Genomic DNA, 50,538 nt, shown 5'->3' with positions numbered 1-50,538 from the left:
TGGGGGAGGTACAACCCAGACGTCGAATCACTGTGCTGTACGCCTGACGCCCATTGTGTGTCTACTGTACTTCAATAAAAATAAGTAAAAAACACTAATATATAAATGAAATTATTAATTTAGAAAAGGAACAAGACAATGGTTGTGGAGACCTCAAGACAGAAGCAAGGGCATCCCCACTTCCAATACGGCCAGGCGATCGATGGGACGGCCGTTCTTAAATGTATTAACTACAGATTCTGGGAAAAATAAAAAATAATAACCCTTTTTTGAAACCTACCCAAAGGCACCGCAGGGAAAGCAACAATAGTACCACCCACATCCAGGCGAAGCCCGACATCAGGTAGCGCCCGGGAGAAGGGAACCAGGGGGATTTCCATTCTCAAAGCGTTCAGGACGGGCAGGCCACCTAAAGCCGGGAGGAATTCCAGTCTCTCTGGCCCAGGGGACCAGAGAACAACCACTCCGGCTGGAAAGTGACGGGGGAATCTGTGCGAGGAGAGTGTGAGAGAGAAGGAGCCTTAAGTTCTGCAAATAAACTCTGCCCCAAATCCCCAGATGACCCTGAACTGCAGACAGGAGGCGCATTTAAACAGCCACACATGAAAATCTGCACTGGGATTTGAGATTCGAAGTCTGCATTTGCATCCAATCAGTTAATTGCCTGATAAAAACAACAACAAAGTGGTGCTTTTCAGACAGTATCACAGAATCCAGAATCTCTAAACACAATAGTCACAGTGTCCAAGATTCGATCCCAAGTTGCTCCTCAACAAAGAAGCCGGCAGGTGGGACCCACTCTCAGAAGAAAGCATATCCGTAGAATCCAACCCCAAGGAGACCCAAAGGTAATCAGTAGAGGTTTTGAAAACAGCTGTTGTGGGGCGCCTGGGTGGCTCAGTCGTTAAGCGTCTGCCTTCGGCTCAGGTCATGATCCCAGGGTCCTGGGATCGAGCCCCACGTCGGGTTCCCTGCTTGGCAGGAAGCCTGCTTCTCCCTCTTCCCACGTCCCCCTGCTTGTGTTTCCTCTCTCGCTGTGTCTCTCTCTGTCAAATAAATAAAATCTTTAAAAAAAAAAGAAAACAGCTATTGTAACTATGCTTAATGGCTACGTAAAGGAAAACTGTCTGTAAAGGATAAGCAGATAGGAAATCTCAGCAGATAAATAAAAACTTTTAAAAAAATAAGTGAAAATTCTAAAAATTGAGAAATACAATATCTGAAATTAAAAATTAACAGCAGACAGGAGGTGCAGAGGGAAGTCATCGAACTCGAAGCTAGAGGAATAGAAATCATCCCATCTGAAAGCCATAGAGGAAGAGGGCAGAGCAGAACCCCCGGGAGTTGGCGGGGGCGGGGGGCGCGGTAGCTAACGAACATTTAATCAGAGAACTAAAAGAAGAAAGAATGGGGCAGAAAAAATTTGTCAAAAATGACTGAAACTTTCCAGAATTGGCAAAAGACATAAATGTAAAGATACGAGAAGCTGGGCAAACCCCCAACAGGATAAATATGAAGAAAACGATACCTCGGCATAATTATCAAATTGCTGCGAATCAAAGATAAGGAGAAACTGCGGATAGAGCCAGAGGAAAATGAAAGACTGCATACGGGGAGCAACAATTCAAACGATCTCGTACTTCTTACCAGATTCTGCGCAGGGAAGACCACATTTTCAATGTACTGAAAGAAAAAACACCTGTCAACCCAGAATTCAACATGCAATGGATCGAGACGGAGCCTGGGCAGCTCAGTCGGTTCAGCATCTGACTCTTGATTTCGGCTCAGGTCATGATCTCAGGGTTGTGGGATCGAGCCCCGCGTCGGGCTCTGCGCTCATCAGGGTCTCTGCTGGAGATTCTCTCTCTCCCTCCCCACTCGCTCTCTTCCTCTCTCTCTCTCTCTCAAGTAAATAAATAAATCTTTAAAAGAAGAATTGAGTCAAAGTGAAGGCACTTTCAGATAAAAGAAAACTGAAGGAATTCATCGCCACAAGACCTGCACTGCAAAATAAATAAAATGCTTTAGGTTGAATGGAATGGCCAACGACTCTTCTTTTTCCTCTTGATGTCTTTAGGATTCATATGGCCATCAAAAGCAAAATGTAACGATGTTGTCGGGTGGAGCTATGGATTGGACTGTTTCCCCCCAAATTCATCGGTTGAAGCCCTAACCCCCGCTGAGACAGTATTCGGAGAAGGGGCTCTTAGGAGATGATGAGGTCATACGGGTAGGGTCTTAATGCAATAGATTTGTGGCCTTATAAGGAGAGGAAGAGAGAGCTCTCTCCCCACACGCACACACCAAGCAAAGGCCACCTGAGCCCCCAGCAAGGAGGCGGGAGGAGCGGCCTCACCAGGACGCCGTCGAGCCGGCACGTCCACCCTCCACAACTCTGAGAAACAAATTTCCATTCGGCCCGTTTGGGTCGTTTGTCACGGTGGCGCACGTACCCCGAGACAGGTAGGGTTTGCGGTGTCTGTGTGATGCTCTGACAAGTCGGGGACGCGGGAGGGGAGGGCAGGGACGCAAACAGTCCTACAGGGCTGCTCGGCCCTGCCTTTTACGTGAAGTGATACAATGTCAGCCCTAATTAGTCCAAGGAAAATCAAAAATGTGTATTATAACTGTATTCGTTCCCTGTGGGTGCTGTAACAAGTCACCGGAGAATTCGTCGTTGAAAACAACATAACATTTGTTCTCTTCGGTTCTGGAGGTCAGCAGTGTGAGCGGGGCTGCACCCCCGGGGGCTCTGGGGGCCCATGTCCCCGCCTCGTCCTGTCCCCGGGGCTGCTCCCAGCTCCAGCAGCGGCGTCTCCGAATCTCTCTCCTTGGTCACCACGTGTGACCAAGGACACACCTGTCTCATCAAATCTCTCAGGAACACCTGCGATTATCTGTAGCCGCCCCCCAGGACCCAGGAGCATCTCCCATCCCCACGCCCTTAACTTAACCACATCTGCGAAGTTCTCACAACTGTGTGAGCCTCCCTCTCTCTCCCCCGACACAGACTACCTGCCACGGGGTGGTGTTTTCCAGCCCGGTGTGGACCTGCCCGAGTGCCCTGCCCTATTCCCCTCCCATCCCCCCCACCTCCCCCAGCGTGCCTGCGTGCACGCACATGCACACGCGCACACACACACACACACACACACACACGCACAGACCTGACCAGGTCAGCCCGACCTGACCGCCCCCGCTGACTCGGGTCACACCCCTCTCACCTCCGTGGTGAGATTACATCTCCGTATTTACAAAGTTCAAGCGCATTCCTTTCCTTCAGGCTTCGCTTCTGTAGCCTGTGAGCTCTCTGAGAGCAGAGACTTGATTTTATTGGAGAGTATCACCCCTGAACCAGGTGCTTATAGGCCATTTGGCTATAATAAATTAATAAATAAAATAAAGTGGAAAATACAGTGGCCTATCCTCTGTCTACTGTATCTTGAAAAGCAAACTGGGATCGGGGAATAATTCACCCCCGACTGGGCCCTCTGCTCTGTAACATCGTATCCTGCCAACTCGGCCTGGTGCCCACCTTATCTTTTTCCCGACATTTGGCTCATGCACAGTAAGTGCACCCTATTTCGGATAATTAAGAGATGCTCAGGGCATGATTTTTTTCTCTTTCACCCCCAGACAAGTGACAAGTGACAAAGATTTGATGTGCGTGGTCATTTGTCCTGTGTCCCCTGACCCAGCCTTTGGCAGCTGCTAGGGTGGCCATTCTGTGATTGAGATCAAGGGCCCCCGAACACTGACCCTGAGACGGCCCCTCTGGGGCTCCGGGAAAATGTCCGTGTGGGGACAAAGAGGGGAGCTGTGGTTGCTGATCGGGCCGGGGGAGGCTGGCGAGCAGGTGCTTTAATGAGTGTGTGAAAATGGACCTCAGACAGAAGGACGGGAGGGGGAGGCTCGGGGGCCACGGTGCAGACGGGACGCCTGGAGCTGCTGCCTCTCACCCGGGGGCTTAATGATATGCTTCCCTCCTTCACACGCCAGCCAAGCAGGAGCCAGCAGGTCATCCCCTGACTTTGCCACCCAGGCGGGCGCGGAGTCTGCCCCAAACACAAACACAGATATTCCGGGCCTTGAAGTCCCTCCAGAGACTACTCATTTGATGCAATTGCATGTGGTCTGATGGACAAACTCCCACCCAAACACACGGCCCTTGGGGAGACAGCAATCTTGATGATCATGTCTCCCGGGACTCAGGTCCACTCTGACCACAGGATCCTTCCCAAGGCACCACCGAGAAGTATGCAGAACAGCACCGTGTAATTTCTGTTTGGGAAGTGAAATACCTCTGCCATGACTTCATCGTCCTGAGCAAAGCGATCCCTTGAGGGAACGACACCCAGCTAAGATGGTTCTCGAAGTCGACTGCTGAAACCTTCTCCCTGGGGTGTCCCTTCCCGTCTCCCGTGACCTTGGACACCTTTCACACGCAGTCTCTCATTTCAAAACCATGCATCCAGGTATGTGTTGTCCTTCCTGTTTGCAGACCAGCCCAGAGTTGGCGCTCGCCCCTTTCCCTCCTCCTGGTGAAAGGTAAGGCTCCGAGGACTGGCTCCCGTGACAGCCCAGACCCCCTCCGGTCCCATGTTGGCGGGACAGCGGCCATGGGTAGCTACAGTGGCCTGGAGAGGAGTTCTGAGCTCACACGGGGCATTTCTCGGGGGTTTTATGGGATGGGGCTGGGGAGGGTTGGGGACCAGCCAAGGGCGGCTGGCTGAACGATGCAATCATGCACGCCCACAGCCCTGCCTCCTGTCGTGGTGGGAATGGGGACAGGCTGTGGAGGGAACGCGCCCCTTCCACACTGTAAAAACAGCACTGGCTCGGGAGCCGGCGCGGTGGCCAAAAAGAAACCTGGCTTCATCCATAATATTCCAACTTTTTTAAAAATGAAAGCGTTTGTGCTTTAGGGATAGAATTACCAGTTTTGTTTAAAATCAAAGGGCAATGGCCATGCTGCTGGGTTCTGGGAGGGGCTCCTAACTTCTGCTCTAATTACCTCGGACGCAGACCCTGCAGGTTGGGTCAGGACGGCCAACGCCTGACCAGCCGCTGCCACCAGGCCACGCTGGCTCCAGGGCCTCCCGGGCACCACGCGCGGGTCCCTCTGGCGGAAGGGACTGGTCGGCAGCCCGACGGAAGACGCGGTGAGTCTCCGGTCACTCACGCGGACAGACAAGCGGCTAACCACACGCAGGGACAAGGGACGTTGGTCCTCTACCATCCGTAACATAGGAGTCGTTCTGGAAGGGACGGGATGGGGCTGGGGTGGGACAGTCCACAGAGGGAACATCCTGGAAGAAAATGAGGATACAGACGAGAAATGACCTGGTCATTTCCAGGTCAGCCCTCCCCCACTGACCCTTGCCCTCCGGAGGCCTCCCCATGTCCCCCTCTTTTCCTTCCTGGCCACCCCTCCGTCCTGGGGTCCTGGCAGGAGACCCGAGACCATGGGAAAGCTCAGCTTCTTCATTATTGTCGGTCTTCACAGTGGCAGGAGTGAGCAGCACCGACTAAGTGGAAAGAACCAGGAGGCCAACCCGGGTCTCTCCTGGCCCGGAGCCCCTGCCCGCGTCCAATAAGGTGGGTCGTGTCTTGCTGAGGCACCCAGGTCCCGGAGTCCCATCAACCTCTTTTGAACAGCAGCTCTGACAGTCACGGTGCGACCTCGGGCAAATTGCACAACCTCTCTGTGCCTCGGTTTCTGTAGCTGGGAAATGGGGCTTTAATCCGTACAGCCGAGCAGCTGGGAAAGGCGCTGTGCACCCGGGGCCGTGGGAGACGTGTCCGTGCTCGTGGCTGGTTCGGTGCCCGAACTGAAGAGTCCGGCAGGAGGCTGGAGTCCCATCCCGTCCTCCTCCTCAGAGCGGCCGCTCTCGGCCCAGAACCCTCCAGCTCGCTGGTGCCGCTGCTTGTTGCTCGGGGCTGGGGACAGATCTGAGACCCCAGGGGTCCGCACGAGGAGGGGTCTCCCAAGTGAGCGTGGGGGAGGGGGGCAGCCTCACGTCCTGTCCCGCCTGCCTCCCCGAGGACCCCGTCCTGCGGGCTGCCTCCCCTTCTCTCCACGTGAAGCTAGCACACACCTAGGCTTGGGGGGCTTTCCTGCACGCTCGCCCACGGGGGACGGGAGAGCTGGGTGCTCGCCGCAGCCCAGACCCCCTGCCCCAGCCTCAGTCCCGGGGCCGGCTCCCCTCCGTCCCGCAGGTTCATCCTGGGGGACAGGGTAGTGAGGGGGACCTGTGCCCTCTGACCTGGCCGTCCCCACTGTGGCAACCCAGCCCATCTTTCTTCCACGAGGACCAAGTGTCTGTCCCGTCGCTGCACATCTACATCTCCAGACTCTTCAGGGAGCTCATCTGCCCCATCTTCCTCTTCCTCAGATGGGAAGGACAGAGCACCGGCCCCAGGACTGAGAGTCAGCCTTCCCTCCGATGCCCGCGGGGCCCCACTTCCCCCTTAGGACCCCAGGGACCTTTCAGAGACTCCACAGTCTGGGCCACGTGCCCGACCAGGGAAATCACACTCACTGGGGTTGGGCAGCAACAGTGGATTTCCCTGGCTCCCCACGTGATTCCAGCGTGTGGATGAGTTTGGGAGCATCTGTCCCCCCATCTCAGCACCAAGAGCCCATGTGTGGCCACGCGCTTTAAGTCGTTAGTACCCACCCTTGCCCCAGAGACCCCTGTTTGATTCCTGACATTCCGGACATCAGGACAAGCTGCATGTTCTAGCAAAAAGCTGTTATTGTGGAGTTACGCATACAGTGCGCTCACTAACCTTGAAATAAATTAAAATGTCTAGACAGATATGCAACCACATTCAAACTCTCCAACTATGCAGTAGTATCTTCATTGTGTTTATAAACCATAAAGGTAAATATAGTGAAGCTAATTACCGATGGGCTTGATTTTTTATGAACAAAATTCTGGGAAAGAGAAATGCATATAAAATGCCCTAAAGAAATCAACATGAAGTATATAATATCCAAATGTTTCTAATGGAGTTGCAATTATTTGCATCATTTCCACTTGTCTAACCAATTGTATCCTGCTTCTCCCTGTGGGAAGATCACAAGTGGACACACAAGTGTTTGCTATTCTCTTGATTCAATGAGGCAGGTGTAATTTTGGACGTGATGCCTTAACAGAACTTGATTTCTCAAATCTTTTGGGTCACTCAGTCGTGTCATTAGTAACTGGGTGTGCACTCCACCAAAAATGTTCACTCTTCCTCGAGAAAAGGCACACACTCACAAGAAAGCAACTTTGCACACAATTTCTGGGGGCGCCTGGACTAACGTCCCCCACGTCCCCAGTTGAGTCCAAAGAAATGAGGAGACAGAAGCCAAAAAGCGAAGGTGATCACCTGGCAGCCGAGTGCACTCGCAGGATTCAAACCCAGACCTCCCTGCCCTCCAGCCGTCCGTGGAGAAACCAGCCGGGGCCACTTGGCCTGGGTTCAGAGTCTGAGTGTGCCGCCTGTGGACGGTAGGACACCCCTGCTCCCTCGCCACCTGCCTCGGTTTCTTTATCTGAAGCCGGGATGATGAAAGAGAACCTTCCTTGTTGCCTCTTGGCTGGTCAGCGCCAACGCAGCGTTTGCACCTCGGGGACATGCTTTCACTCCAGACCACCCCAAAAAAGCGAGCATCACGATAGAGTGAGTGAGGAATACTTTGGCTTCCCGTGCATGTACGAGTTACGTTTACACCACACTGTCATCTATAAAGTGTGCAATAGTGTTGTGTCTATTAAGACAATGTACACACCTTTATTTAAATATACGTTACGGGGCGCCTGGGTGGCTCAGTCGGTTGAGCGTCTGCCTTCGGCTCAGGTCGTGATCTCGGGGTCCCGGGATCCAGTCCCGCATCGGGCTCCCTGCTCGGCGGGGAGCCTGCTTCTCCCTCTCCCTCTGCACCCCACCCCTGCTTATGCTCTCTCTCACTCTCTCTCAGGTAAATAAAATCTTTAAAAAAATAAAAATAAAAAATAAAAGTATTTATTGCTGAAACATGCTCGCCATTCTCTGAGCTTTTAGTGAGTCCTGATCACTGACCACAGACCCCATCACTTCAAAAACATAAGAATGAAAAGTTTGAAATAGTGTGAGAATTACCAAAATGTGACCCAGGGGCAGGAAGCGAGCAAACGCGGTTGGATACACGGTGCGGACAGACGTGCTCCCCGTAGCCTCATGCAGACCTTCACTCTGTAAACAGCGCAGCGTCCGCGAAGCGCAGGGAAGCGAGGTGCACCTGTCGTGATTCAGAAGTGAGGAAAGAGCCACTCAGGAGACCGGCCTGCCATTGTCCTTCTTCAGCAAGCTGCTCAGGGATGTGCCTCTGAGCCCTGCATCTTGGCACACACCACCCTGTTCTCCAAGCCCATTTGGGACCAGTGCAGGGGCAGGAAGTCCCGGGGCTGAGGCCGCTGTCCCCTGCAGAGGAGGAGGGAGTTTTCTGGAAGGGGACGTGAGGCCCAGGGGCGGTGAAGTCGGACTGTCCTGGGTCAGAAACTGCCGTGACGAGGGGCTTCCTGGGGGCGCCCACACAGCAACCTTGGAGCAGCCCGGGCTGAGATTTGGGGGAACCCTCCTTCCGCCCTGGAGCAGAGGGTCTGGCTGCTGGGGCACTTTCAGTTGTTTCTCTGTCTGCAAGGAACGAAACTCAGAGGCAGAAAGGCTCCGGGGGTGGTGGCGGGAGCAAGGAGAGGCTCAGAGGTGTGCGGGTGAGAAGCTGCTCTCTCCGGGGCTGGCGGGCGGGGCGGGCGGGGCGTGAGAGCACCTGAAGCCGCGGGCAGGCGCCCCAGCTCGGGGAGGAAGCGTGAAACTCAGTGGAAGCCCAGAGGAGGGGGGTCAGCTACCTGCCCGCCGGGACAGTTTAGACTTTCGGGGACACCCCAAAGCCCATAGCCCGGCCACTTGTCCCTGTAGCCCTGCTCCTAATGTGGGGTTCTGGTCATATTGTCACAGGGGAACGCATGCGGAGCCTAAAATCCCCTGTGCCCTAAGCCTCTCTGCTAAAGCATCTGGCCGAGCTCAAAACCGGCAAACGAGAAACTGGAATGCTTGAGCCTCGCGTCCACGTCCTGCCTCCCAGCGCGGCTGGACTTGTCAGCTTCAGCACCCCCGACCCAGACATGCACAGGGGCACCAGCTTGCTGCCAGAGCTCAGAAGTCCCAGCATGAAAAGCGCAGCCAGGGGGCACAAGGCTGGCACTGTGGCCTCCTCGGAAACCAGTCCCGCTCCAGGAAACCGCCTCCTCATCACGGTCGCGTGCTGCCCTGGGCGCACGTCTGCGGCCACGTAGGGGAAATCATGGGTGATTTGGCCGAGGGTTACCTGCGTGGCCGAGGACGCCGGCAGTGTGGACGCTCATGGCGAGGCGGGCCTGGGGCCGTTCGTACTCAGGACCACCGTGGACAACGGCGGTGGACAGAGCTGCAGGGGGGCTGGCCTAGCCACAGCCACGGGCAACCATTACGGTGTCGTTTCTGTGCTTATTCAGGGAAGAGAATTCCAGCTCCTAAAAGCAGAATCTATTGTCGTTATTGCAACCAAACGATCCCAAAAAGAAGTATTTCCACCATAAGGTGAGCAGGAATTTGTCACTTTCTACGGGTACCAATCGCTAGTTTGTGCTCCAGAAATGCGGTAAGAAAAGTAGATTCTGGGCCCAGTGCGACAGAACGTGGATATTAGGGGTTCCCATACTTATTTTTGCTTTGCTCCAAGAGGATGTCAGTGGATCACTTTAGGCTGATTTGGCATACAGAGCTGGTGCCGGCTCCTCCCAGAGCCCCCCCAACCACCTGGGAACACCCCCAACCTTCACTGCCTAGACGTGGCCCTTTTGGCCCCATAGGACCTGTCTTATCATTTTCTGACAACCCCTGACAACCACAAATCTGCTTTCTGGTTCTGTGGATTTGCCCGTTCTGGACATTTTGTTCAAATGGAATCGTCGGATACGTGGTCTTACGTGGCTGGCTCCTTTTGTGGGGCGGAACGTTTTCAAGGTTCACCGACATTGTGGCAGGTGTCAGGACTTCATCCCTTTTATGGCCTTTTTATGGTCATGCCACACTTTATCCGTTCGTCTGTTGACTGGCATTAGGGTTGTTTTACCCTTCAGCGCTGGCTTTTTGGGGTACAGTCCGTGGACCAGCATCTTCGGGATCGCTTGGGAGTTCGTTGGAAATGCAGACTCTCAGGCCCTCCTCCCAGAAAAGCTCCTCGAGACTCTGCAGGTCCACGAGATCCCTAGCGCTTCAAGCTTGAGAAGCACTGCCCCAGCCACGCGGGTCCCGGGCTCAGCAGCTCGAGTCACCTGCGTATTTGTTGCCCTCACTGCTGATGCTTACTCCATCCCATATGTGGTCTAGTGTTGGAATCAGAAGATACTTGGTGAGCACGAGAACAAGAGTGTGCTGACTCCTCCCGGTCAAAATGTCCACTCTGGCAGCCAAAGACACCCACACACTTACTTGGAGGGTGGGGAGGACTCTAATCAAGCTGGAACTCTATGGTTTTAGTTTTGCTCTGCCACTTACGGGCTGTGTAGCTTCTCTGAGCCTCTCTTGAATAAAATGGGGATGATGATCTGCCTAGCACTGCGTGAGAAGTGAGCACTCACCACCAGACACACCAGGTTCCAGCATCCACCTGCACACGCTCTGCTGTCCTCCACCCCCATGAACCACAGAGGGGCTTCCTCTGCTCCCAAATCTGGCTGGTGCACTACACCCCATCTTTCTTGCCTACCCAAGGTCATTGCCCCATTGCTTCTCCCCTTTCTGTCCTACAACATGCAGAGGTAAAATGAGCTGCATGCACAGGCAACACCAGTCTCGAACTTCACTCCAGTATGTTCTAACATTTGTTGTGCTAAGTTTTCAAAGGGATGATAGTAACAAATACATTGTTGGGGTTATCTTCACCCCTCAGGGGAAGCCTTCTCTCCCTATTTTTTTAATTTGCAAATTGACGGAAATCATTTATTCCATGTGGTTTTATGGTTCTTTTTTTTTTTTTTTAAAGATTTATTTATTTATTTATTTGACAGAGAGAGACACAGTGAGAGAGGGAACACAAGCAGGGGGAGTGGGAGAGGGAGAAGCAGGCTTCCCGCAGAGCAGAGAGCCCGATGCGGGGCTCGATCCCAGGACCCTGGGACCATGACCTGAGCCGAAGGCAGACGCTTAATGACTGAGCCACCCAGGCGCCCCTGGTTTTATGGTTCTTGATCTTTTACTTTATGTTAACATTTCTCGAGAACAGAAAAACAAAAAATACTCTTGATCTCATTTCCTGCTAGCCGCCAGCTTGTTTCCCCGTCCCCCTTTATACAAATGTTTGAGCAAGTTGTCTAGTCACTCACTGTCTCCTGGAGACTGTCTTCTCCCACCCTTGCTCTCACTCCCATTTGGCTTTTGCACCTGCCAACTGCCCCTGTTAAAATCATCAATGACCTTCACGTTGCTAAATTCAACGGTCAGTTCTCAGTCTTCAGTTTATGAGGAGCATCTAACGTTGCTGCTCATCACCTCTTTTCCTCAGCTTACTTTTTGACTTCCAGAATTCCATACTCTTCCTGGTTTTCAATTTCCTTACTGATCTCTCCCTCTCTGGCTCCACAACCTCTAAATTTTGGGGAGCCTTGAAAAAATGCCTTATGTAGACAGAGACTCCCAAATTCAATCTGGACTTTTCATCCAAACTCCAGACTCGTATATCCTTTCTTACTCAGCATCGTCACCTCATGTTTTATAAACATCTTAAATGTAACAAATGGGATCCTCTCTGCCCCAGCTTTTCCCAGCTCAGTTGATGGCAACTCTGTCCTTCTGGTTGTGTAAGCCAAAACCTCAGGTTCTTCCTGACTCCTCTCTCCCTCAAACCCTACATCCAGTCCATTAGGAAACACTTTTTCCTGCCTCCACTGTCGACACCCTGTGCAACTACCATCACCTCCAGCCCCCATCTCTGTAGCCTCCTAATGGGTCCCCCACTTCTAACCTTGCCCTGATGGTCTGTTTGCACCACAGCCCTCAACATGGTCCTTTAGAAATAGAGGTCAGACTGTGCTGTGGCTTGGCTCACAAGTCTGCATTGGCTGCTGCCCCATTTCACTCAGAGTCCGGATCCTTACAATGGCCTTTGAACCAACATCATCTCTGCCGGGCACCCCCCCCCCCCACCACTCACCTCTCCGATCTCATTGGCTGCTCTAGCTCGCCGGCCTTCCGGTGGTCTCGAGCACATCGTTCCCTGGGGCCTTTTCACTGGCTGCTCCCTCTGCCTGGAGGCCACGCCCCCCCACCACCATATTCCCAAAGCTAAAGCTCATCTCCTTCAAGTCTTTGCTCAAATGAGACTTCTTGTGGAGACGACCCTTGACAACACATTTAAAATTGCAGCTTTCTTCCCCACCCCACATTCCCCACCCCTTTACCTTCCTCTACTGTTTTCTTTTCTATGGCATTCATCAACTTCTAACATATTATGTAATTTACTTGTGTATTGTGGCCCCGTTAAACAAACTACGCCCCTATGCCCTGCCCCACCCCCCACTCTCTGACCCCGGACCCTCGGCCCTCCGGGATCCTGGACCCAGATCCCCGCTCCAGCCCCCCAGACCCCTGAGCCGCAGCCTCAGCCCTGGCCCCCCCTTCCCCATCTCCTGGCTCCCTGGACCCCAGACCCCAGTCTCCTCCCCTGCCCCACCTACTCCAGGCCCCTGGCCCCCCATCATACACTCCCCCCATGCTACCCCTGGTGCTCAAACCTATCTCCTGGCTTCCCGGAACTGCACCCCTGCCCCCCCCAGCTCTGGATCCCTGGACCCTGGACCCTCGGCCCCCAGTAACACCCTCCCCAGCCCCCTCAGCGCCCCCCCATCCCGGACACTCTTGCCCCTGTGCCCAGATCCCCATGGAACCCCTGGCCCCCAGGCACCCCTGCCTACGGAACCGCAGTACCCCAGCACCCAGGTCCCCGAGCACCCCTGCCTCCCACACACCAGACCTCCGGCCCTCCTGGACCCCGGCTCCAGACCCCCAGACCCTACACCCCGCTGCCCACGCCCTGGTCTCCTGGCTCCCCAGCCCCAGAGCCCTGGACCCTGGCCTCCGTCCCCTCCCCAGCTCCCCCCGCCCCGTCAGCTGTACCCCCACTCCCTCTGGTGCCGAACCTACCCCTCCCCATCCCCAGCGACCCCCCCCCACGGACCCCTGGATCCTGGACACCCGGACCCCGACTCCAGTCACCCCCACCCCAACCCCCAGCGCCCTGCCATGCCCGAACCTCCCCTCCCATCTCGAGACACTCGCGTGCGCGCGCACGCGCGCGCGCACACACACCTGAGCCCAGATCCTTCATGGGCCCCCGGCCCCCCTGGCACCCCATCCTCCTGGGACCCCGGGACCAGGTCCCCCGACACCCCGGCTCCTGCGCCCTCCGCCCCGGCCCGCGAGGCTTCCGGGACACTCCGCGCCGGGCCGGTCCTGCCCTCTCCACGCACGGTCGCCGGCTCTGACGACCCCAGGTTTGGGCCCCGGCGCCCCGCACCCCGGGGGCGCGGGGGACGAGCGGAGGCCCGCGGAGGGCGGAGGGCGGCGCGTCACAAAGGCGGCCGCCCTTGGCGCTCATCCCCCGCGAGGGCGCGCGTCCCCGCGGGCGCGGAGTCGGCATCCGAGCGCAGGCGGCGCGGGCGGAGCAGGCAGGCGGCTCGCGGTCCCCGCAGCCCAAACGGGGCGCAGCGAGCGGGGCGCGGCGAGCGGGTAACGGGCCCCTCCGCCTCCTCCTGGAAGCAAGCGTCCCCGGGCACCTCCGGGCCGAGGGTGGTGGGACTTGCTTAGCTTTCCCTCCCGGGTTGGCAGCTCTGGGGCAGGTGGACAGCACTCGGCCTGAGAGCCCTTGGGCTGGGTTGGAATCCCACTTCCGCACTTAGTAGGGCGTTTGCTGGGAGCCTTCCTCAGCTTCCTCTGTTTCCCCATTCCTAAACCGGGTGTGCCCACCCCTCCCATACAGCGATCCTGAGAATGCCTTGGCATCAACTTACTCCAGGCCCCGAACCCTGGTACAGCATCTGCTATGCGCCAGGCGCTGTTCCGGCACCTTCCACGTATGGGGCTCGTTTAACCCTGCCAACACTGAGAGGGGCACCATTTTCATCCCTGGTTTGCGATGTGGGGTCTGAGGCACAAGGAAAATTAACTTGCCCAAAGTCATCCATAGCGACTGACAGAGCCGGGGTCCAGCCCGCTAAGCTCCCGGGCCTCTGGCTGGCCAGGAGGTTTAGGTGGGGAGGGGGGACGTTGCCAGCAAGGACCGGGACTTGTGGACCGCTTGCCACTGCTTTCCCAGACTACCAAATATGTTCTTTGGACACCCCCTGTGGCTTAGCGTGTCCGATGATTCCTCTGACCAGCTTGGGAACTGGTTTGGCTCTTCTTGAGCACCGTGCCCCGTGCTAAGCGCTGAGGGGCCCCTAGCCGCCGGCAGCTTCTATGGATGAAGCAACAACCCCACCTCTTCCTTTGTTACGTGTGAAAGGGCCGCTCAGAAGAAGAGTGTCTAAAGGGTGACACAGGCTGGGACGAAGATTACCCTGAGGACGGACGTGGGCGCGAGGGGAAGGCGAAGGTGGCAGGGCGGGCAGTGGCTCTGGGACCCCCGTGGACGCCGTGACCTGGATGGGGGCAGGCTGCCGCCACAGCCCACGGGGAAGTCTGTCTGGATCTGGAGATGAGAGAGGCCGCTGGAGGCGTGGAGGGACAGTGTGGGATGATGAGGGCAAGAAACCAGCGAAGACCCCAAAGGACCACCCCCCCACCACACAGGAGCTTGGGGGCGCTCGTGGCCGCTGTGGTGGTGTGGGAGCTGGGGCCGTCTGGGGGTCCGTCACAGGGAGAGCGGCCAGGAGAGAGGCAGGCATGGAGGGCAACATGACGATGCTCACCAGGATCAAGCGCACATTTGGCAAGCACAGGCACAGACCCACATCAGACACGTCAGAACAGGTTGGTGCGTGTGACAAGGACACCAGTGCGGACGAGGACAGCAGTGTGGACAAGGACAGCAGTGCGGACAAGGACAGCAGTGCAGACAAGGACACCAGTGCAGACAAGGACAGCTGTGTGGACAAGGACACCAGTGTGGACAAGGACAGCAGTGCGGACGAGGACAGCAGTGCGGACGAGGACAGCAGTGCGGATGAGGACAGCAGTGTGGACGAGGACAGCAGTGTGGATGAGGACACCGATGCAGACGAGGACACCAGTGTGGACGAGGACAGCAGTGCGGACGAGGACAGCAGTGCGGACGAGGACAGCAGTGCGGACGAGGACAGCTGTGCGGACAAGGACACCAGTGCAGACGAGGACAGCAGTGCGGACAAGGACACCAGTGCAGACGAGGACAGCTGTGCGGACAAGGACACCAGTGCGGACGAGGACAGCTGTTCAGACGAGGACACCAGTGCGGACGAGGACAGCAGTGTGGACGAGGACACCGATGCGGACGAGGACACCGATGCGGACGAGGACAGCTGTGTGGACGAGGACACCAGTGCGGATGAGGACAGCAGTGTGGACGAGGACAGCAGTGTGGACGAGGACACCGATGTGGATGAGGACACCGATGTGGACGAGGACACCAGTGCGGACAAGGACAGCAGTGCGGACGAGGACACCAGTGCGGACGAGGACAGCAGTGCGGACGAGGACAGCTGTGCGGACAAGGACACCAGTGCAGACAAGGACACTGATGCGGACAAGGACACCAGTGCGGACAAGGACACCAGTGCGGACAAGGACATCAAAGGAGTAAAACCAAAGAGTGCTCTTGCACAAATGTCTGTCCTGAACTGAGAACTATGCTTAACGTGTCCCTCAGCCCGAGACCTGTCACCAACCTGCTGTGTGACCATAGGCAAGCCCCTTCACCTCTCTGGGCCTCAGTTCCCGTCTGTAAAGAAATAATTCTCAGAGGTCCTCCAGCCCTGCATTTTTATGCGCTAGGGTAATCGTGGGCCCCTTGGTAACGTAGCCACTGAAAGCGTTATGGAGTGGTAGGGCTTGCACCTTGAAGACGGGGGGGCTTTGGAAGTGGTAAAGGGAAGAAGGAGAGTTTTCAGGCCGGGGAAACACTGAAAGCAGGTCACGAAGACTTCGGCAGATGGCTATAGAAAGTCCAAGGGCTCGGCACATCAGGCGGGCTGTTGGCCTGGCTGTGCCCCGGCCTCCCTAGCCTGGTAGGGGGACCACGTGCAATCCAGCGGCCAGCTCAGAGACCTTCCAGTGCTCCCCGCCTCGTTATCCAGTTTCCAAATCGTGTCCTGCGAAAAACCCACAAACCCACCCATTCCTGCAGTCTCGCTGCCCTAGCCCCAGGCTCAGAGCCTGAACTCTGCTCTGGGCCATCCTTCTTCCTCCTCCCTGGAGGGCCCTTTCTGTACCTCAAGACGGACCGCATCGCTTCCGGACAGGTTGACCTTGCCTGGCCCCATGCCTCGGTTCCTCCTCTACCACCACCAGGCCAAGCTGGTCGGCCTCGCAGCTCCTACTCACCCTGCAAAGCCCCACTCGGGTGCCACCTCCTCTGAGCAACCCCGTCTACTTCCTCCTTCCCCAGACAGAATTAGCCAGCCCCCGTTTGTGCCCCCTGCACCGCGATCATGCCCGAGCCTTCTCGCTCCTCCCGCTGTGCTGTAACAGTCCTGGGTGCGACCCCGGGAGGCCCCCAAGGACCGAGTCTTTGCAGGTGTGCCCCTGCAAGGCAGATCCACGACTGTCCCCGCCTGCGCCGGCCCAGGGCCTGCTACCCACGCGGAGTGTCGAGTTCATTCGGCTGGGTCTAATTTCTGTTTGGTAAATAATGGTTCTTCCTTTCTATTCCCCACAGAAAACGAGTGGTTGCTTTTCTTCGTTTTTGGAAGCCCTGCCTACCACACAGCTGCTCTGGACATCCGCTTCCTCGATGGACGAAGACAGCCAACCGACCCAGCCCCAAGACCAGAGCTGCTGGGCCAATCTGCCCGACGTGTGCCTGCGTCGTGTCTTCTGGTGGCTGGGAGACAGGGACCGGTCCAGAGCCGCCCTGGTCTGCAGAAAGTGGAACCAGATGATGTTCTCGGCTGACCTCTGGCGATATAGGACCATCACGTTCAGCGGGAGGCCCTCCAGGGTACACGCGTCCGAATTCGAGTCAGCTCTTTGGTACGTCAAGAAGTTTGGTCGTTATCTGGAGCACCTGGAGATCAAATTTCTGAACCCTTACAATGCCGTTCTGACCAAGAAGTTCCAGGTCACCATGCGAGGCCTCCTGTCATGTCTAGGCAAGAGCAACAACCGTCTGAAATCTCTGTCCGTCCAGCACCTGGAGCTGGACCGCCTGGTCTGGAGGAACAGCATCCGGAGCTCCTTCATCAAAAGCTTGAGCTTCTTCTTAAAGAAAGTGGGCAAGCACCTGGACCACCTCAACCTGAAGGGGGCCCGGCTGACCGTGGAGCAGGGCTGCGTGGTGCTCAACTCCCTGAGCTACTTGCGAAGCGAGAGCATGGTGTCGCAGCTCCACATCGAGGACTACTTCAGCCACCACCTGGCCGTGTACAGCAGTGCCCAGTTCAACAGGACCATGGCCACGTTCCACAGCCTGGCGTCCCTGACGCTCAACTACAACTGCATCTCGGACGAGCTGCTCGAGAACCTGTGTGAGAACAACGCTGGGACCCTCTGGACCATGAACATCAAATGCCACATCCACGACCCCCACGGGCAGGTCATCTGGGGCATGTCCTGGGCCAAGCTGGCTAGGCACGCCACCAACCTGAAGGTGAACTTCTTCTTTGAGCGGGTCATGAAGTACGAGCGCCTGGTCCGGATCCTCTTGCAGGAGATCCCGGTCCGGAGCCTCAGCCTGAGGAGCTGCTACTTCAGTGACCCCGACTGGTCGATGAGGCCCACGCTCACAGATCTCCTGCCCACGTTCCGGCACACTCTGCAGGTGGGTGGGGCCCGAGGGCCGGGAGGCTGGTGGGGAGTGGCCACCGCTCAGGTCACCGGCTTCCCCGGGGAGAGGCTCCCGGCGGGGCCGGCACGCACTGGGTCCACCTGAGGTTCTGGGAAATGCTACCAGGCTAAAAGAGCAGCGTCCCCTGGCCCCCCAGGATCACGGCGGGTGACGGCAGCTCACTTCTCCGCGTGGAACACAGGGAGTCTCTGGTTGGCTGCCAACCAAGGAAAGCCCCTATGTGCCCCCTCTGAGCAAGAAGGGGCCTCCACGGGGGACAGCAGGCCCCCCCACCTCCCAGCAGCACAGGAAACAGTGAGTCCAAACCAGACAGACGGAGTCACTGAGGAGTGCCGAGGGGTGGGCTGTTCTCTAACCGGCCAGCTTCCCCATCTATAAAATCAGGATCGTTTTGTCCCTCCCAAGGGCCGCACAGAAGGCTGGGGGATTGATATCCGTTGCTACAAATACCACCAGCAGGGGCCTCGAGGGGCGGTGGCTGGCCAGGTGCCCGGCCAGTTGGCCGTGGGGCTGGGACCAGCGCCGTGGTCTCTGAACCCCAGATGCATCTTGCCAAGTTGGATGGAGTCACCCGCATGTCCCCGTCTCTTCCCTGCGGCCCGGGGACCCCCGTCAGCCGGGCCATGGGGCTGCAGCAGAATGACCCAGCCGGTCCCAGCATCTCCGCCCACCCGTCTCCCCTCTGGTGCTTTTCCAGAAACTGACGTTCGAGTTCAACAACAACCACGAGTCCCTGGACGAGGAGCTGCACCTCCTGGTCTTGTCCTGCAGGAAGCTGTTCTACTTCAAGATCTGGGCTTTCCTGGACGTCAAGTTTGTGGAGCGGATCCTGAAGAGTCAGGAGGAAGGGCAGTGCTCCCTGCGCACTCTCAAGGTAGGCCCCCGGCTCCCGGGCCTAGCACAGGCGGCGGGTGGTGCATCTGCTCCCGCCGGGGTCAGGCGTGCGGCCGGGCGGCGCGTCCCCCTCGTGTGTGCCTGGGGGTTCACTTCACGGGAGGGAACCCGGAGCTCCCTTCCTCAGCGGCTGGGTTTGGGCTGGCTCTGCATGTCCCGGGCTGGGATGGGCGCGGTGCGGCGAGGCGCAGCCCCACTGTGTGTGCTCTCTGTGCCGGCGCAGGTGAGAATTTACACAAACAGGTACGAGACCAACGACGAGGACAGGGCGCTGCGCGAGATCCATAGGAAGTACAGAAAGCTCATCGACGCAGAGCTCAACTACTTCGTCATCGCGTACCCCATGATGTAGGAGCGCTCTGCGAGGGAGTCCCCGGCGCCCCACCCCTCCCCCGTCCTCCTGGCTCTGTTTTGCCAGTTCCACCCCAGCTGATGCCCCGAGGCTGGGACCGCTGGTGGTGGGACCTTAAAGTGCTATCTTTACCAACGACCCAGGGCTGGTCTCTCCTCTGTCCTGTGGCTTTGCTCTTTCACACCCTCCCTCAGGCACTCGGAGTCGTCCCTCACCACCTCACCCCCAGCACACAGCTGGGGGCAAATGCCCGGTGTCCCTGGGGACCTGTGGGAGCCCCCCCCCGCCCACTCCGCTCCCCGATGGAAGTGTGCCCGCAAGTCCTCCAAGAGGGGGGACGTTCCTGCTTGTCCACGCAGCCTGCTCCGAGCCAGAAGGAGCTCCTGACTCCCATGTGGTGGTCTCCCATGTGATGTCTTGTTGTTAAAATAGTTTGACCCGTGGATCCCGACCACAGGTCTGGAGGACACGGAGACTCCCCCGACCGGGGAGTGGCAGCAGGACCCAGCGCAGGCGAATCCTCTGGGAAAATGCCGCGCACACGAGGTCTGTGAACCCAGTGGTAGATGGAGACAGCCACGGACCTGTGACCTCCGTGGGCCACAGCCTCCTGTTCATGCCCATCCTTTTCCCACGTGCCGCACCCGGCTGTGGGTCTGCAAAGAGCACCAGGTTCTGGGAGGAAACACGCAGAACTTCGGCATGACCTTGACCCCGTTGATGAGCAGGACCTGCATTCTGCCGCCCTCGTGCCTCCTCCAGGCTGCTGGGGGGAGGGGAAGCAGCCCTGGGGACAGATGGGGGCCACTTCCTCTGAATTTCCAGCCGGGTAAGGAAAGGGGGACCATGGTCCCCAGAGGTGCTACACCATTACCGACAGGCAAAGTTACAACCAAAGGGCAGTTCTTGTTTTTGAAAAGACTCTCAGGGGCCTTTGACTCCGGGCTGAAGGGTCCTGAAACCACGCTGATTGCTGTGACCCCGAGTTCTGTGCCCCATTCAGGCCTTAGCTGCTAAGGTCCCTAACACACAAATAAAGCTGGGATGGGGTCCTGGACACTGAACCTAAGTGTCAACGGCCACATTTGTCCCTTGGGTGCGTATCGGCCTCCCTGGGAGCCAGCTTCTCTGTTGCACGTGGAGAAGGGACCGCACGCCCCACGGAGTCTGCCTCGGGGAATGGTGATTTAATACGTGTTCCTCCGTACATAAGCCTGCCCCTGGGTGTTCCACAGATGGTGGCTTTTGTGGTGTTTAATGAGGAAACAGCCTCAGAAAAGGGGGGCGGCTTTCCGGGGGTCACGCAGGTCCCTGGTTCAGCACCGGGACTCTCCCTCCCGCCCCAGCGCTGATGCGGCACGCTCCGTGTGTGCGGGGTGTGGGGCACAGCCTCCCTGAACCCCCACAACGGCTCTGGCAGGTGGAGACTGTCCCCCCCTTTCAGCACTAAGAAAACGGGGCTTAGCAAGGCAAACCCGCCCAAGGTCAGTCGCTCGGGAAGTGCGAGAAGCGTGTCAAAGCCACCCCGAGTCCACGGCCATTCTCTTAATGACCGCTGACCGCCTCCCACGGCAAGGAGATTTGGAGTCGGTTCTGCAACTGTGTGAAGCGCAAGAGCGCTCGGAAGAATCCTGAAAACCTCCATTTACTATGTTTAGCTTAGAAATGCTGCGGTGTGAGATGGAGTTCTCAAGAACCAAGCTTTCTGAGTAAAACAGATATGAATACAACCTTTATGACCTTGGTAGAAAGACGGATGTCACTGTCCCAGAAAAAATGTCACCCAGTGTAACCTGATAGAAACAATCTTTCATAAACACAAACACCCCTCTTGGTGGGTGCCTCCCCCTTCCTGCCTCCCGCCCAGACACGCCCCAGAGAGGGCGCTCACGGAAACTTCCGCTCACTGGCCGAGCATCGCGGTGTGAGAAATCTGCCTGGCTTCCCTGGGTGGTGCTTGGATAATTCATCTGGTTCCCATTCCTCCACATTTGGAAAAGTACAGGTTGGAAAAAACCCAGCCTGGGCCCAAACCCACCCACTCGCTGTTTGTTGAGTGACTGAAGACCTTGTCGAGGTGTGATTCCACCTTTGTTTGCGGCAACTCATTTCAAAGTCCTGTTTTGTCTTGGCCCATCTTACGAGCGATAAGACATGTCCTTTAAGCAGCAAGAACACGCCCCAATGTCACGGACACCACGCACAACTGATGCGGCCAAGCCTACCGTGTCCCCTCAGACCACAGGCTTGCTAGCCAGGCTTCATTTGTCTTCCCAGTGGGGCAGCTGAAGCTCTGGGAGGCAGACGAACCTGTCGGGGCCACACCCCAGGCAAATCCGAACCAGGGGGAGCCACCGAGCCCCCCCAGAGCTGTGTCCACAAGAAGGGTTTCCCACAGAGTCCTCACGCCCTGCTGGCCTCATCCCCAGGGACAGGCCCCATAATCCTGCAAAATCCCACAATCAGCACAAACTCGGATCTGTCTTCTAAGCTGGGGAGGGGCACTGGGAGCCCCCTAAGCTAGAGCAGAAGAGCACCCAGCGACGTCCCCAGGTCGTCGGCCTGAGAGGGCTGCATATTTGCTCAGCACCCGGAGGTGATGCTCAGCACCCGGAGGTGACACTCAGCACCCGGGAGGTGACCCTCAGCACACGGGAGGTGACGCTCAGCACCCGGAGGTGACGCTCAGCACACGGGAGGTGACGCTCAGCACCCGGAGGTGACGCTCAGCACACGGGAGGTGACGCTCAGCACCCGAGGTGACGCTCAGCACCTTGGTGGGCAGCACAGCTTGGCGTGAAGCTGATGCCCTCAGCCTCGGAGATGGCCTCTGCGCCCCAGGTTAGGGGCACCCCTTGCTGACAGCACAGACTGACTTAGGAAACCTCCTGGGAGTGGGTCCCACGTCTGAGACTGTCTGTGCCTCAAGACACCACGAGTGCAGCTGGGTGGCCAGACACAGAGACCATCAAAGACGGGAAGGGGTCTGGGCCATTCGGCCAACTGTCCCTTTACAGGTGACCCTAGGAGTGGGAGGAGCTGGGCCGACCCCAGGCGCAGGTCACCCCTAAGCAGGGGAGCCGAATGTTAGCACAGAGCATCGCGGCGGCTCCACAGGAGGGCCTGTGGAAGGTGCCCCTTGGACGTCAGGAGGAGTGAGGGCTTGGCCACAGCCTCCCTGGGACAGCGGCGGGGCGGGAGGCCGTGGGGGTGCAGAACCGCCCCCATGGTTGGGCATGGACGCGAAATGCAGCCCCAGCTGCGGCTACCGCTTCGCAGAAATGACTGTGCCCACGGCTCGCTCAGCCCCACGGAGCCCCACGGAGCCCCACGGGCTGGGCGTGACGGGAACCTCAACCCAGCTCTGTCTCCAGAGCTCCAACCACTGACCTGAATCTGCGGCAGGAATGGGAGGATGTTTTTCTCTTTGACTTTACTGTTACTTGAGAATGGAGAAAGAAAAATACTCCCAGGGATTATTAATCGACCTGGAGACCAACACCTCTCTGTTTACACTCAGGAGGGAAAACAATAGCCGAAATCCTCCCCGTGTCCTCCTGGTGCTAAAGGAGGCCCCTCCCTGTCTCCCTCCGTGGCAGCCGCCAGGACCCACCTGCCCTGAGCGGCCCCCACCCTGCAGCTGACACGGGCCCACAGGTGCCCCCGCCAACCGGTGAACCAGGAGCATCCCTGCCCCCCCGTACCCCACGACCCCAGACTACAGCCGCCTGGCCCACCAGCTCCTCGGGCCCCACCGCTCGGCTGACTTCCTGGGGGCTGGATGGCCCTCTGGCCCCGTGTGTCCTCTTCACGTCTCCCAGCAGAAAGGAGCCCAGAGACACCTGCAGGTGCCGGGCAGGCTCTCAGGGGCTCTGGGGTCAGGGCTCCCATCTGCTCTCTGTAAGACTCGAAGGGGGGTCTGAGTCAGCAGCGCCCCCGTGGTCTCCCAGGGGAGAGGAATCGGGAGAGCCAAGGGGTATCTGGTGCCTGTGACGAGGAAGATGGGCGAGTCTCCAGAGGGGCTCCAGACCCGCACTCGGAGGAATGTGAAGGAAGGGTCCTGGACTGCCCCCGCCCCCCGCAAGTCCGTCATGTGGAGGAATGGCCTGCGCGGACAGACGCGGTGATATGCGGGGACGTAGCTCAAGCCAGCACTGCCCACCAGCAGCGCAGAGCCATCCCCCCAAACCCCCAAGCCCTGCCTGCAGTCGGCCTCCCTGAAATGAGAGTTCTGTGCCCGATTGTGACACGGTTTACTCAGCGTCTGCCCCATGCATGCTGTCAGCAGATGGCGTCGGGGCGGAGGCCCCCGGCCCACTCGCCCTGGTCGCCCCCGTCCCGCAGGGGGATGGACTTCCTCATGTGCATGCACAGCACCTCGTCGATGTAGATGGTGTTCTCCTTGACCTGGATCTCCTCCTGCAGGACCAGCTGCCTGCGATTCAGGCCCTTCAGCTCCACCTGAGCCCGGGCTAAGGCTTCCTTCAGTCTGGGGAGAGGGGGCACAGGATTGCGACTCCCCTCTCTGCGTCGTGCTCTCCAGGGGAAGCCAACGGACACGTGCCCCCTCCCTCCCCTCCAGACGGAGACTTCAAATCCGTGGCCCCGGGCAGAAAATCCCAAGAACCACCAACATTTAAAACACGCTGACTTTGACCTAAACATCTGGGCTGGGGCTCTAGAAAAGTGTAAACTTCAGGACACGTTTTCGGCGTGGCTGCCTTTAGTGAAGCCCGCCCTGGGGAGAGGGGCCCGAGCGCCCAGCAGGCTCCCCCGCACGCGCTGCCCGCCTACCTGGCCACGTTGTGGGCAATCTCCCCGACCTCCCTGAGCAGCCGGTACTGGGCCACGTCGCGGCACAGCTCCACGTTAGGCCGGTGCGTTCTGGTCTCCAGGCGTGTGTGAACCACCTTGGCGGGCCCTTCTTGGTCAAGGATGGCCTTTTCCAGAACTGTGATGTTCTTCTCCTGGCAAGCAATCTCCTCCATGACCTTGCGGAAGGGTTGGAGGAGGTGAAGGCTGGTGGCGCTCACGCTCAGGTCTGTTGTGATCCCCAGCAGGACCCCACAACGCGCCTGACCTCTCCTCCCTGCAGCCGCGACTGCCGATGGGCGAGGGGCCGCACCGCCCTCGGAACCTCGCAGGTGGAATGGACCTGACTGGCCATTGTGGCATCGTCCCCTCCCGGGGGCTGGGTTCCCTGGAAGCCGCCCGCCGGCCCGAGTTCTGCCCCTAGAAGCCTGAAGAGACCATACGCGCAGTTTCTGGGGTTTCTCTGATGGTGGCTTTGTGCACAGAAAAGATCACTTAGAAATTACTTGGGCCTTTAGATTAATATTTAACTAGCTTAAAATTTAATTTCTTCTTTAAGCTTTTTTAGTTTTAACTTTGCATCATGGAAATTTCCAGACACACACAGAAGTAGAGAGGATAATGACCCTCGTGTGCCCCTCATCAATGCAATCAACGATCAATACACAGCCAGTTCTCTCCATTCCAACCCTGCCCATCGGCTCAATTATGTCAAAGCAAATCCCAGATATTATTAGTCTTGAATTGTAGAGTATGTGTTTTTAAAATAGAAGGTCTCTTTTTTCTTTTAACGTAACTACAGTATCTTTATTACACCCAAAAAATAAATCTTTACTATCATGTAATATCTTACAGTATTCAAATTTCCCTGATTGTCCCATATTTTTTTTTAAGAGTTGGTTTGTTCGAATTAGAATCCAAATGAGACCCACACGTTGCATTTGGTTTTCTAATATTTCATAAGCTTTTTTTTTTTTTTAAGATTTTGTTTATTTGAGTGAGCAAGCACCAGGGAAGGTAGGCAGAGGGAGAGAGAGAAGCAGACTCCACGCTGAGCGTAGAGCCCCGTTTGGGGCTTGATCTCACGACCCTGAGAGCACAACTGGAGCCAAAATCAAGAGTCGGCCGCCTAACCACCTGAGCCACCCAGGGGACCCTCTCCTAAGCCTTTCTTACGTTCAGTGCCCAGATGTAATACTACTTGTAAACTTAAATGTTCATGATCACTCTAAGTTAATTTTGACTAATAGTTGCTCCCACTTCAAACTTAGTTAAAATCCTTTAAACATATATTTTAAGCAGCATTTATAAATGTGATGTATAACTCTTCATAAATGCTTGCATTGTCCTGGGGTGCCTGGGTGGCTCAATCAGTTGAGCATCTGACTCTTGATTTCAGCTCAGGTCATGATCTCAGGGTCCTGGGAGGGAGCCCCGTGACATGATGGTGGGCTCCACACTCAGCTGGGAGTCTGCTTGTCCCTCTGCCCCCCCCAATAAATCAAATCTGTAAAAAAAAAATGCTTGCATTGTCTTAACAAACAAAGCCAATGGAGCCCTTAAAAAATGGTGTCAATTGGACAAACCAGTGAAAATGATGACTCTTAGCTTCTCATAAACATGTCAGCCCTGTCTTCAAACTTAACAAAATGCTAACTTGAAATCATAGGCAGAAATCAATTACTCAACTATGTATTTTAAGTGATAATTTTTTAAAAGCAGCCTACATTCCCTTAAGTTGTACAAATACTTAAAATACCCAAAATACAGAATCTTTAAAACAAAATTACTATTACTATGGGTTAGCTTGGGAATCAGCAGTCTGGCCAAATCCAATCTGCTGACTGTTTTTGTACGGACTGTGAAATTAAAAAAGAAATCTTCATTAATAGACTATTTCTCAGAGCAGCTTTAGGGTTTCGGCGAAGCTGAGCGGCGAATCCAGAGTCATGCACCCTCCCTCCCTGGATGCGGGTTCGCTCTGTTATTAACATCTGGGGTCAGTGTGGGGCTTCTGTTACAGTGGGTGAACCAACACCAACACGGTATTAACTGAAGTCCATGGCTGACGTCAGGGCTCACTGCTTGTGTGGACATCCTGTGGGTTTGGGACATGCACAGTGTCACGCGGAGTGGCCTCACGGCCCTAAAGCCCCTCCCCCGACAACCATGGATCTCACTGTCTCGTCACAGCTTTTCCAGAATGTCTCATAGGTGGGATCACGCGGTACTGGCTTCAGATTGACCTCTTTCATTTAGCGATTGCATGTAAGGCTCCTCCACGTCTTTTTAGGGAGCTTGATGCCTTGTTTCTCTTTGTTGCTGAATAACGTTCCATTGTCTGGATGGACCACAGTTTCCTCATCCGTTCATTTACCGAAGGATGTCTTGGTTGCTTCCAAGTTTTGGCGATTATGAATAGATAATTCCATAACCATTCACATGCAGGGTTTTGTGTGGACATGAGTGTTTGGCACCTTTGGGTAAATACCCGGGAGTGAGACTGCTGGGTTGTATGCATATGTTCATAAGAGACCACCAAGATGCCTTCCCTGGTGGCTACACCATTCTGTACTCCCACCGGCCCGGAACGAGAGCCCCTACTGCACCATGTCCTCGCCAGCATCGGGCGCCATCGACGTGTTGGGTTTGCTGTAGGCGGGTGGAGGTATTGCCTTGTTTGAACGTGAGCTTCTCTGGTGACGTCCAAGCTTATTCACCATCGGCGCATCTCCTTTGGTGATGCATCTGTTCAGATCTTTTGCCTATTTTTTAATTGGCTTGTTTTCTTATTGTTGAGGGTTTTTAAAAGGATTTTATTTATTTGAGAGAGAGAGAATGACAGAGAGAGAGGGAACACAAGCAGAGGAGCAGCAGAGGGAGAGGGAGAAGCAGGCTCCCCACGGAGGAAGGAGCTCGATGCGGGACTCGATCCCAGGACCCCGGGATCATGACCTGAGCTGAAGACAGATGCTCAACTGACCGAGCCACCCAGGTGCCCCGAAACATAAGACATTTACAACAGAGTATCTCCTCACTGCAGAATTTCTTCACAAAAACGAAAATGAGGCACAAAGTAAGACTCCAAGTGGCTGTTCCGTCTGCCAAGCAAGGACAACCACCTGACAGTGAGTTCGTTCAGTTGGGATCGATGGCGGCAGCTGAGGGAGGGTGTCCAGAGAGTACCACCCTGTTGAAGACTATTAGTCTTTCTGCAGGAATTGCTGCTTGGGGAGTCAAGGATGTTGGAACACCAGTAGTCAATAAGAAACGTGGCACAGGATTGTGGACGAGTGTCCTGGCTCTTCATGAGCAGGCAGGTGCCTGATACTGCTCAGCTGTGCTTTATGCAGCGACTAAAGATTCAGCCTCTTGAGTGGTCACATTAAAACCGCCGGTGAGGGTATTTTCAAAAAGCTGAGAAAACACAAATTCAATGCAACCTGAAGCGGAATCTGCTAAGACGTGCTGACCCTGTTGACAGAACTTGTGGAAACACAAGCCACGTGGAGCCTCTGGGTGTCCTCACGAAGCACTTTGCAGAAAACATCTGCATCTGTAGCATGTTACGGAACCGGGAGCGCCAACAGTATGCTCCGTGAGCTCTCGTGGATTTGACCATCCTAAGTTCTGTGACTTTTTGTCAGAAACAGAAGCTGACTTTCCCAACTACTCAGCAATTCAGGGTTTCAGCGGTGGTGAAATTTTAATTAGCTCAGGACCAAGACTGAAATTCCTCTGAACAAGGACCATCCTCAGCCACTGTGATCAAATACTGAATGGCTTTAGAAATGAGCTAGATGGGAGTAGAGTCTAGCAATTCCACAAAGACCTCCTAAGCGACGGGTCCATTCCGTTAAACCCTACGCTTACATACTGCTCTTCTTGGGCAGAGCTGGTCTGAACGAAAAGACGTTTTCAAAGATGAAATGTGTAGAAGTCTCATTACAGATCAGGCTTCACATTTCCCATAGATTTTGATGGAAAACGCTAACTGTGAACCCCAACAAAGCAAGATATTGGTGCTCCTCCAAAGAGAATTACTTCCTTTTATTCAGTAAGCCTGTATTTCAAAAAACTAGACTCAATTATTATTATTTTATCTTCAGGGTTGGCAATGAGATGTTTGTGGATGTTTGTTTTCTTTCTTATTCTATAAACCCCATATAGAATTCCTTGATTTGGCCTCTTGGCCCACAAAGCCTAAAATAGTTGCTATCTGACCTTTATAGAGAAAGTGTGCTGTCCCCTAAAGATAACCTAAACCCTGGGTTAGATTAAACATTCCTTTTCTTAATTTTAAATCTTGCTGGGGCTAAAATATGCCCAATAAGGAAACAAATGTGCCTCCAAAGACGAAACGGGGTCACCCCACTGTTGCCTTGGGGGCTGGTCTTCTCAGCCTGCTGTCTCTTCTAGCCACAGGTTGACCAGAGAGAGGCTTTTCTCTAGAACCAGGACGGGGCCCCCACACGCTCCCTGACCCGGCTGCTCACAGAGCAAGGCCACCCACCCGGGCAGCACCACTCTCCATCGGCCGATTGGCCCGTAGGAGAGGGAACAGTCCCCATGTTAAGTCCTACTCTTCACCTTGACGGGACCCTGACTGATTTCCCCACTTGGTCTCTTCAACCACGACTCTTCTCAGTACGAGGACGATTGCAGATTAAATGTGGGCTAGCTCCTGTGGCGCGTGGGCTTTGGGGCCACTGTCTCTAGCCCACGCCTGCCAGAAACCTTCTCTGGGGCCCTCCCACAGCCGAGGAAGAGCGTCCCATCCCCGGGGCTGTGCCGGCGCCTGCAAGCCTAGCCCCAAACCAGACGGGCTGGAGTGCAAAATATACGTCGGGTTTTGAAGACTTGGTTTTTGGAAAAGAACGTAAACTGCGTCACTAACTCTGTACACTGATAACACGCTAAAGCAATATTCTTGATGCGTTGGGTTAAATAAAACATGTGCCTTTCCACCTTTGTGAAGGGCTGCTAGAGACGGTGAACGGCGCCCGGGGCTGCGTCCGATCCTCTGGGGCAGTGCTACCCGGCCGCCCCGATGTGCGCGGAGCCTGCCCGCCCCTCCTGCCCACATATCTGCTCCGGACCCACCACCCGTGCCCAGGACCCAGGGGTGCTGCCTTGTGGGGCTGCGATGGCTCACTACTCGGGAACCTTGCCAGCCCCCTGTTAAATAGGCAGCTTGAAACTGACCGTGGTGGACGTATTTCTACCACAGAAACCTGCAAATGCGAAAAATCAGAGCCTTGCGTTTTGAATTGTTTCCTGAGTGCTGGTTTACCAGCACGTCCCGGGGAACGGGGAGGCACAAGGAGCCAGAATCCCGAGCCGGCGGCGGGTGTGCGGAAACTGACTCAGGGAAATGCCAGGGTCACAGAGGTGGTCAACACCCTCCAGCCCGCGGCCATATCTCACGCAGGAGGAACTGAGGCCCAGAGTGGGCCAAGTCCCCTCCGGTCCCCAGAAGCCCACGCCCTGCTGTGAAGACGGGGAGCTGTGAGCGCACCTCCCTCCTGGTCAACCCGCGAGCACAAGCCCGGAGGCCGGCAGCCCGGCCCGGCGGTCCCCCTCCAGGGCGCTCACCTTGGCCAGGTGGGTGGCCAGCTGGTCCCTGGCAGCCTTGGTCTCCTTCAGCCCGTTCCTGAACGCCGTGTCCACCACGTCGCACTGCCTGCGCAGGTCGTTGGCCGTCTGCGACAGGATCCGGTCCACCAGGGCCTTCAGCGCCAGCGAGTTGTTCCTCTGCCTGTCGGCCTTCTCCACGTTGCTGTTGGAGAAGTCCAGCCAGTCTTCCAGACTCACGGAGCTGCAAGGGAAGCCACGCGGTCCCTCACAGCGTGTCTGGGCTGTGGAGGAGAGGGGGTCCCGGAAATCTGCGCTGGTGCTGAGCTTTATCTCCTAGGCCAGGTGCCGGACACGTGGGCACCCCGGGCGGGGACCCGCCTTCTGGTCCACACAGCTGTGCCATCTCCCCACCGAGTGGTGGCCAAACTCAGGTCGCTCCCCACAAACGCAAATGAGAGATGCCGCTGGGATCGGGGGAGGACAAGGCCGGCGTGTCCTGGGCGCTCTGCGGGACCACCGCCCGCCGTGGGAGAAGCCAGTGCCTGGCAGCACCGTGGTCAGAGGAGAGGCTCGCGCACCAGGCTGCCCCTCGCCTGGTCAGCGTGGTCGGGGGTCAGTGGAGCCTCAGACGGGCCCGCAGCCTGGCCACCCCAGCCTGACCTGACCCGACCTGACCGGGGGATGCGAGCGGGGACGCGAGCAGGGCGCCCGCAGGAACCCCAGATAATAAGTGCACGTCACGTTAAGCTGCTGCTTTTCGGATAACAGATTACACAGCAAACGTAAGGACGGTGGTGATAAGTCGTCAGACCAGGTGGCTGCAACTGTGCACCTTCCTCCAGGTATGCAGACACGCCCCAACACGGGTTGTCTCTGCGGGTATGCCGTGGGAAGGGGAGCCTGGGGAACTATCAGCCTGCCCTCGGGACGTCTGAAAGCAGAACAGGCAGACGAACCAATTCTCACCATTTATAGGGATTTGACATCAGACGCTCCCAAAGCGGGACCACGGGCCGCTCAGCACCGCGTCAGAATGACCCTCGGGCCGCCCTCTGCCAGGGACACGGGGCCCCATTCACTGTGGCTGGACCCTCACGGCCAGGGACGGGGGCCCACTCACCGTGGCTGGACCCTCACGGCCAGGGACGGGGGCCCCACTCACCGTGGCTGGACCCTCACGGCCAGGGACGGGGGCCCACTCACCGTGGCTGGACCCTCACGGCCAGGGACACGGGGCCCCACTCACTGTGGCTGGACCCTCACGGCCAGGGACGGGGGCCCACTCACCGTGGCTGGACCCTCACGGCCAGGGACACGGGGCCCCACTCACTGTGGCTGGACCCTCATGGCCAGGGACACAGGGCCCCACTCACCGTGGCTGGACCCTCAGGGCCAGGGACACGGGGCCCCACTCACTGTGGCTGGACCCTCATGGCCAGGGACACAGGGCCCCACTCACCGTGGCTGAACCCTCACAGCCAGGGACGGGGGCCCCACTCACTTTGGCTCCACCCTCACAGCCTTCTCCGAGTAGTGGATATTCGGGGAGTTGTTGTTGAGGGAGAGGCAGATGTCGTCAATGGTCAGGGCCACAAACTTGTCCTTCAAGTCCTTCTCCAGGTTGTACCTGGCCGAGCGGTTCAGCCTGAAGGACAGAGGAGGTGGGGTCTCCCACTGCAGTGCCGGGCAGCCCCGCAGGTTCCCGGGGGCAACAAGCCAGCGCCGAGCCAGCACCGGGTCTGGTGTGGGACGCGGCACCTGCTCACCTCCGGCCCACCCCCGAGCACCACACACACTGCGGGCGCTGGGTGACGGCTTAACTAACCGGCCTGGATCTTCAAGACCCTGTTGATGGGAGCGGTCCGAGCTCTGGCAGGAAAGGGCTCCAGTTCACCATCGGGGTGAATCCACCCGTCCCCCCCACGGCCGGCGGGCGGCTGTCACGTGGGGCTCACGCCGCGTGTTGTGTTCCCACCCAGCCTCCTTCTGGGACGCGCCGCGGGGAACTGCACCTGATCTGCTCGGACACCTCCTCCAGGGTGCGGGTTAGAAGAGCCATCACCCCGCGGATGACCTCGGCCTCCTTCACAAGCTCCTGTTCCACCTCATCGCGCACCAGGTCAATGCCCACCCGCTTCTCCCTGGCCAAGGGGAAGGGGCCGGTCATCGAGCGCACGCAGGGGTGCTCGAGCCACGTAGAGCTACCTGGACAATGGGTTAGAGTATGACCTGACCCGTCTGGATGGCGTGGTCAGGGATGTGCATGAGTCAGTATCTGTGAGACTTCAAAATACCCAAAACCCAAGGAAGCAAGATCCATCGGCCCCTGGTCACCTGGTCAGAAAAACGCCAGATGCACTTTTCCCCTCCATTTGGCCATGATTCTGGAAGACTTTTCCTTCTAATCTGTTCATTGGAAATGTCCTTTTGATTTAGAATTGTGAAGACATGTGTCTCTTTCCTGGAAACAGGACCTCGTCCTGATTTTTGCCAAGGGTTTGAACCCAGAAACGTGCTCTACCATGAAACAACAATGCAACGTCCACATCCCCCTGGGGCGGGCACTCACAACATGTCGGGCACCGGACGTGGAGGGGCCTGTGTCGGGGCTGTGACCGCGAACGGGTGGGGACCTGAGTGCCTCCCCCCGAGCAGAGAGCATCGCCCGCTCACAGGACTTCAAGGAGGGAAATGACGATAAAAAGGTACGTTTGCACGGGGCTCTCTGGGTTACAAAGTTCTTCCGTGGGGCTCTGCGTACTGGCACAGCTTATCCTCTAGGAACTGGACCCGCTCTGCCTGTCCAAAACAGAGACACTCAGTTCCCAGTTTCTGCTGGTGTGGCCCTGTGACTAAGCTCCGGTCAATGGGCTGCACGGGCAAATGGGGAACACCAAACCCTAATTATTCCTACTTGCTGGAGCATGGATGGAATGGCTGGAGCTCTGGCTGCCGTCTGGAGTGACGAGGTCGCCTGGGGGCGTGAACCCATGTGGCAGAGCCCTGAGACCCACACCATGCCAGCCCCACACTGACTTCCTCCAGACTCCCTAACCCCGAGAGAGAAAGAACAGCCCTACTTAAATTCAGTGTTATTTTACAGTTTTCTGAGTCTCTGCAGCCAAACCTAGTCCTAACTTAACATTTAAAGTAAGGTAGTGAAGAGCTCCTTCCCTGCCCAGCATGGCGGGCTCCGGAGAACACGCACTCGCCGGCCTCGTTGGAACCCAGCCCCCAGCGCAGCTGGATTCTACCCCCAGCACCGGGTCCCCCATGACAGCGACTCCCACCTGTATTCCAGGCACATCTGGGTGATATGCAGGGGCTCCTTCATGCTCTCCAGTGCGTTCACCAGTCTGGTCTGGTACGTGAGCAGGTCCTCCGTGACGTACACCAGCTGCTCGAGCTTGTCATCCTGCTCCTTCTTCCAGAACCTGACCTCCTCGAGTCTCTGTTCTAAGGCACACAGAGAAAGCACACGGCGTTACACGTGGGTCAGTCCACTCCGGGCGCCGCCAGCTCTGGGATCAGAAATGTAAAGACCATCCTCAAACTACCCCAGCCGTGTTCTTCGCTGCCTGGCTCCCCTTTCCACCTTGTAAGTGTTGATTAGGGGAGGGCAGGGTGGGGGCAGCAGGAGGGAGGGAAGGAATCTCTTCTTACAAGGTCAACATCCAATTAACGCAAACATCGTCCACACTGGTTGACTTTAATTCTTTAACATCTGCTGTTTTTAATACCTTTTAATTTTATCAAAGATCTAGATGTATGTTGTTTGAAAAGTCGACCAGCGCCAGTGTTGCAGTTCTCTGACCCGTCCCCACCCACTCCCGCTTTCTGGGAGCAGTGCATTTTTTTTTTTTTTAAGATTTATTTATTTATTTTAGAGGTGGGGGGGGAGGGAGGGGCAGAGGGAGAGAGAATCGCAAGCAGACTCCCCACTGAGCACAGAGCCCAACACAGGGCTCGAGCCCACGACCCTGAGATCATGACCTGAGCCGAAATCAAGAGTCCAATGCTCAGCCACCCAGGCGCCCCGGGAGCAATCACTTTTTAAATGCTTTCAGAATTTCTCCTGGAATTTGCTCACACTGCTACTTACTCATGATCAGTTTAAATGATATCTACCAATTTCCTGTGACTGGAAGCCAGGATTTGCTCTCGGACGACACGCTCCCGTTCCTCGGTCTTCCCCGTAGGGCTGCGTGCCGTTTTGTCACGGAACAGCTCCACGCTTGTTTGTAAGACCATAAATGCGTAAACGCGATATGCACCTGAGCCGCGTGGTGCACGACAGTCAATTTCTCCTCATGTACAGTTTTCTGTTGGTTTTTGGAGGGGCTGGTAGTCATGTTTTTGTTTCACTTTCCAGAGACTCATGACTAATGTTTCCTCGGACTTTCTGACAGAACTACAAACACACCCCAGCATTTTCAGCCCCATCAAGGAACCCGCTGGGTTTGCTTCTTCCCAGGACCTCTGCCCTGGAGCGCTTTCTCCTCCCGCCCTCCCTCCTGCTGGCTGGTGCTGGTCCTGGTTCCAGAACCCCTCACCCTGCACCTGCCACCACCCCCTTCCTAGCTGTCACCTGTTCCTTCCCTCCCCCTCCACCTGCTGAAGCACGCCCTCCTCAGAGACGGGGGCACGCAAGGTGAAAGCCTGAGGTCTGAAAATGCCTTCATTCTACCTTCATTGTTTTGACTTTCGCTACGTGTCGATTTCTAGGTTGTAGGTGATTTTAATTTAGAATTTTGATGACGTGGCTTCATGTCCTCTAGTCTCCAGAGTTCCCGTGGAGAATTCCCGATTCTCTGTGTGACCCCAAAGGCTTTCAGGCGTCTCTTCCCTGTTTTCCTAGTGTCAGCAGCACTCAATCATTATGCCAGAAGCTGGAAACAGACCCTTTGGCTCTAGGGGATTTCCTAGGATTCCTCCGCAGACGGTTTCCTCTCTTCCTCTTTTCTGCACCCCTCTGGAATCCCTGTTAGATAAGGAGCCTCCCTGTGGGTCCCCTAATTCTTACCCTTCCTCTCCTATTATCCATCCACCTGTCTTTTTTTCTCTACTTCCTGGAGATTCTTCAACTTTCTCTTTCAACCCTTCTTTTGATTTTTACAAACGTGCTCTCACGTTTTTAATTCCCAAGGATGCTTTCTTATTCCCTGAGTGTTCTTTTTCAAGATTCTCTTGTTTCCTAGATGCAGTGTCTTCTCCAAATTTCCTGAATATTTTATGGCGTATTTTTTTCTTTTGCCTTGTGTGTGTGTGTGTGTCTGTCTGTCTGGGTGTCTGTCATGCTAGAGGTGCTCCTCAAGTGTCTCTGACCCTCACCTGATTATATTTGAGGCTACAAGGCTAACGTGCTAACTGGGACCTCTTTCTGCAGGGTCTGGGTTTGCACTTCATTGTCCAGAGAGATCGGGCAGCCCAGGCATCTCTTAGATGCTCAGTAAGTGCATCAAATCCATAAGAAAACGAACAATGGAGCCTGGAAAGCAGGCTGGGTTACCATCCTCTGTCTGTCTTAGGGCAGTGAGCTTAAAGACAGAACCTGAAAAATGCACGTTTTCCCCCAGCACTTCAAGACACTCCACTGCCCCTCCTGACCACGGAACACAGACGGCGGCGTGGCTACACCTCGCTGTGGCATCCGGGCTGGGGCGCAAATGTCGCAAGTGGGGCATCTTACCTAGTTTCTTTTCTACATCGCTTTGAGACTTCCTTGTGGTCTTTTCAATCTCGTCCACAAGCCTCTGGCTCTCTGCCACCAATCGTTCGGACCGGGACCTCTGGGCCTCCGCTCTGTGGTACTGGCTCTTGTTAGCGATGTGCCACTCGGAGGGCAAGAACTTGGGTGGAGGTTGTAGTAGTTTGGCCATGTCGGTTTTCCAAAGTCCTGGTCACAAAGACATTTGTTTAGTTTCACCGAAAGCAACTGGTCTTTTTTTATGTCTGTTTTCACTCAAGTGTGATATGCACACCCACAGGTGCATGAACCATCATGTGTACACAAAATGAACCTATCTGTGTAGGCGGCACCCCGGCTCCCTTCTGGTCAGTGCCCTCTGCCCGCGCTCCCACAGTGCCACCACTAGGAATCAGTTTTGGTATTTTTGGACTTCGTGTAAATGGAATCGCCCCGTGTGTGCTCTCATATCTGACCCCCTCCACTCAACATCACGTCTGTGAGATTCGTCCCCGCTGCCCCTATAGCCACGGTCTTCAGGTTGGGGTCTCTGTGCGGACACTGACTACACCCCGCTCTCCTGTCTCTTCTACTGCGTATGGATATTTGGGTTCCGGGGCAGTGTTGCTCTCACATGTGTCTTTTGGTGACCACAAGGACTCATCAGAATGGCTGGGCCTAGGCAGTGTTCACTTTTAGGACATTCTGCGGACCGAGGAACCAGCCACATTTCCTCAAGATGAACACACGTGGCCTCTGTACACTCAGAGCTGGGTATGGGCCCCACTCAGCAGGTGATATGAACCCTCCGCAGGACAGAGAAAAGCCAGAAGGTGGCCTGCGGCGGGGGGTGGGGGGGGTGTGTGCCCACCTGCTCCCCACCACCGCCCCTGCTCCCCACCACCCCACCTGCTCCCCACCACCGCCCCTGCTCCCCACCGCCGCTCCTGCTCCCCACCACCGCCCCTGCTCCCACCACCGCCGCCCCTGCTCCCACCATCCCACCTGCTCCCCACCACCCCACCTGCTCCCGACCACCGCCGCCCCTGCTCCCCACCATCCCACCTGCTCCCCACCACCGACGCCCCTGCTCCCCACCATCCCACCTGCTCCCCACCATCCCACCTGCTCCCCACCGCCGCCCCTGCTCCCCACCGCCGCCCCTGCTCCCCACTGCCGCCCCTGCTCCCACCATCCCACCTGCTCCCCACCACCCCACCTGCTCCCGACCACCGCCACCCCTGCTCCCCACCATCCCACCTGCTCCCCACCGCCGCCCCTGCTCCCACCGCCGCCCCTGCTCCCCACCATCCCACCTGCTCCCCACCACCCCACCTGCTCCCCACCACCGCCGCCCCTGCTCCCCACCACCGCACCTGCTCCCGACCACCACCACCCCTGCTCCCCACCATCCCACCTGCTCCCCACCACCGCCCCTGCTCCCACCGCCGCCCCTGCTCCCACCACCGCCGCCCCTGCTCCCCACCATCCCACCTGCTCCCCACCACCCCACCTGCTCCCCACCACCGCACCTGCTCCCGACCACCACCACCCCTGCTCCCCACCATCCCACCTGCTCCCCACCACCGCCCCTGCTCCCACCGCCGCCCCTGCTCCCACCACCGCCCCTGCTCCCACCACCGCCGCCCCTGCTCCCCACCATCCCACCTGCTCCCCACCACCCCACCTGCTCCCGACCACCACCCCACCTGCTCTGCACGCAGCCCCCGGGGACAGCTGCCCGCCCACGGCCCTCAGGGCCCCCGCCTTCCCACAGCTCCCCGAGTCCCTCCGGGTGCGGGCTCAAAATGCACCCGAGCAGCCCCCGGGGAGATGGAGAGGAGGCCGGCGGGGGCTGGCACGGGGCTCAGGCCGGGGCGGGAGGTTGGGCGGCCTGCACTCACCGCGGCGCCTGCGGGAACCGCGGACCACACGTTCGCCAGCGGCTCCCGCACCCCACCAGCAGCTCCCGCAGAACCACCAGGTAAACGGCGCGTCTCCGTGGCAACCGGGGACGCGTCACCCGGGCGAAGGGGGCGGGGCCGCGGCCGGGCGGCTCTGCGCAGGCGCGACCCTGCGGCCTCGCGGCAGCCGGGGAGCTACACTGGGGGCACGGCGGTCCCCACCTCCCACGCCCGCGGGGGACACCAGGCAGACGACAGCGATCACGGCCCCGAGCGGGGCCCCGCGCCTAGCCCTGGCCCTGCCGCGGCGCCCCTGGTGCTCAGCGGGTTGGGCCTGGACACGGGACCACCAACCCGGCGCCGCGGGAGGAGGTGCGAGAGGCCCGGGGCGGCTGCGGTCGGGAGGGTCGGGGGTCAGGGGTCGGGGGTCGGGAGCAGCTTGTCCGGCTATGGACTGAGAGGACAACTCTCGGGATATGTGGGCTAGGGCTGTAATACTGGTGAAGCACTCACAGGTAGAAAATAAAGGAATTACCCAGTGGGGGAGAAATACCGACAGGTCGTCGTCCTCACAGCCGGAAACCCAGAAAATGGGCATTCAAATCTCCCGCCCATGTGTTGGCCAGCGTCACCACTTTACAGCAGCCAATCGAAGGCCACCTCCCCTCTAAGGACAACCAATCAGAGGAGGCTTGGCCTCGTGAGGCCCGCCCCTAGGTCTCGCGAGGCGTCGGAGCGCCCGGGAGACCCGCAAAGCGTCATGGATATTAAGCAGCCGCCTGTCCAATGGCGTGCAGGGGAGGTGGTGTTGCATATTCATATCCCCGCCCCCCCAAGGAGGGGCTACTTAAGGAGCGCGCGGCGTTTCCCCGCATCCGGGTCCCGTCGAGGAGCCGGCGTGTCTGTCTGCGGTCCGGGTGGAGGCTGCGCGCGGGAGCCGGGTTGGGGTCGTGCGGCTCCCGAGGGCGCGGGGCTCCCGCACTTGGGCGACAGAAGGGGGCGGCGTCCTGGAAAGCCCGGCAGGCGCGAGGTCCCACCCTGGGGGCGCCCCCAGTTTGCAGACCCGCAGGCTTCCTGGGACTGTTGGAAACGGTAGAATCGGCAGAAGTACTGAAATGAGCTCTGTGGGTTATGATCGTAGGTCACCGTTGTATCTGCATCCGTGAGCAGAGGTAACCCTCGCCCTCCCTCACGGGGTGGAGGCGCTGGAGAGCCCTGAGACCCTCCCCCGAGCACCCGCTCTGGGGTGAAGGGACATCGGCCCCTCTCCGCCGGTGGTCCGCGCTCTGAAGGCCTAACGCTGCTGCATCCCTCCGTGTGCTTAAGAGAGAAGGAAGGAGAAAGAACTCTCCTTTGCTGTTTATTCTGGAGTTCCAGTGTAATTACAAGCATCTGAAAAAAAGAAAAACCTTATTTTGCACATGCAAGCCAGCAAAGGACTGAGCCCAGCAGAGGAGTGTGAAACAACTGATCATCACTAAACACTCCGCGTGCGTCTGGCACCAGGCTGTGGGTGGGGATTAATGGAGCATCCAGCACCGGGCTTAGAATCTGCTAAATTAGCAAGCATGCCACCAAAGCTTACAAAGTAGAAATATTCAGGCAAGGGGCACTGAAGCTTTACATGATTTTGAGATTTTCGTTGGTTGGAATAAAGCTGTGTTTCCCAAACCTGAGTCATTCTGGCACCAACTTCTTACTGACCCAGCCATGCACCACCTGTAAAGTTACTTTGGTGTTTTCCCTCAACTGCACTCATTTTTACATGGAAGCATAATTATTTTAAAAGGAGGCTTTGTATCACCATCATAAAGGGAAACCAATATCACTGGTATTATAGAAAGTGACCATAAGTAATATTACTATACATTTATGAATTCCAGTGATCAAAAAATGAACACACTTGAGGACCCTGGAAGGCACGCAGTTATCTTGTTCCTCGTGGTGCCGCTGTGCATTTCTTTTCTTTTTGTTGTTGTTGTTGTTTTAATTTTTTTATTGTTATGTTAATCACCATACATTACATCATCAGTTTTAACCGCTGTGCATTTCTGACGGCTTAGGTACAGCTCATAGCTCTATTCCTTCAGACTTTCTAGCCACGGAGTATACGTGATGCCAGAGTTCTCCCCTTTATTTCATTTTGCATGAAAGAACTTTGGGAAGCAATATGGGTGGTTTTTAAATCTATGGGTTTACTTTGGAGTTTTTGAGATACCTTTGAAGAGAATCCAATGCTTGCAATTGCAAGGAACTTGAAAGGTTGTCTGATGTGAATATCTTCTGCAGCATCCACAGAGGTTGCCCAGTGCTTGAACACGCCCAGTGACGGGGAGCTCATCACCTCACAAGGCAGTCCTTCCTGGGGCTGCTGTGCTGGAAAAGCCTTCTGGTAGTTTCCACGCCTGGGTGCTAGTTTACATCTTGGGTCATACAGAATAAGTCTGATTTTTCCTCCGCATGAGCTACCTTTATGTATTTAAAAGCATCTGCCCTTTCTCCGCCAAGAATTCTCCAGGCTGACTATTCCAGCTCCTTCGACCCTTCTTTGGGTGATGGCATTTCTAAGCTTCCACCCCACCATCTCTCCTCCTGACTTGTCCCAGTTTACCTGTAGTCCAAAATTGTATGTGATACACCCACACCGGAAGGAGGTGGTGATTTTAATGGAGCAGATTTCATAGGATGGCTCTTCAGCACCAAATTCCCAGAACAAGAGCTTTTGATCATAGCACACTCCACCAGGCCCTTCGAAAAGCTGAAATGAACTGCTGACAAGCGCGACAGGAGCCCTGGGGTCACAGGGGGTGTAGACAGGGGGGCTTCTACTCCTTCTGCCAACGACCCTTGAACATGTCACTTCCCCTCTCTGACCATGTTCCTCATTTTGAACCTGAGAAGGAGGGTGCTGTGTAACCCCAGAAGCCCAGAGCTACATTTTCATTAAGAAGGGTTTATTGAGCAGAGCTTTTTAAAACGCAGGCCTGTGTGTGTGTATCCATATCAGACTGACCCAGTGAGGCGTATATGCCACCTTCCATCAGTGCCAGGCAAGGCTCAGGCCACCTGCCGGGGGTCATTCTGTTGTCATGACCAGCAGCGTGCCGTTCAGTCACAGCACAGCCCACACCAGCTTTCGTGCGGATTACACATGGGCTATTTGTCTGACGTTCCCAAGTATGACAAGGAATAAGAGCTATTGTAAGCACATCTATTTTGAAACCAAAAATTTCCTCTTGTAAGCTTTAGAACACGTTGAGTTTGTAAGCCTGGAAAATAAATATCATTTGCTACTCCTTAGCTGCAGGATTGTCCCATTTTTATGCAGCTACATGTGTTAGATAAGGAGAAGTAATGGATCCTGAAGCTGACACAGTTCCGTAACTGGAGTCCCAGCTCCACCTCTTAGCGGATCAACCTGAGCCAAAACTGGGATGTTAAGGACCAGGAGCTAGAGCCTGTATTCCCAACCCTGAGCCCACTGTCTGAGCACTGTGCTCACTCACATGCTCAGGGGGGCCCTGCCAGTCATTTCCATGGTGGTCCACGGTGGCCTTCTCAGAGTGGAGTGCCAGAGGCTTAACTGAGACCTTCTCTGAACCTGGCAATGCGTCGAGCCCATATTTGCCTTCTGGAATCTGAGCTAAGTGGCCTTCACCATGTTCTGTCCTGGTCTCCTTAAAGACGAGTGGGCGATGTGAGGGACCCCGCGAGAGCCCCCATCCGTCTTGGGGAGCCGTCCTGTGAGCTGCTTCCCGCAGCGACCACATCCAGGTGGGAGCCCTGCTTCCAGCCAGTCCTGCCTCCGGACACCCGGGCTCCTGGGTCACAGCCGAATCTCGGTGGTGCTTTGGCAGTTTGACTTTGATGATGACAGGCGGCCCCTCATCTCCAAAATTGCTGGATTAAAGTTTACGAAACGTCTTTTGTTTCCGATCTTTAAGGGTTTTTTTTTTTTTTGAGACAATCCGAGTAGGTGTGTCTGTTGGATCAGACTCAGAGCACCTGCTCCTGACTGCTCTCTAGGCACCTAAACCAAAGGTCGAATGTGTTAAATATCCTGGGCTCCACCAGGTGCTCCAAAAATAAGGCCAGAGGTCATCAAAAGGAACTATGGCCTGGCTTTACAGTGATGCCCGCACGCATAATGGTATTCACTCCACAACTCTGACAATAGAAAAGACCAGGACCAACTTACGATACCATCAAGAGCAGGCTTGTTAAATTGTGGCACATCCTTACGTCGTAAACCGTAAAGCTATGAAAGAACAGGGAAGGTCCTTATGCAACCACATGAAATCCTCTGCAAGGGTTAATGTTCAATGAACAGACAAACAACAACAAGAATCAACGTGCAGGAATGTTGGAATCGTACGCTATCGCTCATGTACAAAAGAGCGGGGAGAAAACTGTGACCTTGGGATTTACAGTAAGAAAGTTGTATTTGGTCTTCATCTCTGTTCCCAGCACACTGCTCCTGAAACCCCTGCAAACTCCGAAGTGGCCAGAACACCGGGAGCCTCGTTGGTCCTATCGAGGGGACTCTGGGTGGGCTCCTGGCTGGCTCCCGGCTGGGGTCTGATCTGCAGAAAGACGGAGCCAGGACTGGAAGCTTGGAGTTTTCAGCCCCGACCCCCGCTCCCCAGAGAGGGGAGATGAGCCGGAAACAGTTAATAATCAATCATGCCCTTGCAGGGACACCTCCATAAAACCACAGTAGTCGGGGATTGGGGGTTTCCGGGCTGGTGAACACATCCACCCGGGGCGGGTGACGCACCCCAACTCCACAGGGACAGAAGCTCCCATGCTCAGGACCCTCCCAGACCTCGCCCTGCTCACCTCTTCCTCTGCCTGCTCACCTGTGGCCTCTATCACGTCCTTTAATAAACCAGTAAATGTGAGCAAGCGTTTCCCTGAGTTCTGTGAGCTTTTACAGCAAATCACCGAACCCAAGGGGAAAGAGGTCATGGGAACCTCTGATCTGTAGCCAAGTCAAACGGGAGCTGTGGGTAGCCAGGGGACCTACTACTTTCCATTGGCATCTGAAGTGGGGCAGATTCATGGGACTGAGCCCTTACCCTGTGGGATCTGGCGCTATCTCTGGGGAGACAGGGTCAGAACTGGGTCAGAAATCCAAGAACACAGAGCTGGTGTTGCAGAATCACCTGCTGTGGGGGAAACCCCACATGCCTAGTGTCAGAGGTGTTGTGAGTGTGGAAGTCACGTGAGAGCACAGGACACCCACAGGAGGAAAGACTACTCTTTTCCTAAAACAAAAACCTAGGCGTGTTTTCTTGTACACGCATAAATATCCCTGGAAGGATGCATAAGGAACTGGTGAAAGTAGGGTAGCAGCTGGTGACCTTGGACACCTGTTTTTCTGCACCTCAGTTTCCTTATCTGTGAACGAACACAACAACATCTCTCTCACAGGGCACCATGTGCATTTAAGGAAATGTATGCAAAGATGGTCAATAAATACTTTTTGCCCTTTTGTTTTTAGGTGCTTGGTGTCAGAAGAACATCATTTACCAGGCAAGGCAGTGTACTGTATTCAGTAAATGATACGGGGCGCCTGGGTGGCTCTGTCAGTGAAGCGTCTGCCTTCGGCTCAGGTCATGATCTCGGGGTCCTGGGATCGAGCCCCACATCGGGCTCCTGCTCGGCGGGGAGTCTGCTTCTCCCTCTGCCCCTCCCCCTGCTTGTGATCTCTCGCTCACTCTCTCTCTCTCAAATAAATAAGGATTCAATCACTTGGTTACTTTTTTAAACAATTTCCGTTTCTCTGGTGGAATTTCCTATTTGTTCATTCGTTATGATTCAGCCCTCGCCCCATGATATATTTCCCCTTAACCACAAAAAATAAAATATGTTCCACGTCTATTTAATTCTCAAATTCCCTGTTTATCTAGAGACTGAAGAATCAGACCCAGCGATCTTCACAGGAAAAAAACTTATAATCTCTTAAAATCCTTTTATTCATCTTGCAAGCAATTTTGAATTTCAGTCTTTATGAAAAAGTATTTCACTTGAAAACTGTAGCACGCATCTAATGTAAATGAAAACAGCATATATTCTGCTGAGTTGTTTGGTAAAAATACACCAAAACACACTGACTGTTGCATACTGTTTTATCGGACGTTTTAAAAAATCTCTCCCTGGTGCCTCATTAAGGAAGGTGTGGGACCTGCAGGACAGGACCTCACAGGAGCCCCGGAACCATCAGAGGTCAGAGGCGGCAACAGGACGGGAACACATTTATGTCGCTGGTCCTGGGGTCGCTGGAACAAGGCTGGCCCCAGAGTCCAGCAGCGAGGAGATAGAAGTCCTCTCCTGCCGCTCCCTGCATTAGGGGAAAACACATTTCCTCTGCACGGCGGGGGGAAGGAAGCAGAACTTCTGCTAAAATGATGCCCAAGAAAATCATTGTTTTTTTGGCTTTTTTTAAAAGATTTTATTTATTTGAGAGTGTGCATGCAAGTGGGGGGAGGGGCAGAGGGAGAAGCAGGCTCCCAGCTGAGCAGGGAGCCCAATGCCGGGCTTGATCCAGGACCCTGGGATCATGACCTGAGCCCAAGGCAGATGCTTCACCGACTGAGCCACCCAGGTGCCCCCAAAAATCATTGTTTTTGACATTATCTCATCTTACATTGGTCATAGGAAAGTAGATAACACATAACCAGAATGTATTACGTTCACTGCAAATTGCTTTAAAGAAGAAGTTTGGCTAATACTGAGAAGAGCTTCTGGAATAAAATAACCACTCAGGGATCTTCTTAATTAAATAAATGAGTTCCAAAAAAATTAAAAATATATATACGATTACACCGGATGGCATTTCCTAATGAAAATACCAGAATTTTCCAGGGAAAGTCAAGTGTGAGGGTTTTCTTTTCTTGAAGGGCTTTCCTTTCCCACATAAATCGTGTATTGCACAAAGTTTATAAAGAACAGGCCCCTAAGCACGCAGAGTATGTCTGGACACAGCACCTGTCTGTTCTGGATGAGGAGATTATTGAACGTCCAGATCTGAAGACACAGTTTCCAGGAGACAAAGGACGGTAGTGGGCACAGGGGCCAGCCAGGCCTTCTGCAGAAGCTTGGGCAGCCTGGCCTGATCCTGGGAGCTGTAAGAGGATTAGTATTACATGGTAAAAACGATGTTATTCATTGTGAGTTGCGTTACATGTTGACCATGGAGTTAATTGCATAAATAATGACTCTTTCTTAATGTTCTATTTCAAAGTACAGTTCAGGATGCCAAACGCACGCACGGTGTCCGTACACACCTACGAGCTAGTAAGCATGGGGGCCAGGGGGAGTCTGAATGGGCCACACCCTGGAAAATTGAGTATGTTTATTCTCCTTTACCACAGACTCTGACCTTGTGCCCCTGGTACTTCTAATGGCACGCGCTACTGAATCTTGCGGACGCCATCGAGTGCTTCTGGAATGCGGGCAGCCCTGTGCAGCAGAGCCCCCCGGGGGTGCTCGTCCACCTGTGGGTTCCCAGGCCCACCCCCGAGCTGCAGAAGCGTTGGAAACTCTGCATCTTCGCGGGTGCCTGTCGTGCCCACCCGGGGTCCCCCCTCGGGGCTCACTTTTGCACAGGAAACAGGACATAAGCCTCAAATTGTCTTTGCCCTTGGACCCGTTCCCTCCGTTGATCTGATACAAGAATAGTTTTTTGTCCTGCAGCAGTGAGTTTGTTGAATAGATCCCTTGTGCTCTAGGAGAAGAAACGTCGTGGCTCTCGCTCACCACCACCGCTGGTACTGGGGGTTCTGAGGATAAAGGGGCTTGGATTTCACCCTGGAGGATTAACATTTCACAGAGCACATTGAGCCCCTTGGAAGTCAAGACGACGTGGGGCCTAGTGCACCGGGCTCTTTGTACGCTTGGTTTCTTGTCTTTGGCCATTTGTGGGGCGCCGCGGCTAAGGCTGCCGAACCGGATTAAAGTGGGAACATTCAAGGGTTGAACCAGCGGCAAGATGTGCCCCTGGAGGGCAGAGCAAAAGCTGCTGACCCACCTCCTGCCCTTGTCACAATCGACTCCACACCCGGGGTTTAAGGAGAGGGAAAATGTATCCTCTTATGTTCATTGCCTGGGGACCTGCAAATTAAGCAGGCAAAGACAGAGTAGCAGGAGAACAGGCATACCATTTTTATTGATGTTAATACTTTTACATGCATGGGAACTTCACAAAAAAAGCAGCAAAAATTCAAAGCAGCAGCTCGACTTGGGGGCTTAGTGTCATTCTAAGAAAGGGCCATAAATTGTGGGGAAGTGACTAAAATGTATGGGGGGACTAATGGAAGATAAGGATTATTCTAGGAAGGTCTTGGTGTGACCCCCAATCTCGTGACAACAATCTCCTTTCGCTGGTACAAAGGGGCACCCCTCTCAAAGGAAGACTGATGCCCGGCTTTCAGGCAGATAAGGGGAAGGCAAGAACTTTTCCCAACCTGCTGATTCCCAATTACTTTCAGCTCAGAATAATCCTTATGCCAAAGTGGCAGATCTCCCGGTGGAATTGCCTGACACCCCCCCGCCCCAGCAGCGTCAGCTGGGGAAGGTGGGCTGGGGCCTGCACAGAACGGTGATTTCAGGCAGTCTCTCTGAGTCCTACCTGCGCCATGCAGGACGGTTGACCTGTGCGCCAGGGAGGCCTGTCCTCCCCACGGCACCAGCGTGGCCGTGGACTCCCGTGAAAGCGGCTCTCTGAACCCAGGAGCCCACCACGTAGCATCTTCGATGGTGAAGACCAAGCCTCATAGTCACAAGGATTGAAAATGAGATAATGAGTAATTTTTAGAAGCGTTTAGTGAAATATGTGGATCAGCTGTAACTTGGGATGAGCCCCTTACTCTGAATAATAAACAAAACCAGGCCCTCAAGGCAAGGACACCGCTGCTCCGCGAGAGGGCGCCGTGGGGACGCCCTGTCACCGGTGTGGGCGCTCCCAGGCTGGCGGGAAGGGAGGCCAGATTTGTGGGAGACCCGCCAGGCTCCAGCGCGCAGGATCAAAGACCGCGCCTGCCACGGGGGCGTCCGTAGGACAGAGAACGGTTCGGGGGTCTCAAGCCCGAATGGCTTTTTTTTAAATGCAACTGAGGGCCTTGAGCAAGAGGGAAGTGCTCTCCCCCGCTGCTGTGCTCCCTGTTGCTAGGAGGCCCGGGCGGCCACAAACAAAGTCAGCCAGATCGCATTTCCTCTGCCTCAGCCCTTGGAGAAGCCTGACCCGCCCGGCACCCTAGCCCGCGGCACAGTCTGCATGAGGGTTTCCAGTGGGAGGACGGGAAAGGGTGCAGCCGGCCGTTTGGAACTGCCGGCCAGGCTGGCTCCCCCACCGCGGCGGCCTGAGCTAGGTTAGTCTGCGGGGACAGGCGGGAGGCAGGCCCGTGGGGGCCCAGCGCCTGCCCGTGGGCCGCGGCCAACCCGTGCAGGGCTGGGGTCCGAGCCTGGGCCGCCCGGGTGGAGGTCCTCAGTCCAAGCTCTTTCCGGGCAATCAGTGGCAAAGTCAGAACTAGAACCCAGGTCTCTTCGGGACAAATGAAAGAGGCACACAGGCAGGAGTGGACAGAAGAAAACTTTAGGAGGGGGCCGACGGGGACACAGAATGACCATTTGCAGAGAGACGGGTTCGTGCCAGGGAGAGAGAACGTTCCAGGCTGAGCTGGGTGCCCCGCATGTGCCAGAGCCAAGACCAGAGGGGCGCCCCACCTCCTCCCAGTCCTGGCCCAAGCCCGAGCAAGAGGTGGATGTTACCTGAAAGGACTTACCAAGAAAACAGTTTTGGACACATTTTTGAAGGAGAGTAAGAATAAAACAAAACACTTAACAAGAAAGTTTGGAAGATAAAACAAAAGACAAAGAGACCTAAAACTAATAGTAATTGAGGAGAGATGAGAAGGAGGACCAGTCCCAGAAATCCGGTGTCCAGCCGGTAGGAACAGAGAGAACAGGGGCTTCTGGCCGAAACAGTACAGTTTTCCAGAACAGAGACCAGACGTCTCCAGGCTGGAAGGCCCCACTGTGCCCCCGATGCAACAAATACAGACTCACGCCAAGATTCGTCATCGCAAATTCCAAGCACCCTGAGCGAAGAGAAGACGTGCAGGGAGACAACTCGCACAGACGACCAGAGTGGCCGCGGCGAGCTGCGGAGCGGGGCCTCCGCCCGTGTGGCCCAGAGACCAGTGAGACGTGAGAGCAGAGAGAATGGATCAGACGCGCTCTGGCCAGGCGCCCGCCCGTGAGGAAGGACACCCAGCACGAGGATGGGCAACGGGATTCGTGGGCTCCGCACAGGCCGGCGCTGACGGACACGCGGGGTGACTGCAGATGCAGACAGGCACCCGAGCGACAGGAGGAAACCGCGTGCCTGTGGTATGGAGAATAGTGTCCGGAAACATTGAAGTGCTTGGGGGAAACGCTAAGCAAGTCACAGACACACAGTAATTCTTGGTTCCAGCAAATCGATGGAGAGAATGGCTCGTGCAAAGGGCCTGAGGCGGGGCTGGGCAGAAGCGGGGCACAGGGCCATGTCAGAGGGTCTGAGGGGCCAGGACGCTGCAGGGTTTTGTGCTGAGGGCGGCATGTCCTGATTTACCTGTCGGCAGGAAAATTCTGCCCCATGTGTTGAGAATAAACCGGGAGGGTGGGGGGCCACTGCCGTGCTCCAGGGCAGGACGCGATGGGGGCTTGGACCGGGGGCCGGCCCTGGAGGCCCTGCCAGGAGGTCGGATTTGGGTGGACTCTGAAGGCCGAGCTGAAGTGTTTCTTGATGTATTGGCTGTGACATGTGATGGAAAGAGGGGGTCAGAAACGGCTCCCAGGTTTGGGTCTGAGCAACTGGAACGATGAAGTTGCCATCAACGGGGGACAATGTTCCCAATAACTATTGAGGAACCAACCCACACTTAGTGCACAAAACAACAATAATCACGTTACTATTATCATTAGCTCTCGTGGTTCTAGCGGTTGACTGGGCTCGGCTATGCGTGTCTCACTTGGTGGTTGGGGCTGGGGTCCCTCGAAGATTCCAGCAGCTGGGGTGCACACATGCCCCCTCCCCCAGTTTCTGCACACCGTCTCCCCAGCGCGGGCCCCCAGTGGCCAGACTCCGCACGTGGTGGCCCAGGACTGCATGGTCACGCCCCACGGAGGAGAGGAAGCCGCGTATGACCCAGCTCCAGAGGGTCTGTTCCCTAGAATCGAGTCGCCGTATTCAAGTAGAGTGGGGATCAGTTTCCCCCTCTTGACGGAAGTGGAGTCACGGGATTTGTGACCGTGTTTTGAAGCAGCAGATTTAGGAAGAAGAGAATTCAGCTGTGGAAGGTTTTGAGTCAAACGCTACTTGCAGAGCTGATGGAAGGCAGACCCTGACCGTGACTTTCACCCAGACTGTGATGTGACCGCACCGGACATGAGGGGGTCTCAGAGTGAGCGAGCCAAGTGCCCACCCCACTGTGGGAAATCTGCGGAAGAAGGAACCGTGAGGATGTCTCCTGGGGTGGGGGTGGGGGTTTGGATGCACCTTTTAGCACCATTTCACCTTTTACTCTGTGCACATGTATTACTTCGCCAAAATTAGTTTTTAAGAGGATGTTAATTTTGCCTCAGTAAAATTGATTTTAAAAAGGGTACAGGAAACAATTTCCATATGGCAAGGGCCCTGTCTGCTATGCGTCTGTCCTCACACCTCGAGCCCGCGGGGACCCCAGCGTCCAGCCCGAGGCGGCCTCAGCGAGCCCCCAGCCCTCCAGGCTCGCAGGGCAGGGCCGGCGCCCACCTGGGAGACGGGAAGTGGGGCCCCAGGAGCTCACGTACTCAGCAAAGACGAGAGGAGCCAGGTCTGCTGGCTCGCGGCTTAATGGTCTGTCCACAGGGAACACGGTGGCCACCCTCACCTCGGGTTACGCGGGCGGGTGGGGCGGGTGGGGAGGGAGAAGGGCCATGTTCTTGGAAGGGAAGTCCATCCTCTAAATTAAGTGCATTATTTTTTCCTGAATAAAAACACACCTGTCATGAAATCCACTGGCCCAAAGACATTCGATACAGCAGCTGTGATGGCCCCCGTTTCCCCTGAGTCACCCTGCTCAGGTCAGTGGAAGCCTCTGGATAAAGTGACAAAGAAACACACAGATCTCCTTTGGAGTGAAACTCCTTGGCCTGGAGGAACCACAGAGGGGCACAGGGTACGGTGCGGGGCAGGGCCATCTCCCTACGGGGGGGAGGGGGGGCCCATAGCCCAACCCTGCCTGGGGGCAGGAGGGAAACACCAGGGCAGGGCATGGTCACTGCCAATCCGTTAACCCTCTGCAGACCATGACCAACGACCCCCGATCCGTAGTTAGTTACGCGAAGAACCTGCTCTGGTTACGTCAAAGCCTTTATTAACGCGGTAACGTGGCCTGGCGAATGGTGTCCCCCGAATTTACCAACAGGCCACGCAGCGGTGGCCGTGATGTGGAGCAGTGTCCACAGGGGAGCAGACCCAGTCAAGGGACCGCCGTGCACCTGCTCTCGGCCCAGGGTTGCTCACAGGGGACACCCGACACAGCAGCGTGCTCCGGGGGCTCCTATGTACCCCACGGGGCAGCACTTCCGCTGTTGACCATTCTGTGGGTGCCGGGGCAGGTGGAGCGGCCCCGGCCTGCTGTCCCCTCACCGGCTGTGGGGTCTCTGGCCGGGTTCCCAGCACTTCTCTGCTCTAACCAGTTCCGTTTTATTTTTTCCCAGTCTCAGGATAATGACTGAAGGGAAGGACACGGTGGTCTCCCCGTGACGCTAAGAACTATCCTTCTTCCAAGGTGGTGACTGGCGCCCTAGGGGCTGAAATCTGACCCTTTCCCCCAACGGAGGCTGCACTCAAGCCTGCAGAAGCTGAGTTACAGCTTGTTACTTCGGCTTCATTTATTAGCACCTGCTGAATAAACAAACACTGACTGGAGCATAACCTTGACCCCGCAGCCGCCTCCCCCTGGTGTTGGGAGTCTCTGGAAGTTGGAGCTGAAGCAATCTTGAATGAGAATGTCCTCTACAAAGAAAGGCAATGGTGCCTGATTCGTTCTGAAAGTAAGCACTTGGCCTTCAGAAACTTGGGCCGGATCGTGGGGCCCTGAACACCCGAGTCATTTGGCCCGTTCCTCCTGCCCTGACCTCGCACTGAGCAGCCTATCGCGCTAGCATGCATTCAAAACACTCACGGAGCACCTACTATGTGTGAGTCAGGCACTTGTCAGCCCATGGGGACCCC

The 50,538-nt window shown here is 55.9% G+C and overlaps 2 protein-coding genes across 4 annotated transcripts; one reads left to right on the top strand and one right to left on the bottom strand.

The window, feature by feature from the left end:
* Window positions 1–7,194: 7,194 nt before the first annotated feature.
* TEKT1 (tektin 1) lies at window positions 7,195–37,409 on the bottom strand. Of its 3 annotated transcripts, XR_004912864.2 has the most exons (10): window positions 37,275–37,409; window positions 35,374–35,580; window positions 32,975–33,140; window positions 31,697–31,825; window positions 31,186–31,329; window positions 29,703–29,925; window positions 24,090–24,286; window positions 23,673–23,784; window positions 9,359–9,542; window positions 7,195–8,272 (listed from the first exon to the last, which is right to left on the bottom strand). XR_004912864.2 is itself a non-coding variant. In XM_036078408.2 (8 exons), exons 2-8 carry the CDS (start codon window positions 35,561–35,563, stop codon window positions 23,577–23,579), a joined length of 1,257 nt encoding a protein of 418 aa, XP_035934301.1. In that variant the 5' UTR covers window positions 35,564–35,580; window positions 37,275–37,409; the 3' UTR covers window positions 23,515–23,576. The 3 variants fall into 3 exon arrangements, 2 of the variants coding, with proteins under 2 accessions (XP_035934304.1, XP_035934301.1); XM_036078408.2 differs by lacking the exons at window positions 7,195–8,272; window positions 9,359–9,542 and having other exon boundaries at window positions 23,515–23,784; XM_036078411.2 differs by lacking the exons at window positions 7,195–8,272; window positions 9,359–9,542; window positions 31,697–31,825 and having other exon boundaries at window positions 23,514–23,784.
* Window positions 16,645–21,804, top strand: FBXO39 (F-box protein 39). The gene is made up of 3 exons (XM_036078401.2): window positions 16,645–18,022; window positions 18,747–18,923; window positions 19,167–21,804. Exons 1-3 carry the CDS (start codon window positions 16,895–16,897, stop codon window positions 19,293–19,295), a joined length of 1,434 nt encoding a protein of 477 aa, XP_035934294.1. The 5' UTR covers window positions 16,645–16,894; the 3' UTR covers window positions 19,296–21,804.
* Window positions 37,410–50,538: the final 13,129 nt, after the last annotated feature.

The sequence above is a fragment of the Halichoerus grypus genome, chromosome 2 (assembly GCF_964656455.1).
Source record: "Halichoerus grypus chromosome 2, mHalGry1.hap1.1, whole genome shotgun sequence".
NCBI classification, from domain to species: Eukaryota; Metazoa; Chordata; class Mammalia; order Carnivora; family Phocidae; genus Halichoerus; species Halichoerus grypus.
The sequence above is the reverse complement of the archived record's forward strand: the minus strand, read 5'-3'. Positions and strand labels throughout refer to the sequence as shown.

What these genes read in the sequence shown, in the direction of transcription:
- FBXO39 (XM_036078401.2), top strand. Translation starts at nt 16,895, where the DNA reads ATGGTTCTTCCTTTCTATTCCCCACAGAAAACGAGTGGTTGCTTTTCT. An exon ending in CGTTCCGGCACACTCTGCAG is followed by an intron (nt 18,023 to 18,746) that starts GTGGGTGGGGCC and finishes GTGCTTTTCCAG; the next exon opens with AAACTGACGTTCGAGTTCAA. An exon ending in GCTCCCTGCGCACTCTCAAG is followed by an intron (nt 18,924 to 19,166) that starts GTAGGCCCCCGG and finishes GTGCCGGCGCAG; the next exon opens with GTGAGAATTTACACAAACAG.
- TEKT1 (XM_036078408.2), bottom strand. Translation starts at nt 35,563, where the DNA reads ATGGCCAAACTACTACAACCTCCACCCAAGTTCTTGCCCTCCGAGTGG. An exon ending in CAGATGTGCCTGGAATACAG is followed by an intron (nt 31,826 to 32,974) that starts GTGGGAGTCGCT and finishes CCCCTTGGCCAG; the next exon opens with GGAGAAGCGGGTGGGCATTG. An exon ending in TGGCCACCCACCTGGCCAAG is followed by an intron (nt 24,287 to 29,702) that starts GTGAGCGCCCTG and finishes CCCTTCCGCAAG; the next exon opens with GTCATGGAGGAGATTGCTTG.